Source organism: Tiliqua scincoides, chromosome 4, assembly GCF_035046505.1.
Source record: "Tiliqua scincoides isolate rTilSci1 chromosome 4, rTilSci1.hap2, whole genome shotgun sequence".
Classification (NCBI taxonomy): domain Eukaryota; kingdom Metazoa; phylum Chordata; class Lepidosauria; order Squamata; family Scincidae; genus Tiliqua; species Tiliqua scincoides.
Window position 1 is genome coordinate 14,686,423 of NC_089824.1, and position 72,089 is coordinate 14,758,511.

Here is a 72,089-nt window from a genome sequence, read left to right on the forward strand (position 1 = left end):
CAGTTGGGATTTGGGCAGTAGTAGTAGGCAAAACTATTGCAGGGTGGTAGCCTGAGCATACAGCTCTTTGTACACCACTCCAGTGAACTGTATTAGTTACCTATTTTTTTGACATTTTTATACTGCCCTTTCTCCAAAGAGCTCAGGGTGGTATGCATCTTGCAGGGCAAACTGTTTTCCCAAAGCAGATCAAGGGAAAGGTTGCTTCTGCTGGTTGGCATTTTAAAACTGGCCAGTTCTTGGCTGTACCTGTAGCTGCTCTGTTTACTACTGTGGGTGCCAAGCTATGGTCTGCGGGCCAGATCTGCGCCCATTGCAATCCTTCCCAGGCATGAGTGGAGCTTACCATTCCACTGGGGAGCCTCATCTTTGCACCTCTGATCACCCCCAATGCTCATGCTGGCCAACTGCTTCCAGATTCTGTCATTCCAGCAGGCTTTGCGTGGCTGGCCAGTGCATGGATTGGAGACAATTGGAGGCACGAAGAAAAAGCTCCCCAAAGGAATAGTAAGCTCCACCCACGCTGGGGACGGCTTTTCTGGCATGCAGCAGTCTCGAGTCTGCTGGAATGAACCTGGAAGGATATGGGCCCCATGGCCTTTCAATGCAGACTTTCAAAGCACAGGCAGACTGTAAAAAAGTTACAGGGAGGGGTGGCAGAACAATTGAGCTACTATATCCCACAAGCTATACTGGGATGTCTAGTGTCTGAAGTAGTACAGTTCAGGGATTTGGATAGCTTTATTTGGGGAGGGGGGGGGTTAGAACCTTTTTGCTACTATTGTTAAACAATTGAGTCAGCACTTTGCACCTGTTACAGTTTCAGATTCCAGGCTAAGGTCATACTGTTTGCTCAGTATTCTAAGTTGAACTTATGCAGTTTTGAGAGTTTGGTGCTTTTTGTTTTTTACCGCTGGTTTCTTATATTTGACTTGTGTCTGACTGTTCAAAAATATTTGTTTTCTTGTTTTAACTGGATACTTTTGAACATATACATATGGAATAGACATGTGTCTGACCGTGGCAGGCTTTCAGTTTCCATGAAATAGACTGGGAAATATTGTGAACAGTAGTAGAGTTCACCTCTTCCTGGATACAATTTTTCTTTTCTTCAAGTCATCACTTAACATGGAAGAGAAAACCCTTAGTTGCATTTGATGTTGGCAAGCAGTGAGATTACAAAGGATAAAATGGGTTCCTGTGCACAAAGATTGATTTTTATAAAAACACACAAGAAGAAAAGCTTACCAAAAACATTAAGCCTTTGTTTTATTGAGTTACAACAAACAAGCAAAAAGTTAGAAAAGTTGTTTTTATTCAAACTCCCTTGCATTCACTTGTGCAGTATATATGGGGCAGGAAAATGTCTCTCCAACTGAGCAAACTGCCTTTTAAAGTTTATGCAAGACAGAGTTGTCTCTTTCCTCTTCCTCTCTCAGCAGTTATTTTGAAGAACAAAAGTGCACTCAGGGACCTAGAAACAAACTAGAAACTTAGTGGCAAGGATTCACAAGACCTGTCCTGTTGCACACTACAGCATCTAAGTTCAAAAAGCTGACAAAAATAAGATAGTGTCTCTGTCTATGCACCAATAAAGAATTACGAACAAGTTCAGTTATAAAGATGCTTAAGTCCTCCATTGTAAAGTCTCTCCCCCCCCCCCCAACAGAATTGCATGGTAGAAAAAGGTGTGTGGAACAATCAAAAGTGTACTAGCAATGATCTCTGGAGTTCTGCAGTCCAGACATTTTGGCAAAAAGGTGAAATACAGGATGTGTGACGAGAGCTGCTCTCCTGCTGTGATGGAGAGGGGCTCTTTTTGCAGGCAGGGGAACACAACTTAGCCAGCTGCCAACCCAATGTCTATTAAGAGGGCCCAATGATGAACCAACCCTGAATGAATTTGGTGAAGTGTATTGAGATGGAGAATCTCTCCTCTGGAGACGAGTGGCCATCACTAGAAAGGGATGCAGTAGGCTGAAAAGGTTCAAATGGTTCCAGTCAATGTGAATAAAAATAGTGGTTACAAGATCTTTATTTAAAAAAACAAAAATGCAACCTTGAGACAGCAATTATTTGGATCTTATGCATCAACCACAAAAGGTCTCCATGGTGCCAATGTAAGTATACACAATGATGTGTATGCCGAAGGCTGCAGTATGCATACAAGAGGCAAGCATGAAGGACACTAGAGAGAGAATCTATGTAACATGGATGAGCCCTTAAAAAAAAATCTTGCAGTAGGACTTTGGCACTGTGAAACTTGCTGCAGTGCTCCACCGGCTTGTCTCTTCTTCACTGTGGTGGTGTTGCCATATTTGATTCTATGGCCAAAACTCATCGGATATCCTGTTTCTGAAAACAAGGATTGATCCTAGGGTCAGCACCAGCATATGCCCAAGATTAGAGTTGAAAGAGAGGCTTAAAGGGTTGATGGATATGCCTATGAAAAAGAAAAAAATACAGTTCTTACAATACTACATACAAGTGTGAAATTGCACATTTGTGATGTTTTTTAAACAACCACCTTCCTGCTTTTTTCGGCTAGAGGGCAAAAGATGGTTAGGGCAAAGAGACCCTGTAAAGCACCTGTTTCACATGCAGAAGACCCCATCAGTCCCTGGCATCTTCAGGTAGGACTAGGAAGGCCATGCATCTGAAACCTTGAGGAGCTTCTGCCAGTAAGGACCAATGGTCTAACTTGGTATGAAGCAACTTCATTAGGATTCAAGAGTTTTAAAAGCAAAAATGCTCAAAACCTGCATGTTTAAAGAGGGGGTTGCCTTCTTAAGTTTAATGTGTAAGTTTGCTCATATCTGGAACAACATTTTTTTTTCATAAAAAGGAACTTTCCCACTAATATTATTGAGAATACAGTCTGACCTTGGCATTCTGCAGGGGTTCTGTTCCCAGAACCACCCCCACCCCCGATGGGTGCCAAAAACTGCAGGTGGGTGCCAGCATCCACACCTGTGAGGTGGTCTGAGGCCTGCAGCTTTCCTGGCCTCAGCCCTCTTCTGGTAATGTCCAGGTTGGAACCTGAAGTGGGTCAAACTTGCAGGCCCTGACCTGTATTAATTTGGATACGAATTCATTATAAATACTTATCCCATTGTTCACTTTGTCTCTATACCCCTTTTCTTTCTCCATGTTCTGACCCTGCCTTAGTCCAGGTTTGCATCTTATGTGATTGCCCAGACTAACCCCACGTGTTTTAATGAGCACTAGTGCAGTGGGCATTTCCTGACCTCCTCCCTTATGTCCAGAGAAGTCTTCATAATCATATGGAGGAGACGGGGAGGGGGATTTAGATGGATCATCATTGCCTCCTAGGATTAAGGAAACTGGCCCAAACATGAGTGTGCCCATGCTGTGAGCATGTTTGTCTTTAAATATGTGGGACCAATTGGATGGAAAAGCATAATCTGAGCCAGTACTTCATTAACTAATAGTTAACATGAGGATTCCAATGCCAAATGCTTTGAATTTTTTGAAATTTCTACGCTGGTACCCTGGCCCTATGCGATTCCTTAAGTAGTCCTACAATAAAAACAATTAAAGACAGAGTTAAAATGTTCAGAAATCTATGAGTATCGTGTTAACTACTTTGTGAACTACTTTTTGTGGAAAAGCAGTATATAAATATTCTGAATAATAATAAACAACACTGACAGATAATTGTATTCTTAACCTCAAGACCACAATGTCCTGTAGAGTAAATGATTTCTGTGGACTTGTGCATCTAACCCTTAATTATGGCCCAGCAGCACAAGATAATTTCAAGCATGCTGGAGTTCTGTTTCACTAGAGGGTGTCTGTTTATATTTCCAGCAATGAGAAGTGCGAATGTGAGTGGAAGGCCAGTGATACCAGAATAGCTGAAAACATGAAATATTTTAATTCAGTTCTTCTGGATTTTTCTCCAGTGCAAAGTCAAATATGGGTATGTTTATATGATGGACCATAATTCAAGTTCCAGTATAGCCATGGACTTTCAATGATCTTGGGAAGTTGCTTTTTATCGGACTCTGTGACTCCATCTATCAGGGTAACAACCTCACAAGGTTGTTGTAAGGATAATAAATGGGAAGTCACTTTTCCTACTGAAAACACTACAGAAAGTGACTGGGATTCTGCTAAAACAACTATTCAAACTGGACGAAATGTTTCTTCACATGCAAAGTTTGTCTTAAATAATTGGCCATCGCTATCTTGTTTCATTGTGCCTTTGGGGAGAAGCAATTTTCTCCTGTTTTGATCTGATGACTTTGATCTAAATCGGTGTTTTGGGAACCACTAGCTGATCTCAGGTGAGTCGCATAGCACCTAGCTCAGACACCATTGAAAATACAGAACTGAAAATACAGGGTACAAAGCTGCTGGGCAGAACAGGCTCCCGGTGGGAGAGACACATGGTGCTTCGCTCTGAATAGGGGGGAAGATGGGATGCTGGAAGGGGGAGGGAGGCTGCGTGGTTGGAGAAGGATCCAAGCTTGTGTTCTGCTTTGACTTTTGAGCTCGAATGTTTGAATTCTGAGCTATGCAAAATAACAGCACGAGTGTGCTGTGTAATGGGAACTTTGGCTGACTGCAGCTTCAGCCTGAAGCAAAAATCGATGTCCCTTCTGGCCATGACATCACTTCCAGGTTAATGACATAACTCCTGGTGGGTCCTGGCAGACTGTCATTCTAAAAAGTGGGTCTCGGTGATGATAAGTTTGAGAACCACTACTTTCATTCATGAACATCTTAGATTGCCTGAACTGAATCAGAACTGAAAGTGGAAGTGCGTGGGGCGGGGAGAGGATGACCAGGTGAATCTCCCAGCCCCATTTGTGATGATTTCAACTGTAGTTTAGATCAGTGTTTCTCAAACTATATGATGTGGTAGACCGGTGGTTTTTTTTGCCCAACATGCCAGGGATTGGTATCACATCTGTGCCATATTACTACGATTCTTTTCTGGAAATTTGCCATGAACCAACAGCCAGTGCCTTGCAGACCAGCACTGGTTTGCGGATCACTACGGTGGGTAGCACTGATTTAGATGACAGTCTGAACCCACCCATGGAGTTGCTGCTAGCTTGCTTTTGGTGGCTTGGTTTCTATGTACTCAAAGGGATTTTGTTACAATCTAGGCTTGTGCATTTGATGCTTGCTCAGTTTGTCATTGTTTCCGAGTCGTTCACCACGTTGGAGACCTTTAGCAGAAAAGCAACTTGCAGCACGATCCTACGTGTGTGTGTGTCGAAGTAAGCCCCACTGAGTTCAATGGAACCTACTCCCAGGTAAATGTATATAGGATTGCAGTCTTACATAAATAACAGCTAGGGTGAAAAATCAGGCTGAGAATGCCAGCATCATTACCTGTCTAGGTGTGAGAGTTATCACCGGATATACTTTCAGAATCAAAGTCTGCTTTGCCTTCAGGCACCGTTTGGCTCCAGTTGTCTATACAGTCCGAAGCATCATCATCATCTTCATCTTCTATGGCGAGGTCCACCCAACCTACATGTCCAGCATTCTGGTTCTCATCATTGTCTTGGCTGTTTTTTGACCTCTCTAAACCCTCCACATCCTGCTTCCCCAATTGTGGATGGTCCTTGTTAGATGGACGGACCACATCATTACTGTTCTTCAGACTCCGAGTGGGTTTTGGCTCCTGCGTGATGTTATATCCATCCGTGACGTTCAGCTGCTGGTATTGGTCTAACCATTTTAATGTCCCAGTTCTTAGAGAGCTCCTGTTCTCCTTGAACCAGCGAACTATTTCAGTCCTAGTGAGCCCTGTTTGAGCTGCCAGCTCATCGTACTCCTGGGGTGATGGCCACTGAGTTCTTGCAAAGGTGCTCTTCAGTAGGTGGACCTGCTCTTGGCTACTTGTGGCAAATGCTGTGGAGCACCGGGAAAAGGATGTTGGTGCCTTGGAGATATTATATGGCTCTGTTCGACTTACTGCACCATTAGAAGCTCCCTGGTCCTTATTCTGCAGGCTTGACCCCATTGAATCCAGAACAGCTTGTTCCATGTTATCCCTGAGCTTTCTTCGCTCAGCAAACCAGGAATCGACCTCTCTTCTGCTCATCTTGGCTTCAGTCCTGAGTCTTTCTAACTCACTTTGGGTGGGGAAAGAGCTCTTAAGGAAACTTTCCTCAAGAATTCTAAGCTGCTCTTGAGTTTTTCCTCTGAACTTCTGAAGGGTGAGGTCTGGGCTGTAGGTCTGCCCCTGCCGTGCAGTTGCAAGAGCAATCTGGTCCTTGGCTATGGATTCGCTTGTGATGTGGACAATTCCCCGTTGACTTCGGTATCGGTGGTCACTGAACCACTTCTTGATCTCACTTCTAGAGAGACCTGTGACTTCTATCAGCCTGTAAATTTCTGTATTATCAGGAAACTGGCTGACTACAAAGCTCTCCTTCAAGGCTGCGATCTGTTCCTTGGTCTTCTTGCGGTCATTTGATGGTGTCAGTGGCACAGCAGACATTGGCGCTGTACCTGTACTCGTAGGGGTAGCGGGAGTATTCTGTTTGGGCAAGGCTTCCGCAGGGACGACATATGGACGCTTGGTTTCTGGGACAGCCAACTGGGTCTGTGGGGCCCGTTTTTGCCCTTGATTGGAAGTGACGGCAAGAGCAATTGGTGAAACATTTGATCCATTTGATACTTGGGTCAAAACTAGGCCAGTCTGACTGAGTATCTGGCAAGGCACAGCTGTCTGGATAAGGGGTTGTGGCATCTTTGTGGCAGTGACTTGAGCTGGCAAAACAGTGATGGTCTGGGGTGCTGGTTGGATGGTGCCGTTGAACATCTTCTTCCTTGCCTCTTCCACCTCTTCTGGCGACCAGCTAATGCCATGTTTCAAGCGCTGAGTCGCAAACCAGATTCGGATTTGTTCCTCTGGGTGTTTGGATGCCGCCGTCAGCCACGACAACTCTGCCTGCGTTGGGTATGGAAACTTGTTGAAGGAATTGATCATAGTTGTATTAGTGTCCAGTGCGGAATTGTACTTGGTACTATTGAGTGGTACAGGGACTTTGGGAACTAGGTTGATATTCGGCGGCAGCTGCACAGAGGGCATCACGTGGGCCAGGACATCCTGGAGAAACTCGGCACCGTTGATACATGTGATAGGCTCAGTGGTTTCCGTTACGAGATGGGGAATCCCATCCAGACTGGTGTCTATGGAAATTTTCTTAGCCTCCCCTTTAGGCTTCCCAGTGTTCATACCTGATGTTGCTTTATTTGTGCTGCTTTCCCCAAGAGGAAGCACCTCATACTTGGCCGTGTCCGCCGCAGCTGGGTTGTTTGTTGCCTCAATGGACTGCTCTAGGACAGTCTGATTGTTCAGTTTGATTAACTTAAGCCTAAAGTTGTTCTCTCCCGGGTGGAGTTTGGTGTTGTGTTCCGATAAGGAATCGTACTTTTTGGTGGTAAAGTTACATTCGGCACACACGTAAAGGGGGTTGAGGATAACGTTGGGGTGTTGGGTGTCTATGTGTTCTGTGAATTCGTTCAGGTTCTGCGTGGAATAGGGGCAATACTTACATTCGTAACCACCAAGAGGTTTCCTTGCTGGGTTGGCTGGAGAAGATTTCCCTTCTATCACCTCACAGTCATTTTCACAGTTTTCCTTACCGGCAGCCAAACCGTCTCTCAAGTCCTGCTCTGGACTGCCAGGTGCCCTCCCTGCAGTGCAGTCCTTGGGCCCCTCCTGCTCTGTGGCTTCAGGTGCTCGCACCATACATGGAGTTGTTGACTTCCTCTTGCTCGCCATGGTTGATGTGCAATTGTTTCTGTAGCAGCACCCTCTTCTCCTCTTTGACGTGTTCCAAAGATGCTCTCAGGTGGTGTTGCCCAGGATAGATCTTAAAGAATTCTAGCATTAGCCATGGCCTTCAGCTCTGGCCATCAAGAACTGGGCGGCATTACACCTGGAAAAACAACACACACAACATCAAACATCCACACACCTCGCTTCTTCCAACATTGGTTGTCCATCACCACCACATTATCTTCAGCTACAAGCTACTTCATTCCTGTCCTTTTGTATTCTTCTACTATTCCATCTTGGTTCACCTTTGTGCCAAGAAGAAACCATCCCTCTTTGCTTGGCACTGACCAAGGGAGTCAGGGGCCTTTGCAAAAGAAACAAGTGTAGTGTACTAGACAGCATGTTGCCTAGGACTGGAGCAAACCCAGTTCTGAGTATAGGCTATGTGTAGCTTCTCCAAACCCCATTGTTAAACAACTTCATCATTATGTGAAAATGCATAAAAACTTGCCTTCCAAACCAGAAGATGCCTTTGGGGGCTCCTAGTGAAGACGATACTACCACCACACCAAAGATACACTTTTATGCATTTTAAGCTACTGTAAATAAGTTACTGTACAGCAAATAGATGAAACTGTCATATACAGTATATGGTCTGCTGCTGGTTGGAAAGTCGTTCAGTGACACACAACTGTATATGAAGTTGTCTAATACCAAGTCAGAGCATTGGCTCTATAAGTCTGTCTAGCTCATGCTTAACTGGTGGCAACTTGCCACAGTTTCAGATGTGGGGACTGAACCTGGGAGCTTCTGCATGCAAAGCAGCTACTCTTCCACTGAGCTATGGTCCAATTCAGGATAAACAGGATGAATGCATTTCAAGGCAATTGAGGCAGTGTTTGTCTCTTGCTCTCAGTTGAGCAAAACCATTCTAGTGCTTCTGGCCTTTTCATGCCTGACCAAATCCTCACTGCCAATATCCCTCTGGGAAGCCAAGGTGTCCCGCTGTTCAGAATGTCAAGCTTTGGGATATGACAGTCAGATCTTATCTAGGATGAATGCATATCAATATAGCAAATAAGCTTCACCCAACATACCCTGAAGCTACCGGTCTGTTCTTATAGCCAACAAAGGCCACATAGGCCAGATCCTGGAAGAATCTAACCTTAAGGCTTGGGAGTGGCTGCCATATTAAATTTGAGAGTCTTTTATAAGGGATGCCAGTGAAGATCAGGGCTGCCTCCCTGTTAGGTTTCAAACAGAAACATCCTGTCAAGGCGCTATGCTTGTAAATGGCAGTTTTAAAGCGACACTGATTCTCCTGATGGAGCTGTTTACTTCTTCAAACAGAGTGGCCTTCCCTCCAAAGTTTCAGCTAGCTTTACTTTCATGTCCTGCTTCTCAGTTTCCCAAAGATAGCTGGCTGGTTACTGGTGGATACGTTGCTGGACAATGACGTATTTGGTGTCTGCTTCCTGAGCATCCATGGAAGAGCAATTTCTAATGGTACAGGAAAAGTATGAAGAGGACCCGATTCTCTGTGGTGTTTCAGATTCAGTTTAGTTTTGGAAACAGGATGACTGTTTTTTTCCTTGTCTAGATTCCCTGCCTTACAAGGGTATTGTAAGATCTCAGCAAACTGGGAATAGAAACATGCTCCCTAATTCTCTGCTTTTTATATTTCCTGTATCTTTGCACAAAAAAGGCTGAATAGCCACAAGCTATTTCTCTGTGCAAGGCCTTATCGGTAATCTAAGGGCTGTTACATTGGAAACACTTTTCCTACAAGAACAACAAAGCAGTATACTGTAAAGCAGGGGTGCTCACACTTTTTTGGCTCAAGAGCTACTTTGAAACCCAGCAAGGCCCGGAGATCTACCAGAGTCTTTTTTACAATGTTAGCGCCATCATAACATATAACATTTATGCGTACAATGTATATTGGTGTACCTTGAGCCCCACTGAGTATAACAGGACTTACTCCTGAGTAGACATGCCTAGGATTAGGCTGTGAGGCTGCTATTCTAGCCACACTTACCTGGGAGTAAGCCCCATTGAGTACAATGGGCCTTACTCCCTGTGTTTCTTCCCAGAGGCACCTGAAGGGGGGGGTCGGCACTCCGCGATCTACTCATTTTGCCTCGCGATCTACCAGTAGATCGCGATCCACCTATTGAGCACCCCTGCTGTAAAGACTGAAGATGGTATGAGTCTTCCTGTGTCATGGTTTGGAAGCCGTTTTCCAACACAGAACCAAATCCACCTAGAGCTAAGCATTGTTTCAGTACAAGAAACTGATGCACGTAGCATGAATGTTTTCCGTATTCAGTATGTGCCATCTCCAATATACGGGGAATGGCTTGTCCGCTGAAGGTTCCATGACTGTGTTTGGTGCCAAGGACTGGCAGAGGCATCTCCCCTTAAAAGATTTTTGGGTAGTAGAGCTGGGAAAAGGCCTCTGAAGAGCTGTTGTCAATTAAACAGTACAGGGCTAGATGCACAAACTCAAACTACGGCAGCTTCAACAATGTACTTTTCCCCCCTATCTGGATATAATCTCTGTATTGGAATAATTCCACATGTGAGACAGTCCCAGAAGCACTTTCGCAACTTGCATTGTAATTGTGTTTTTCAGTTTTCTATTTTTCCCCCCTTCTCCTTCATAAATAAATAAAAATACATAACATATGAAATGTATAAAGATGCAATGAATAACTGCATGCATGCATTCACTTTTTCTCAAACATTAATGACAAATACAATGCTATTAATGACCAGAACACAATGGAGTCCAAGCAGCTCTTTAAATATGCCATGCCCTGAGTGCACAGCCCTGGGGTTGTGGGATAAGTCTGTGCAGATGGACAGGGCCAGTTCTCACACGCATGCTCATCACTTGATGACTGTAGCAAGAAATGATTACTTGTGTGTGTTGGCAACCTTCAGTCTCGAAAGACTATGGTATCGCGCTCTGAATGGTGGTTCTGGAACAGCGTCTAATGTGGCTGAAAAGGCCGATTCGGGAGTGACAATCCCTTCCACACCGGGAGCAAGTGCAGTCTGTCCCTGGTCTGTCTCCCTGGCTATGGGCCTTCCTTCTTTGCCTCTTTGCCTCAGACTGTTGGCCAAGTGTCTCTTCAAACTGGGAAAGGCCATGCTGCACAGCCTGCCTCCAAGCAGGCCGCTAAGAGGCCAGGGTTTCCCACTTGTTGAGGTCCACTCCTAAGGCCTTCAGATCCGTCTTGCAGATGTCCTTGTATCGCAGTGATTACTTGTATGTGCGAATGAACTATTGCAGATCAAATGTTGCTGAAAGAACTTTTGACATCTTCCTCAAACACAGTGCATTTCAATAGGGTTAATGCAGTTCTTGGACATCAAGTGGTTGTGTTGTGATGAGAAATCAACTGATGAAGACAGATGAATGAACCAGCCCACAACCTAACCTCTCTCAACCCTGCAAGATGGCAACCAAAGCACCCCCTAGTTTCTCCTTTGCCATTTTCCCTCTGACCCATCAACCACATGAAATTCTCTTGTTCCCCCCATGAGGAATCCTTCCCCATGATCAAAGAGAGCTGTGTAGGTCCGTTAGGGGGGAAAAAAAACCCAAAGTGGTACATTACGTGTATTAGGACCAACAAAAATACAACTTGATTTGGTCCTGTATTGGAAAATGGCTGCAAGCATTCGAGTTCTCCAGAACTCTTCTGAATAATTTGGAAGCCTGCTGATTGCACTGTAATATTTTTAGCTGGTCTTAATGAAGGTATTATTCTACTTTCCACTCCACTCCCATCCCTCATTTGGCACACCCATACTGCCCTACCCTCCGTTTTAGCACAATGTTTTCTCCTGAAGAATGCATTTTGCCAACAGAGAGCAGGTACAAGCAAGGTTCTTGTAATGAAGATATGCAAAACCGATATCAGGAACTAGAAGTCTACACAGCAAACTATGATATTTCTGGCACTCTGCCATTGCCTGTTTAGGTTGTTTATTATCGTATTTAAAAAGGAATTACAGAATTTTGAAAGTTCACTAGAAATGGACATAAAAACTCATGAAGTTGTTTATATACTAGAAGGTAATCCAAGGATAAAGAAAGAATCGCCCTTGGCTGACAACGCACAACGTAAGTTCTATCTGCCATTTTTTTCCCTGTCTTCTGTAATTGACTGGGAAGTGAAATAAGTAATTTTGCTCTTCCACACTAGAGCCAAATATGTTCTGTGCTTAAGGACTTCATTCCTGAGCAATTTAAAAAAATAGAATGAGAAAAGCCAAAATGCCAACTACGATCCTAAGAGAATCAGAAAACAGCCCAAACCTCACAAATCCTCAATCATTTAATTTGTCGTCTTTAAGAAAGAGTTTATCAGCATTTCAAACATTTGTCAGTTGTTTACAATGCAGCTTATTTTGCTATCTCCGACATCCACAGTAATTCAGATGTACTGATGCTTCCAGCATCAAAAGAGACTTACTACAAACATCTTGGTTTCCTTGTCATTACACCTTCCTCAGTGCAAGCCCATCTTCCTTTGGCATCTGGCATAGAGAGAGGGGATGCAAAACACTAAGTTTTGCAGGGATGCTCATGGCAGCATTCGCCTTCGCTTTGCACCCCCCCCCAGAATGGGTCCGAAGGGAAGGGGCCGCTAGCACACAGTGGTGAGGCTCCCTGCAAAACATGGTGCTTTGCACCCTCTCTAGCTACACCACTGATCTGGCAGAATGCAAAGCACTTTAAATTCCAAAGCATTTGATAAATTACACTACTTGAACAGGTTCCTTGTTTAGACACAAAGTCCACCCCTTCCTTCAAACACACACACACACACACACACACACACACACACCCTACAGCATGAGGATTACTCAGATTCATCTCTGGCATTAACTGGAACATGCAGGTCTTCTGTATTAGCAGAGATGGAAATTAAATGGGTGTACAGTTGTAAGAAGATAATATGGCTAGAATGAACTAGCGGCTGGAGTAAGTGCTAGATTTTGAGCCTCAGAGGTATAAGAACATAAGAACATAAGAACAGCCCCACTGGATCAGGCCATAGGCCCATCTAGTCCAGCTTCCTGTATCTCACAGCGGCCCACCAAATGCTCCAGGGAGCACACCAGATAACCTCATCCTGGTGCCCTCCCTTGCATCTGGCATTCTGACATAACCCATTTCTAAAATCAGGAGGTTGCGCATACACATCATGGCTTGTACCCCATAATGGATTTTTCCTCCAGAAACTTGTCCAATCCCCTTTTAAAGGCGTCTAGGCTAGACGCCATCACCACATCCTGTGGCAAGGAGTTCCACAGACCAACCACACGCTGAGTAAAGAAATATTTTCTTTTGTCTGTCCTAACCCGCTCAACACTCAATTTTAGTGGATGTCCCCTGGTTCTGGTATTATGTGAGAGTGTAAAGAGCATCTCCCTATCCACTCTGTCCATCCCCTGCATAATTTTGTATGTCTCAATCATGTCCCCCCTCAGGCGTCTCTTTTCTAGGCTGAAGAGGCCCAAAAGCCGTAGCCTTTCCTCATAAGGAAGGTGCCCCAGTCCCGTAATCAACTTAGTCGCTCTCTTTTGCACCTTTTCCATTTCCACTATGTCTTTTTTGAGATGCGGCGACCAGAACTGGACACAATACTCCAGGTGTAGCCTTACCATAGATTTGTACAACGGCATTATAATACTAGCCGTTTTGTTCTCAATACCCTTCCTAATGATCCCAAGCATAGAATTGGCCTTCTTCACTGCTGCCGCACATTGGGTTGACACTTTCATCGACCTGTCCACCACCAGCCCAAGATCTCTCTCCTGATCTGTCACAGACAGCTCAGAACCCATTAGCCTATATCTAAAGTTTTGATTTTTTGCCCCAATGTGCATGACTTTACACTTAACTGACATTGAAGCGCATCTGCCATTTTGCTGCCCATTCTGCCAGTCTGGAGAGGTCCTTCTGGAGCTCCTCACAATCACTTCTGGTCTTCACCACTCGGAAAAGTTTGGTGTCGTCTGCAGACTTAGCCACTTCACTGCTCAACCCTGTCTCCAGGTCATTTATGAAGAGGTTGAAAAGCACCGGTCCCAGGACAGATCCTTGGGGCACACTGCTTTTCACCTCTCTCCATTGTGAAAATTGCCCATTGACACCCACTCTCTGCTTCCTGGCCTCCAACCAGTTCTCAATCCACGAGAGGACCTGTCCTCTAATTCCCTGACTGTGGAGTTTTTTCAGTAGCCTTTGGTGAGGGACCGTGTCAAACGCCTTCTGAAAGCCCAGATATATAATGTCTACGGGTTCTCCCGCATCCACATGCCTGTTGACCTTTTCAAAGAATTCTATAAGGTTCGTGAGGCAAGACTTACCCTTACAGAAGCCATGCTGACTCTCCCTCAGCAAGGCCTGTTCATCTATGTGTTTTGAGATCCTATCTTTGATGAGGCATTCCACCATCTTACCCGGTATGGATGTTAGGCTGACCGGCCTATAGTTTCCCGGGTCCCCCCTCTTTCCCTTTTTAAAAATAGGCGTGACATTTGCTATCCTCCAATCTTCTGGCACCATGGCCGTTTTGAGGGACAAGTTGCATACCTTAGTCAAGAGATCTGCAACTTCATTCTTCAATTCCTTAATAACTCTTGGGTGGATGCCATCAGGGCCTGGTGACTTATTGATCTTTAATTTATCAATGAGGTCTGAAACATCTTCTCTTTTAACCTCTATCTGACTTAACTCCTCGGTCAGGTGGGGCCGTTCGGGCAGCGGTATCTGCCCGAGGTCTTCTGCCGTGAAGACAGATGCAAAAAACTCATTTAATTTCTCTGCCATCTCTAAGTCTCCTTTTATCTCCCCTTTCCCTCCCTCACCATCCAGAGGGGCAACCGCTTCTCTGGTGGGTTTCCTGCTTCAAACATATTTGAAGAAGCTTTTATTATTCCCCTTAATGTTGCTGGCCATGCGTTCCTCATAGTCTCGCTTGGCCTCCAGTATCACCTTCTTACATTTCTTTTGCCACAGTTTATGTTCCTTTTTATTCTCCTCATTAGGGCAAGACTTCCATTTACGGAAGGAAACTTCCTTGCCCTTCACAGCCTCTCTAACTTGGCTGGTTAGCCATGCGGGCACCCTCCTGGATTTAGTGGAACCCTTCTTTCTTTGCGGTATACACCTCTGCTGGGCCTCTATTACTGTTGTTTTAAGCCGCCTCCATGCACTCTGGAGAGATTGGACTCTTTTTACCCTCCCTTTCAACCTCCTTCTAACCAGCCTCCTCATTTGAGGGAAGTCCGCCCGTCGGAAGTCAAGGGTTTTTGTTAGAGATTTGCCTGGTATTCTTCCCCCAACGTGCACGTCAAAACGGATCGCAGCATGATCACTGTTCCCCAATGGCTCAGTAACATTTTCATCTCTAACCAGGTCCTGCGTACCGCACAATATTAAATCCAGAGTCACCTGTCCTCTGATGGGTTCCGTGACTAGCTGATCTAAGCCACAGTCATTTAGCACGTCAAGAAATCCGGTTTCCTTATCGTGACCAGAACACAAATTGACCCAGTCAATATGAGGATAATTGAAGTCCCCCATGATTACAACCCTGTCCCTCCTTGTCACCTCCCTGATCTGTTTCCTCATTTCAAGGTCCCCATCAGATTTCTGGTCTGGAGGACGATAGCACACCCCCATTATTACATCGCTGCACAAGTCTGGTAATTTAACCCACAGAGATTCTACGGTGGAGTCGGACCCACCTTCAATCTCTACTTTGCTGGATTCTATCCCTTCCTTAACATAAACGGCCACCCCACCTCCAACACGCCCCTGCCTGTCCCTCCTGTAGAGTTTATAGTCCGGGATTGCAGTATCCCACTGATTCTCTGCATTCCACCAGGTTTCCGTTATGCCCACTATATCAATATTTTCACCAGACATTCCAGTTCTCCCACCTTTGCTCGTAGACTTCGGGCATTCGCATAAAAGCATTTGTACACAGAATGCCCCAGGATGCGCTGCTTATTCGCTCCTTTGTCCCCGCATCCTCTCATTGTGCCAAACCGTCTATCACATCCCATCACACTACCTTTCCCAATTTCTTCTCCTATTCTGCCTTTGTCTTGTTGTTCTCTAACCTCCCCATCCTCATCCCATAGGGATGTGAGTGGATCTGAGTGGGATAGGGATCTGAGTGGGATCACAAGACAGCCTCCCTAAAAGATGTTATTGAAAGACAGATTGGCCTATTTTCCATGTATTCCAGCATCACCAAGGATTGCAACCAAGAAAATCCCTATAGTGTACATCAGCAATTGTGTGGGCATTCTAGGTGCAATGTTTTTACTTTCATTTTTCGCTCCAGCAGGCATTCCCTACCTCTCAAACAGACAGGATGCATGTTGAAAGTATCCTTTTGAAAATTTCAGAGACAACATTGGTTGGAGGGGCAGCCTGAAATGAAAAAAACATCTCTTTGCATTCCTCACCTGGAAAAAGGTGAGGCTTGAATTCTTGCTTCAAAATAACCTTCCCTGGGGAATTTAAAAGGCTTGGAATGGAAATCGACAGAGAGTCTAGCGTGCACCTTAAGAAAATAGAAATGGCTCTGTTTTGCAAACTGTGCTGACTGAGTATATTGCTATCTATTCAGTGATCTGCTAGAGAGCCCTGGTAGAAAACACAACATTGAAAAGCCTCAGAGAATTGGAGCTAAGAAAAGGGTCAGCAAGAATACTTGAGTAATTGAAGGTTTTGCCATAATGTTTGTGCTTGACTATTCTGTCCTAGAGTATTGCTTTGTTTCTTCAAAGGGTATTGCTTTGTAAGAAAAGCCCTGCAGGATTAGTCCATGCAGCCACCTAGTTCAGCATCCTGTTTGCCATAATGGTCCATCAGCTGCCTGTAGGAAATCCACAAAAGCAGGAGGGAAGGGCATATGCATCTCCCATCACTGCTCCCCTGCAGCTGGTGTTCAAAGGAACATTGTTGCTGAAGCCAGCAGTAGCAGTAGCACATAGCCATCATAAATAGTAAGTATTGACAGATCTGTCCTCCATGAGTTTGTCCACCCTTTCAAAGCCATCCAAGCTAAAGGCCATCACCACATCTTGCAGCAATGAATTTCTCAAACTATTTATGTGCTCTGTGAAGAGGTACCTCTGTCCATTCCAAATCTCCTGCCTATCAGTTTCATTGGGTGACTGCTGCTTCTAGTGCTGTGATAGAGGGATAAAACCTCTCCACCTGCTCTCTCCACACCATACATCATTTTGTAAGTCCCAGGCTGCAGTCCTGTTCACACTTTTCTGGGAGTAAGTCCCACTGAACACAACAGGACTTACCTCTGAGAAGACCAGCATATGATTGTGTCCTAAATCATGATCCCCCTTCACACCTTTCTCCCTCCATGCTAAAAGTCCCATTATAAGGAAGCTGCTAAAGCCCTCTGATTATTTGGGAAGCCCTCTTTTGAGCCTTCTCTAGCTCTGCAGTATCTTCAGAGGTGGTGACCAGAGTTGAGAACAGTATTCCAAATGTGGCTGTGCAAAATATTTGCTTAGGAGCAATATAATATTAGCAGACTTATTCTTGATCTTTTTCCTAATGACCCCAGCATGGAAATGTGCATTCTTCATGCCACATACTGGGTTGATGTTTCCATAGAGCTCCATAGAGTCCATCATGGGTTACAGGACATAATATGTAAGTGCAACCTCCTGATTTTGGAAGTGAGTTATCTCAGAATGCCAGATGCAAGGGATGACACCAGGATGAAGGACTCCTGTTGTCTTGTGTGCTCCCTGAAGCATTTGGTGGGATATAGAAGATATAGGAAACTGGACTAGATGGACCTATGGCCTGATCCAGCAGGGCTGTTCTAGATCTGTCCCCCACAACCTCTTTCCTCATTTATCATAGACAGCCTGGACCTCATCAGTGTATACATGAGATAGTGATTGTCCATGAGTATGAATTATAAAGTGAGACACGTTGGGGCAAAAACAAACTGCCCTCACTACGTTTTTGGTCCTTCTCTCCGAACCTGCTTCCCTATCCTGTTTTCCTGCCAAAGGTTAGACCTGCTTGCTACAGATAGTCCCAACTTGTTGACTGAAACCTGCTGATGCTCACCAAGGTACTCAGCCATGGAAAGACCATCAAAATCCATCAGAAGTCACACCTATCTCTTAGCCAATGAATCCAACAGCTGCTACTGTTTTTGTATTCAGCAAGCAGAAAAAATAATGCATCTTGCAATTGCAACACACTCACAATTCTTGTTTGTTCTCTTTGGCACAGATTTTTATGCATATACAATATGTATAGTGGCAAAAACTCTCATATTTTTGCCTCTATAAAACAGTGATCCTTTAAGGTACTGTGTAGCACAACACTTTGCTGCTTTGCACAAGCACAACTACTTCGCTGGACTTTATTGCTGCTGGACCTATTTATTTTAATTTATTAAAATTCTAGAAACTCAGATCTAAGTCTCATCAATACGATAAACCCAAGTCTGAGCTGTACTGCTGCAGATGGAGGCCCACATGAGTGAATGTTCCTTCACACACTACAAACTCATATACATATTAAACTAAATGTCAAGGAGAAAAGATTCTAGCCTTGCCTTCGCTGCCACCACCCTCTCCCCACAATCTACTTTTCTGTGGCAGCTTTAACATGCAGTCAGAAGTGGTACAACCCAGACACCACCACCTTAGTGAGAACTAAGCCATAGACAAGAAGTAATAGATCTTACCATGGCAACACAATGGGATGCTTCCTCTTGCAACAACCAAGAAGCAAGAAGATAGAAGGGTAGGAGGTAGTAGGATGGCACTGGGAATAGCTGGTTTTGATCATCCAAGGCACACAATTGGCAGAGAGAAAAATTGAATTCTGTCCTTGAGAGACATGCAACAGGAGTCCATCCAGGCCTATTCACATATATATGTACATCACTCACTGATGACAGCTCCAAACAGTTATGGAATGAATCATCACAGGCAACGCATCACAGAAAACTTCCCTATCATCAACTAAAACACAGTGCTTTTCATTTGAAACAGTTCATGCATTTGGCTGAGAGTCACTGAGTTTAACACGAAAGACTCAATTCAGTGGTTTTTAAAAAGAGAGCAACATCTGATTATTTTATTTTCCAGGTTTCGAAGTCCAAACAGACATATTAAACTTGCCGGACATTAACCAATTAATGAGAGATTTAGGACCCAATCCTATGAGCTGCGGTGACGGTGCTGCGCTAGCTATGCTGGCCCAACTGTTGCAAAAAAGTGCCATAAAGCTCTTTTATGTCAGAGGTCGTGGCACAGCACTGGTGCTGGGGGACCAGTATCAGTCAGTATGGGGCTGCAGTGCTGGGGGATGAATGGTGAGAGCTCCCGGTGGTAAGTTCTTCCACCACTTACCACTTAAAAGGGGACTGGACAAATTTCCGCAGGAAAAATCCATTAGGGGTTACAAGCCATGATGTGTATGTGCAACCTCCTGATTCTAGAAACAGGTTATGTCAGAATGCCAGATGCAAGGGAGGGCACCAGGAAGCAGGTCTCTTGTTATCCGGTGTGCTCCCTGGGGCATTTGGTGGGCCGCTGTGAGATGGACCTATGGCCTGATCCAGCGGGGCTGTTCTTATGTTCTTAACCACCACATCTCTCCAATCTGCCGCCAACATGCACTGCAAAGATCTATTTCCCACTCACTCGAGTGAGAAGCAGGCCACTCCCCTCCTTATTTTGTTCCTTGCGTGATGCCATAAAACCCATAAGTGTGGGAGTTGAGGTTTGGCAGGAGTGCACAAGGAGCATGGGTAGAGGCAGGTTTTTTTGGGTGATAATGAAATAAAAACACATCACAACACTTTCTGCACTTCTCATTTTTGTAAATAAAACACAAAAACTCAAAAATCTATGAAATCTGTGAAAAAATAAAACCATTCTCTAACATTGTTCTAACATTCTCTAACAGCTCCACATGAAAGAGGCTGCATCCGCTGACACTATACCACCTCTATCACCTATCTAGTACACTTCCAAAGCAATGATAAATTTTAATTATAATTTATAAAAATGTGCCCTTGGAATAAAAACACATAACACCGTTTTCTGCACTTCTAACTTTGGAAAACACCAAAATCCATGAAAAAAATAAAACTGTTTTCACCCACCTTGAAACGTGGAGAAAGTTTGGCTTTTTTGTAGTGCAGGAATGGAGGAATGGCAGACTTGAGGCATCAGGCAGTGTTTCCGGTCTCGCCGCCCTGACCTGAACAATGTTGTCTCAGCAACAGCCTTGCCCTGCCCTACCCATCCTCAGTCTTCTGTCTCTGGCCTTTTGATCTTCAATGGTCTGTGCTGGAACTGGACCCTCCACAGCCACCATGTGCAGAACTCAGCTGTGGTTTGGCAGATGGGAAGCGAAGTCTCAGCCACTGCAGTTCCCAGACCTGGCAACTTAATTCCATGCAAAAAGAGGGGAGCAGCATTCTAAGTCACCTGCAGCTTCCAACCATTCATTCATTAATTCCATTTTCCCTGCCCTTCCTCCACAGTCTTAAGCCAGCATGCAGGGTTATTCCCTCCTCCAATTTATCCTCACAGCAACTGTGCAGCGAGGGGCTATACTTAGCACACTGGTGGCTGGCCTGAGATTCCCCAGGGAGCTTCAAGGCCAAACAGCATCTAGAAACTGGGTCTCCCCAGTCCTGGACTGATACTAGTAAGCAAAACACCATATCAGCTTGTTATCTGTGGTGGATCGCAATTTTTGCTGCGGAGAACCTCAGCTTCCTTGTGACAGGGAATCAAAAGAGGACCTGGGCTTGACAATTCCCAACACACCATGATGCTCATTTTTCACCTCTTGTGGCTGCTGCTTGCTGCTTGCTGCTGGCAAGCCCCCAGCCCCAAGAGTAAAAAACATAAGGGAGACTCTTTGATACCGATGTTTAGAAGAGGTTCGCCAGATAGGAAAACCCCTTTGGAAATAAACTCTGGGGTGATTCTGTCCTAATGGAGGGCAACTAAGAAAACCTGGCTTGAGGCTAATGGCTTTTTTTCCCCTTAAAAAAAGGACACATTATTCTTCTAGGTAGCCCAAAGTTGGAAATCAAAAGGGTTTTTAACAAAAGAACCTCGTTCCTCCACCCCACCAAGGCAAGCATGTTCAAAAGCCAATTGAAGTGAAAGGCCCCTAATAATTGTGCCTGTGATCATTACTTTCAAGGGGTGAAGCCCAGAGCCAGAGGATGGCAAAGGCTGCTGGGGGGGGGGCACGGGGGAAGAAATCTTTCAACCCAGCCCTCTGCGCTTGCTGCCAACCTCAAAGCAACACAAAAAGGACTGGAGAAAGGTCAATCCTTCTCAGTGGGCAAGCCAGCTGAAAATCAATGGTTTGTAATTGAGGTTTGCTGAGAAAAAAAGGAAAGAGGGCAAAGGCAGAGATAAAAGGTTCTTGGATCTGTCTGTAATGTGAGGGTAAGGGTTCTTTTTCTTAACATAAAGGAAGAAGAAAGAAATTATATAAAGCAGAGAACAATTCTTGCCCCTTTGCCCCTTGTACAAGTTGTTTAAAGACAGATAAAGGTCATGGTCATTCTTGGCTTCTGTTCTTTCATCACTGCTTTGGCATTATTGCCGACCAGGACACTGATCTTTTTTTTTTTTATAGTAAAGTGGTATCTCAGATAACTTTCGACTGACTCCATCATATGGATAGCTGCAAGTTTCAGGCATTGTACAAGCCCACTTATCAACCGGGCCATTCTCTGAACTCTGAAATGGTGAGATGTAACCCCCCAAAATGCAGCACAATCTCTAGCATGGAAAGCCAAGGGGGTGCAGTGGTTACAGTGTTGGAAGAGGATTCAGGAAACCCAATTCCCTGCTCAGCCATGACACTCACAGGGTGACCTAGGGCCAGTCACTATTCACAGTCACTATTCTCAGGCTGTTGTGAGGATAAAGTGGCACTGGGAAGAATCATGTGTGCCATCCTGGCATAGTGTTGCTACAAAGCACATACATGCTTTGGAGCAGTGATTTTATAAGCCAACACATATTTTGCTTCCTTAAACGTTGCACCAATTCCTGGGTATATTTGGGGTACTCCTCTATGGAGAACTCATGCAAGGAAAGCGCCCTACAGGTAGACCACAGCTGTGATACAAGGACATCTGCAAGAGGGATCTGAAGGCCTTAGGAGTGGACCTCAACAAGTGGGAAACCCTGGCCTCTGAGCGGCCTGCTTGGAGGCAGGCTGTGCAGCATGGCCTTTCCCAGTTTGAAGAGACACTTGGCCAACAGACTGAGGCTAAGAGGCAAAGAAGGAAGGCCCATAGCCAGGGAGACAGACCAGGGACAGACTGCACTTGCTCCCAGTGTGGAAGGGATTGTCACTCCCGAATTGGCCTTTTCAGCCACACTAGACGCTGTTCCAGAACCACCATTCAGAGCACGATACCATAGCCCAGGGGTGCTCAGTCGGTGGATCGCAATGTACCGGTAGATCACGAGGCAAAATGAGTAGATTGCGGAGTGCCGACCCCCTCCCTTCAGGTGCCTCTGGGAGGAAACGCCGGGAGTAAGGCCCATTGTACTCAATGGGGCTTACTCCCAGGTAAGTGTGGCTAGGATTGCAGCCTCACAGCCTAATCCTAGGCATGTCTACTCAGGAGTAAGTCCTGTTATACTCAGTGGGGCTCAAGGTACACCAACATACATTGTACACATAAATGTTATATGTTATGATGGCGCGAACATTGTAAAAAAAACTCTGGTAGATCTCCGGGCCTTGCTGGGTTTCAAAGTAGCTTTCGAGCCAAAAAAGTGTGAGCACCCCTGCCATAGTCTTTCGAGACTGAAGGTTGCCAACATCTTGGGGTACTGATTCCAATGATTGGAACGGAAGCCTACACCACTGCTGCCTCATGAGGAAGCCGCTTGAACCATTCACTAATGAGGCTATACTGTATCTCCAAAACTAGACGTGATAGGGCAAGACGGATGCCATTTTTGGAATCGGCACCCCAAATTCATATCAAACCACCATAATGTTTGGGAAAAACTTTTCTGACCCTCAATTTTGTAGGCCTGTGTTTTCAACCAGTGTGCCCTGGCACTTCGCTGTGTGCCATGAAAGGTCTGCAGGTGTGCCGTGGGAGTTTTGAGCACAGCAGCTCAAAATTGCTAAAAAACTCTTCTGGGTTCTTTGGATCTGTTTCTACGGCAACTGTCTGTAGTGACAAAGCAGAGCCAGTGGGACAATTTGTTACTATACACAGTTACCCTAGAAACAGTTGCAAAGCCTAGAAGAGTCTCCTGGAAGCTGGAAGTGACATCACAAGAGGCAAAGACCATAAAGAAGACCACAGAGGTCAGGGTGCTGTGAGATCAAAAGAACATCACTGCTTTGGAGGAACGGTAGGATCAAAATAAATGAAACGTAAGTCCACAGCCCATTCACCTTAATTCCCTGTTTGTTAGTCTCTCTCTACCTCAGTTCCCATCCCTTTGGTTCTGGTATTCAGTGCTTAAAAGCTGGATTGCTGGGGGGCCTGGACCAAAGACCTATCCTGGGTCCCCCATGATTCACCCACCTGCCTCTGATACTACACTATCACCAGCACTGAGGATTCAGAGGGCAGCCCAAAGCGATGGTCCCTTGGCCAGTGCTCCACTGTGCAGACTCTAGTCACCAACCCATCTGGCAGTCATTAATTTAATAGAAGCTCCAGCCAACAAACAATGTGTGATCATTTGCCATTTCAATAACCAGCTCCAGGATGATTTGAAGGAAATCTTAGGAAAGTTCCTGACTCCCAATTGTCTTAACAATAGCAACAACAAAAGCATTCCCATCTCCAGTTAGACTGCTGAACAAAGAGGCTGGGGGCGGGGAACCAAGAGTGAATTTGCGTGTGAAAGAAACAGAAGCTCACTTCTCCAAGAAGGAACTTCTTCTTGGGCTGAGCTTTGGTAGAACCAATGGAACTAGTGTGAAGATGCATGCCCACTCTACTAACAATTAACCCCATAATAATCCTTACCCCCATAGAGCTACTGATGTATCTTTCTCACAGGAACCTCAAAAGTCTCCATGGTTAGTTCATGAGTTCAGTTCATGAGTGCAAAGTCATCATTGCTCTTCATGGAGTCAACAAATGTTCAACATACCCTTCCAATAATAATAATAATAATAATAATAATAATAATAATAATAATAATAATAATAATAACCTCTCGCATGAGCTGTGGGATGAGGGCTCCCTCCACTGCTTGCTTTTTCATGTCTGTGATGCAGTAGCGGCAGCAAAGAAAAGCTCCAGAAGGATCTCTCCAGACTGGCAGAATGGGCAGCAAAATGGCAGATGCGCTTCAATGTCAGTAAGTGTAAAGTCATGCACATTGGGGCAAAAAATCAAAACTTTAGATATAGGCTGATGGGTTCTGAGCTGTCTGTGACAGATCAGGAGAGAGATCTTGGGGTGGTGGTGGACAGGTCGATGAAAGTGTCGACCCAATGTGCGGCGGCAGTGAAGAAGGCCAATTCTATGCTTGGGATCATTAGGAAGGGTATTGAGAACAAAACGGCTAATATTATAATGCCGTTGTACAAATCGATGGTAAGGCCACACCTGGAGTATTGTGTCCAGTTCTGGTCGCCGCATCTCAAAAAAGACATAGTGGAAATGGAAAAGGTGCAAAAGAGAGCGACTAAGCTGATTACGGGGCTGGGGCACCTTCCTTATGAGGAAAGGCTACGGCGTTTGGGCCTCTTCAGCCTAGAAAAGAGACGCTTGAGGGGGGACATGATTGAGACATACAAAATTATGCAGGGGATGGACAGAGTGGATAGGGAGATGCTCTTTACACTCTCACATAATACCAGAACCAGGGGACATCCACTAAAATTGAGTGTTGGGCGGGTTAGGACAGACAAAAGAAAATATTTCTTTACTCAGCGCGTGGTCAGTCTGTGGAACTCCTTGCCACAGGATGTGGTGCTGGCGTCTAGCCTAGACGCCTTTAAAAGGGGATTGGACGAGTTTCTGGAGGAAAAATCCATTATGGGGTACAAGCCATGATGTGTATGCGCAACCTCCTGATTTTAGGAATGGGTTAAGTCAGAATGCCAGATGTAGGGGAGAGCACCAGGACGAGGTCTCTTGTTATCTGGTGTGCTCCCTGGGGCATTTGGTGGGCCGCTGTGAGATACAGGAAGCTGGACTAGATGGGCCTATGGCCTGATCCAGTGGGGCTGTTCTTATGTTCTTATGTTCTTATGGTCTGATTGAGTAAGCCAGTTTTTACGTTCGTAGGAAGATCTAGCTAGCATGCACAGCCTAACGAAGGTTGACCTTAGTGCGATTTAGCCAATTGGAGGAAAGGTGGTATAAAAATAGGAAAATAAAAAAATGATCCATATGTGGAGCCTGCATGCTTAAAGGGAGTATGCCACTGAACATCATCTGCTGTGGAGCAACAATGAAGGATGTCCATCACTTGTAGTTTCCCAGAGGCATCTGGTTGCCCACTTTGGGAAGGTAGTTGTTGGACTTCATGGACTGCTTGTCTGATCCAGTAGGCTTCTACTTATGTTTTAAAGTATGCTAAGGGATTGTGACAAAGGATATGGTGCTGAGAGGGACAGAGGTCATGATTTGGGGCAGAAGCCACTAACCTTAGAGCAACAACTTAGTTAGCTTTGCAAAATCTATTGTTTGAATAGACTGGTGAGGGCAGCTGAAAGTACAGATAAAGAGGGAAGTTGAGGAACAAAAACAGATAAGACCAGAGGCTTCCCCTAAGACCCAAGAGTGGTCAGTAAAAGATAAAGTTTTTTAGTATGCATGCTTAATTAGTAAATGAATATGTACTTACACATACTGCTTAGCTAATTAGGTCATTTGCATTAACAAACAATGTGTTTGTTGTGTTTATTGATGTGTTTATTGGGGAGGGGGACATGCTAAGGAGCTATATGTTACAGTCGGTTGGAAAGGATGCAACCCCTTACTAACCCAGCCAATGGTGAACAGCCAATGGAGGGAATTTCAGATGGGGGTAAAAGACTATAATGTATGCCTAATTAATAGTCAAATTAGTTGCTCCTGACTAACACTGTGGTCTGGATCACTCCTTTTACTGCAGTAAAGATCCAAATTCCTACTACCCATCAGCCTTGTGTGGTTTCTATATGAGGTGTTTCTAACAGTGCCAAACTCTAAACAATGTTGTTAGAAGTGCACTATGTTACAGACCAGGGGTGTCCAAAGTTTTTGGCAGGAGGGCCACACTGTCTCTCTGACACTGTGTTGGGGCCGGGAGGGGGAGGGGGGAAGAATTAATTTACACTTCAAATTTAAATAAATTTACATAAGTTTACATAAAAGAATACATTAAAGATGAACTTATATGAATGAATGAATGAATGAATGAAGGTCTTGCAATAGCTCAAGGCCTATAAAAGGCCTTGCACAAAGCAAGGCTGACCTTTTCTTTGCTGCCGCTACTGCATCACAGACATGAAAAAGCAAGCAGTAGAGGGAGCCCTCATCCCACAGCTCATGCGAGAGGTCAAACAGTTGCCCTCACGCTGAGAGCAGTTGCGTTGGGCCAGTGTGGGCTCCAACAAATCTCCAGAGGGCCAGAGGCTCATTGGAGACTGGGGGCTCCCTGCGGGCCGCACTGAGAGGCCTCAAGGGCCGCAAGTGGTCCCAGGGCAAGGGTTTGGGCATGCCTGTTATAGACGACTGTTTCAGGGTCAACCTATCCATGAGGCCAACTGAGGAGGTTACCTCAGGCAGGAGTTTGGCAGAAGGCAGCCACCTCCACCTACCACTCATCTTCACTGCTCCTCTTCCTCCCATTTCCTTGACTGGAAAAATTTAAAACACACTCATAAACCACTGAGATGCTGGTCAAAATAAGGGAACCCCACACAAGATTAAAGTCAGTCAATTCCTGGGTATAATTATTCAAACAATTATTTAAAGTTCTGGACTTCTTACACGGCGGCTCCAATTATGCAGGGAGTAGGATTTGAGCTATTTTAAATTATTTTAACAAATAATTTCAAAAAGCACAAGTAGCTTGCACCGTCATAGAAGAAGCATCACTTGTTTTCAAACTTTAGTTTGGAGCTACATGATTCAAAATCAGCTTGTTTCTCTTTTGGAGGAAAAAAATGTCATTTTGACATTCATCTCCCATTTCAAGCTAATTTGTCAATTCATGTCAAACAATGTTAAATTTAATTCATTTTGGCTGAATTAGAAACCATGAAAAGGGTACAATTGTACAGCCTCCAAGATACTGGATATCACCTTGGACAGTTTCCACGTAGTCTGAGTAAATGCCTTTGAACATTTGAGTCACAGAGTTTTTAACAAAACAGAGATAACAATGAACTAAGATCTAAGGAAAGATCGAGGAAAGCTACAATCCTATACAGTACATGCGCTCTTGGGAGTAAGCCCCATTGAACACTATGGAGCTGACTTCTGAGTGCACACGCATATGAAACAATAAAACCTCTGAGCAAGAAGCATGAGGAGGCAACTCCAAGAATCGGTTTGTTCCACTGCGGTTACAATAGGTAATGAGGTAGAATGAAATCACCAAACTAGGCCACGGTCTGAACCGGTGACTTGAAGAGCAGCTGATAAATACTGACAAGAATGGAAGTGTTTCTGCCTCCAGCTGAGTTCTGGGAGGCAATTCCTTCCCCAGTCATTCCTGACAGATCACCAGTGTGCTGACCCTTGTGGAACTGAGCTGCCTCCAGGTCCTATAAGATCAATCTTCCTTACCAAGACAGCCCAAACGGAGGAAGAAAGAGCTTGCTTGATTAGGTAGCCGGAGAGGGTCTTACCCCATAAGAACATATGCAGCAAAGTATGACTACATAATTACTGATGGGGCTCTTTTGCTGTCCCACTAACCCTGTTTTGCCCAGGCAACAAAACAACTGAGTTTGTAAAAGGCTGCAGGCATATACAGAAGACACAGATGAAAATACCTGGCACAGTAGAAAAATCTGAACACCTTCAGTTCAGAAACCGGAACCAAGATGTAGCCAACAAACAAATGCCACTTTTTTCAGTGCCATTGGGTCACAACTGGAGGTGTTTGAAAATGGTGCTATTTACCTTAATCAGAAGTAAGCCCATTGTGTTCAGTTAGACTTGGGAAGAAGCCGAGTCAGCGCTCAGAGAAGCGCCGGCCTGCAGAGGTTGATGGAAGCCTCCATGCTGGCTTCCTCCAAGTGCCTTGCATTGGCCTGACTGTGCCAATGCAAGGCTCTGAGGTAGGCAGGGACGGGGAGGAGGTGGGAGGGAGGCGTTCCTGGGCAGGAGAGGGTAGGTGGCACCAGGGGCAGGGAGCGGGAGGCCTGGCTGGGATCCAGCAGTTATGCCAGATCCCAACCTCTGTTCCCCTGTTCCCACCTCAAGGGGCGGCGCAAGTTCGAGGAGACCCATAAAGGCCAGCGCTCCTTACCAGGAGGTAAGGGAAAATGTTTCCCCTTGCCTCTGGCTGAGCCACTTATGACCCCTATCCTGCACTGGATACAGTGCAAGCCTCTTGGCTTGTCTGTTCCAGCACAGGCTAGGATTGCTTTAGGCTATCTTACCTATCTTACCAGAAAAAAACACCTCTAGCCACAACTAAAGTATAAGGCTAGGAATAGGCATGCAAAATGAAGAAGGACAGAAAAAATTGTTCATGAAGAGGGAATGGCAGGAGGGTGGAGAAACCCAGATTACTTAAAATTAAAAATCAGATTTTTAAAATGGAAACCAGATTTGAAGGTTTTTTTTTTTTTTTTATATGATAGTTGGACTTACTGGGTTGTATCACTGCTTCAGTTAAGAGAGTAGCAACCTGGTTTAGATTTGTCCTCATTCTAGAAATCAGGTGACATCAGAAAGCTAATCCTGTATTACCTCCTTTGATATTCCCAGATCAACTGCATTTCTTCAGTCTATGTAACTCATTGCTGAGAAAGACCACCAGACTATCCCTCTGTTCTGCCAGACTACCTAATCACCTACTTATCTGATACCAGCTGTCTGGTCTGCCTGCCAGATACCCTTGCCAGCCCTTGTAATCAAGCAGTGGTGTAGCTAAAGGGGGGTGCAAAGTACTAAGTTTTGCAGGGAGCCTTACCACAGGATGCAAGGGGCCACTCCCCTGCAAAGCCATTCCAGGTGGGGGGGGGAGCAAAGCATAGGTATACGCCTCGCTTTTGCTCCCATCCCCTGGAATGGCTCTGAAGGGGAGGTGCCCCTTGAACACTGCAGTGAGGCTCTTTGCAAAACTTAGTGCTTTGCACCCCCTCTAGCTATGCCACAGGACCCAAGCATCCGCAGTCTTGTTCGAGCAAGCTCGACTTCTGCAGCGTGCCCAAAACACAATGACCACAAAAATCCATCCCATTTGGAACCTTTTCAGTCAAAGCAAGTCAATCCCTGGTACTCAGTGTCTAGAGGCAGTTGAAAACAGACAGCTTGTCACAATGTTTAAACGTGTACGATGTTTAAAACATATATTTTTTGGAGAAAACCTCTAGAAAATTATGAAAACCACATATATAATATATGCTGTGATCCCAAGTCTAGCCTAAGGCAGTAAGCTATGCAGGTCTGGATCTGGTCAGTGCCTGGGCCGGGGGCTGTCTGGGACACCCATGGGTTCACTTTCAATTCCACATGGGATAGAAATGTAATATCTGATTCAAACCCTATGAACTTGTGTCTATTACAGTGTTTCTCAAACTGTGGGTCGGGAACCACTAGGTGGGCATGAGCTGATTTCAGGTGAGTTGTGTAGCATCTAGTTTAGATGCCATTGAAAACACAGAGCTAAAAATGCAGGGTACAGAGATGCTGGCTCTCAGCAGGAGAGAGGCCTGGTGCTTTGCCCTGAATAGGTGGGAAGTTGGGATGCTGGGAAGGGGGGAGGGCTGTGGATGGAGAAAGATCCAAATCTGTGTTCTGCTTTGACTTTTGAGCTGGAATGTTTGGATTCCAAGCTATGCAAAATAACAGCATGAGTGCACTGTGTAATGGGACCTTTGGCTGATCATGGGTTAGGTTTGAAGCCTAAATTGATGGTGTCACTTCCGGTCATGACATCACTTTCAGATTAATGACATCACTTTTGGTGGGTCCCAACATATTGTCATTCTAAAAAGTGGATCCCAGTGCTAAGAAGTTTGAGAATCACTGGTCTATAAGATTTAGCACAAAGCCTTTTGCTGTTTTATGTCCTCCTGCAGAAGATCTGGTTCATCGCATCTGCCAAAAGGCTCCTCTCTTTTTTCTGCCTCTCTTTGCAACTGCACACAGATCCAGGTTTCTGTGCAAACTACAGAGGGACAAAGTCATACCAGTCTGAGCATGGAAAATGAAGCACATGTGCCTGAATTTATTTGACTTGACTGGAAAAGCTTAGAAACTAAAGAGGCATGGAGGAAAATTTCAACAGCACTTAATAAACACTATCATAACCATGTTGATATTAATGCATTAAAGAAGTTACAACCTTCAATTGAGAGTTTGTGCTGCATTGGCTTCTGGCTGGGGAACAGACATTCATCTTCGTACAACTAATGAATTACAGTGATTTGTCAGGGGAGCTCATGTCTGATGCCAAAAAACTTGGCTCCAAAACGCGTTTTCACTGCTAACCCTTTGTAGTAGCAATCTAACAGCTCTACTTAGCCTTGCCAGAAACATGGTTTCCATTAAATATGAAAAGGTCATTTGTTAGAATAACATCACTGTAGTAACCTGTGACCAGATGCCAAAGGCATTGTCACTGCAGACTCATTGCATCTTAAATCACAATGAAACATCTGATTGTCCACCTTCCAAAACTTGCAGTTGCAGGTATCATGCCTTTATTTAAATTACTTCCTACCCCATCCCCTCCAACCCTACAGGAGCCACCAGGATGGTTTAAAGTGATTATTAAAAGACTGTGAATTTACAAAATGACCCCATACAAAAATCTCAACAATGACAAGGAATAAGAGGATCAATAAGAAGAAAGGCAAAGGTATAATTAGCAGCTCAGTCAAAACTAATAAGGTTTAATCAGATGCTTAACACCTATAGAGATTGGGCTATTCAAGACTCCTTAGGAAGGGATTTCCACAATCTGGATGTCACTACTAAAAAAGCCCTGACACTCATTCCCACCAACCATATCCCACCTAAGGAGCAGGGGAAGCACCATCTTTATTAAAAGTTGGACCTCTGTTGTAAGGATCAGTGATTGTTACATATTACAACCACGGTTGTTCCTTAACAAACAGTAGGGAGAAGCAGGAAGCTGAAGTGGAGTATTCCATCTTTTAATGGCTGATAGAATTTTGATTGTTCAGTATTGGAAGAAGGTAGCAATACCATTTATAATCTATATATCATAATGGGAAATGAAATTCTGTTCTTTAATAAAATGTTGAAAACTTACCTATCTTTTGGAAGGAAGGAAGGAAGGAAGGAAGTGTAGGATTTATGCAGAAGCACACTGTGGCCTTGGTAACATGGCAAGGCAGGCAAATCTGCCCCCCCCCCCCACGGCACACCAAGGGGAAGCTAGTTCCCGAGGCCAAAGTGTGAAAATAGCTGATATAGCATTCTAATGAAGCACCCATTGTTCATAGCTCATAAGCCTTGGAATGCGTTATCAAGTAACTGAAAGTAACCTCAGCTTGCGCTGTATTGTTTCAAAAACTCAATAAAAGACAGACCAAGAGGCTGGTACAACAAGCCTCTCTCTCTGCACTCTCAATCTTCAACCTGCCTGCTGTCTCTTCATTTTTGCCTCTCTGACTTTTCGCTGCCTCTTGCACCTATATCAAGCAATCTGGCCTAAAATCCAGTTTGCTTCCCAAAGTCACTGCAACAGGAAGGAAGGAAGGAAAAACTTGTCAACAATCTAAAGACAATAGATAACTTCTTCCAGTATTGGGATAGATAAATCAACAACTGGTAGAGTACAGGATGGATTGATGTAGCATTTAGTTAAATTTATGTGAGGAAATGGAGAAATGTAAATGATGTAATTTGTAATGGGTCACATCCAGTATTTTGGTAAATAACTTTGTGGATAGCTTCAGTAGAACTAAGTAGTTGTACTGCTATGTTTTAATAATGCATTTTAATATATTTTGTAGCCCCAAAACAACTAGCAGATGATCACCAGTGGGATAATCCCCAAACCCCAATCAGCCTATCATTCCTTAGCCAGGAAGGTCTGATGAAGGTTTCTTAAAGAGAGGTCTCACTAATGCCTCTTAAGAGGCATTTAAGAACTATAAGAACTATCTCCTTATACACATCTCATTGGCTATTATTAGTCAAGATTGGCAAGGACAAAGCAGCAGGCTAGCACAGAAGCACAGACTTTTCCATGGATCTTGTAGTCTTTAAAAGGTAAGATCAATTGAATTTCAACCTAGTAACTAACAGACCAAGATGGCTACAGGTACAGATTCTGGAACACTGCTTATATCCTTAATGAGGATCCAGCTACCTGTTTTATAGATAATCCCTCTTTAATGATAGCAAAGCATTTTAATCACAAGGGAATTACACTTTACAATGAAAATCCACCTTGGGCCCAAGAAGTCAAACAAGTGATATATTTTAAGCCTTTTGAAAAAATCAGAGCTACATGTCAGTGAATCAGCTAGTCAGTTAAGGAACTTGGGTTAATAGTCACAAGTATTTCAGTTATCAGTTAAGCCTTTCTTGCCGATTTGTTTGGGTATTTCAGCTGGTGTGGCTATGACAACCACAAGTAGTGTCTGCAGTGATGCAATGCTATGGCGTCTTGCTCAGCGAACAGAATCTTTAACAAAGCGGAAATATTTATTGATACACTTAGAAAAAAAGAGGGGATGTTTCTCCCTTTTCAGAGTTCATGCTCAAGGAGGAACATTCTTCCCTCGTTCATGCACAATGACTATCAGTTATAACTAAAGCCATCACCTGAATTGTGCAGGCATCACTGAAAGAGCCCCCACCCTGGGTTAGAAAAAGGGCACACAGAAGTACAACCAAGACAGAGGATTGCTGATAGACCATTTTTGCAGGATTTCTTAAACTGCAAGACATGGAAATGGCAATTGCAAACTGCCACTGAAAAGATCAATTTTCTTAAGTTTGATTAATCCGGTTGCTATTGACCCTCATTTTTTGCAGCTCAAGGCCTTATGACGTTCAGCAGAGCTAATCCCAACAGTAGTAATGGAAGCTTGGAACAGAGCTTCTATTAATTAGCACATTACCTTATCATTCTTTATATTACAGATACAGGATGCTTTCTAAACTACTAAGCCCCTGGCCTAAGGAGCATCCAGTCTACAATTCAACAGAGCGGTGGAAAACTAAGCTGGACAAACCAAGGAAGAACATACATTTAATGTGTGTACAGATGGAACCTCGGTATCCACTGATTTGTCATCCACTGATTTGACTCACCACTGATACTGAGGTCAACCTTTAAATGCCTTGCAACAAGGAGCAAAAAGCTCCGAAATCCCATTTCCTACCTTCGCGTTGTTGAACTACACAAGTTGCAAGCTTCTTGGGGTAAAGATAGCTTTAAGGAACCACTTCCAAGTTTCGTGCTCCTCCACTTTCACCCCAGAATGCATCAGTATAGATGTGATACCGCATTCAGCCACTAGATGGGGTGAATAATGGAATCTAATACTGCATGTCAGTGGTTCCCAAACTGGTGGGTCATGAGCCACCAGCCAGGGAAGCACTTAGGTTTGGCCTCCTAAGGGGCGAGAATAAGGGGATTGCAGCAACATCCCAGGATCATGCTGTTGCTGGGGAGAGGGGGGATTCCTGGCTTACCTGAAGCCAGCGGTAGCTGGCAAAACCAGAAATGACTTTCAATTGCATTTTTAAAAATCATTTTCAAGGCTTGGGGAGGCCTGCAGAGGGGTCTGTGGTGCTCCCCACATCCCTTGAACAGACCCATTGCTTTCCTTCCCCCCATTGCTGGCTTCAGGTAAGCAGCACAATCCTAGTGATTGCATTGTTGCAATTCCCCCGCCCCGCAAGCACTTAGGTGGTTCCCTCCTCCTAGGGAGGACTCAGGGAACCACTGCTGTATGTGCTTCTTCTTGCAACTGGGTCTTTCAGTAACTGCAGAAATTCTACTCTTAGTGCAATGGAAAGTCATAAGTCAAGGGTTCATCCCCGGGACTGCTAGATAATTTACTGGCTGAATAGTAGCAGGCCTGAAGCCTTGGCCAGACATAGCCAGCACAGCACCCTGGGAACTGAAGGTGATGTAACATGGGGTGATGTACACCAGGTGACTGCTCTGTGTGTGTGTGTGGCATCACATGCCAAGTCAGCATGACTAAGCAGTATTTCCCTCATGCTGATTGGCTGTCATGAGTATAAGTTCCTGCAGGGGCTAGCAAAGGTGTGGGAGATGCAGAGTGGATTTGAGCCGAAGGCTACGTCAGTGAGATCAGTGATTTGTGTACCATTTGTACAGTTTGGACTGTTGCTCTTGTAAATATCTTGTATATAGTAAAGAGGCGTTTGGTGGAGGACTTCTGCCTTGTGTCGTCTTTGTCGCCGGGAGTGTGTATGCTCCGACCTTGAGAGATAGGCAAGCCGAGCAGCCAGCTGCGTGAACGTTGTCTGCTCTCCAGCAGCTTGCAACAGGAGCCCTTGGTGTGTAGGTTCCCCCCCCCCCCAGCAAGAATTCAGGTTTTGAGGACTGTGAAGGTTTATTTCAGTTCAGAGCTGTAGAATATCCATACAAGATTGCTTCTGAAATGTTAATTCACCCCTTATTGCCCAGAAGGTGACAGTGTAGGTGTGGTAATATTTCTACTCTTTTTCTTTTGCTATTTGTAGAGGATCCCATGCAGTATTAGGTGGAACTTTTGTCTGGAACCAGCTGCAGGCATGTAACTAACAGCAGATTTTCAGTATCAGCCAGTTCTGAGGCAAGGCTTGGTGCTCTCTCTGGGAATCTGATCCGATCTGTTGCTGACTTGCGGAAGTGCACATGCTCTTTGCCTCTACCTGACGCTCACCTTGTACATTTGTAAATCAACCAAATATGCTCAATACACCAGTGATTCTCAAGGTTTGTCCTCCGCTGTACCACTTCTCATGGTCCATCTATTGCACTGGTTCCCAAGCTGTGGTCTGTGAACCTCAAGGTGTCAGGAAAAAAGAAGTCACTTTTGATCACTTCCAGTGTGTCACAGAGCAAACAATCTCCCATGGACCACCAAAGACGGTGGAGAACAGATCGCCTGTAGCCACAACCACTGAATAGTCAACTGCGGCTGTGGGCGATCCATTTTACATCTTCTCTGATAGTCTATGGGGGAGCAGACCACCAGAAGGGGTGGAAATCAGACTGTCCACAATAACATGTGGTCCACAACAATTCCAATTTTCATCTCAGTGGTCCGCAAGCTCCTAAAGGTTGGGAACCACTGATCTATTGGAAGTACCATCGGAAGTAACTGCTGATGTCATCACCACTTCTGGATTGGGAGGCCAGATGCAATGCAACAAACACCAGTAAGAGGCTCATAGCAGATGGGCTTTTTTGAGTGCATGAAAAGTGCACGCTGGAGTTCTGCCTGCTGTGTCAAGTCTCCTATTGCTGTTTGTCACGTTGCATTGCTGGTCTCACTGCCAAGTAGGGAGGGTCTGGGGCTCCTGTGAGTACTACCAGACACCACCTCAGGTACCACGTGGTATGAGTACGACTGATTGAGAAACACTGAAATACACAACAAGTCTCTAGTGACTCCTCCTCCAAAAAAAGCCAAATCCAGTTGTACTGTTTCCCCTAGTGTCAGACCTTGGGGAATTGTGGAATGTATCACTAGCTGCATACAAAACTATCCTGGGCATAGTGAAAGGCGGTGGATAAAACTTTTAAATAAATATTCTACACACAGAGATAGATAAGAGTCTAGCTTGCCAAAGTGGTCTTGATTGATTGGCAGCTCGGTTTCAGAACAGAGGCAGTTAGATGCAAATAACATACAGCGCCAATGAAATAAATAACCATTCTTTTAGGAACCTGACAGTGAGAACTCCTTTGAGATACTAGCGATTTATAGCTCATGTTAGGCAATAAATGTAAATGGAAACAGAACAAGGAATACTGAAAACGTTGTACCTGTCAACGCTCTTTAAAAAACTGAAAGAAAACAGTGACATAACTTTTTGTGAGGAAAGCCTTTTCTTCTTCCAAAGATGCCAATGCTCAAGACATCTTCTGCTATTTCACAGAAAGACAGGTATGTGAAAGAAAACACAGAATGTAATGCAAATATATCTGCTAGCAACTAAATAGTTTCAGGGCTGCATTGATGATAGCAGATACACACACAGTCAGGTAAATGGGTGCCACACATTCTTTACTGTCCAGAACAAAAACATTCAATAATAGCCCTCTGGTGACTTGCCTGCCTGGTGCGAAGGTTGCGGACATCACTTCTCGTCTAGACAGGCTAGTAGACAGTGCTGGGGGAGAGGTAGCGGCTGTGGTGCATGTCGGCACCAACGACGTGGGCAAGTGTAGCTGGGAGGTCCTGGAGGCCAAATTTAGGCTTTTAGGCAGGAAGCTGAAAGCCAGGACCTCAAAGGTAGCGTTCTCTGAAGTGCTACCTGTTCCACGCGCAGGGCCAGCTAGGCAGGCGGAGATCAGGGGTCTCAATGCGTGGATGAGACGGTGGTGTAGGGAGGAGGGGTTTAGATTCGTTAGGCACTGGGGAACGTTTTGGGACAAGTGGGGCCTGTACAAGAGGGACGGGCTCCATTTGAACCAGAATGGAACCAGACTGCTGGCGCATAACATTAAAAAGGTGGCAGAGCAGCTTTTAAACTGATCCCTGGGGGAAGGCCGACAGGAGCCGAGGGGCATCCGGTTCGGGACTCCTCATCCCTATGGGATGAGGATGGGGAGGTTAGAGAACAACAAGACAAAGGCAGGGTAGGAGAAGAAATTGGGAAAGGTAGGGAGATGGGATGTGATAGACAGTTTGGCACAATGAGAGGATGCGGGGACAAAGGAGCGAATAAGCAGCCCATCCTGGGGCATTCCGTGTATAAATGCTTTTATGCGAATGCCCGAAGTCTACGAGCAAAGGTGGGAGAACTGGAATGTCTGGTGACAAGGGAAAACATTGACATAGTGGGCATAACGGAAACCTGGTGGAATGCGGAGAATCAGTGGGATACCGCAATCCCGGGCTATAAACTCTACAGGAGGGACAGGCAGGGGCGTGTTGGAGGTGGGGTGGCCCTTTATGTTAAGGAAGGGATAGAATCCAGCAAAGTAGAGATTGAAGGTGGGTCCGACTCCACCGTAGAATCTCTGTGGGTTAAATTACCAGGCTTGAGCAGCGATGTAATACTGGGGGTGTGCTATCGTCCTCCAGACCAGAAATCTGATGGGGACCTTGAAATGAGGAAACAGATCAGGGAGGTGACAAGGAAGGACAGGGTTGTAATCATGGGGGACTTCAATTATCCTCATATTGACTGGGTCAATTTGTGTTCTGGTCACGATAAGGAAACCGGATTTCTTGACGTGCTAAATGACTGTGGCTTAGATCAGCTAGTCACGGAGCCCACCAGAGGACAGGTGACTCTGGATTTAATTTTGTGCGGTATGCAGGACCTGGTTAGAGATGTAAACGTTACTGAGCCATTGGGGAACAGTGATCATGCTGCGATCCGTTTTGACATGCACGTTGGGGGAAGAATACCGGGCAAATCTCTAACAAAAACCCTTGACTTCCGACGGGCGGACTTCCCTCAAATGAGGAGGCTGGTTAGGAGGAGGTTGAAAGGGAGGGTAAAAAGAGTCCAATCTCTCCAGAGTGCATGGAGGCTGCTTAAAACAACAGTAATAGAGGCCCAGCAGAGGTGTATACCGCAAAGAAAGAAGGGTTCCACTAAATCCAGGAGAGTGCCCGCATGGCTAACCAGCCAAGTTAGAGAGGCTGTGAAGGGCAAGGAAGCTTCCTTCCGTAAATGGAAGTCTTGCCCTAATGAAGAGAATAAAAAGGAACATAAACTGTGGCAAAAGAAATGTAAGAAGGTGATAGGGGAGGCCAAGCGAGACTATGAGGAACGCATGGCCAGCAACATTAAGGGGAATAATAAAAGCTTCTTCAAATATGTTAGAAGCAGGAAACCCGCCAGAGAAGCGGTTGGCCCTCTGGATGGTGAGGGAGGGAAAGGGGAGATAAAAGGAGACTTAGAGATGGCAGAGAAATTAAATGAGTTCTTTGCATCTGTCTTCACGGCAGAAGACCTCGGGCAGATACCGCTGCCCGAACGGCCCCTCCTAACCGAGGAGTTAAGTCAGATAGAGGTTAAAAGAGAAGATGTTTCAGACCTCATTGATAAATTAAAGATCAATAAGTCACCGGGCCCTGATGGCATACACCCAAGGGTTATTAAGGAATTGAAGAATGAAGTTGCTGATCTCTTGACTAAGGTATGCAACTTGTCCCTCAAAACGGCCACGGTACCAGAAGATTGGAGGATAGCAAATGTCACGCCTATTTTTAAAAAGGGAAAGAGGGGGGACCCGGGAAACTATAGGCCGGTCAGCCTAACATCTATACCGGGTAAGATGGTGGAATGCCTCATCAAAGATAGGATCTCAAAACACATAGACGAACAGGCCTTGCTGAGGGAGAGTCAGCATGGCTTCTGTAAGGGTAAGTCTTGCCTCACAAACCTTATAGAATTCTTTGAAAAGGTCAACAGGCATGTGGATGCGGGAGAACCCGTGGACATTATATATCTGGACTTTCAGAAGGCGTTTGACACGGTCCCTCACCAAAGGCTACTGAAAAAACTCCACAGTCAGGGAATTAGAGGACAGGTCCTCTCGTGGATTGAGAACTGGTTGGAGGCCAGGAAGCAGAGAGTGGGTGTCAATGGGCAATTTTCACAATGGAGAGAGGTGAAAAGCGGTGTGCCCCAAGGATCTGTCCTGGGACCGGTGCTTTTCAACCTCTTCATAAATGACCTGGAGACAGGGTTGAGCAGTGAAGTGGCTAAGTTTGCAGATGACACCAAACTTTTCCGAGTGGTAAAGACCAGAAGTGATTGTGAGGAGCTCCAGAAGGATCTCTCCAGACTGGCAGAATGGGCAGCAAAATGGCAGATGCGCTTCAATGTCGGTAAGTGTAAAGTCATGCACATTGGGGCAAAAAATCAAAACTTTAGATATAGGCTGATGGGTTCTGAGCTGTCTGTGACAGATCAGGAGAGAGATCTTGGGGTGGTGGTGGACAGGTCGATGAAAGTGTCGACCCAATGTGCGGCAGCAGTGAAGAAGGCCAATTCTATGCTTGGGATCATTAGGAAGGGTATTGAGAACAAAACGGTTAGTATTATAATGCCGTTGTACAAATCTATGGTAAGGCCACACCTGGAGTATTGTGTCCAGTTCTGGTCGCCGCATCTCAAAAAAGACATAGTGGAAATGGAAAAGGTGCAAAAGCGAGCAACTAAGATGATTACGGGGCTGGGGCACCTTCCTTATGAGGAAAGGCTACGGCGTTTGGGCCTCTTCAGCCTAGAAAAGAGACGCTTGAGGGGGGACATGATTGAGACATACAAAATTATGCAGGGGATGGACAGAGTGGATAGGGAGATGCTCTTTACACTCTCACATAATACCAGAACCAGGGGACATCCACTAAAATTGAGTGTTGGGCGGGTTAGGACAGACAAAAGAAAATATTTCTTTACTCAGCGTGTGGTCGGTCTGTGGAACTCCTTGCCACAGGATGTGGTGCTGGCGTCTAGCCTAGACGCCTTTAAAAGGGGATTGGACGAGTTTCTGGAGGAAAAATCCATTATGGGGTACAAGCCATGATGTGTATGCGCAACCTCCTGATTTTAGGAATGGGTTAATTCAGAATGCCAGATGTAGGGGAGAGCACCAGGATGAGGTCTCTTGTTATCTGGTGTGCTCCCTGGGGCATTTGGTGGGCCGCTGTGAGATACAGGAAGCTGGACTAGATGGGCCTATGGCCTGATCCAGTGGGGCTGTTCTTATGTTCTTATGGGGTTGCTGGGGGAGCAAATATGTGACCTCAACACTGATATCAAAGGCAGTATCCCACAGCTGTGCAGAATCCCACAATAAATGTGTGCAGCTTATGGCAGTGGTTCTTAAACTCTCTGGGAGAGTTTGAGAGCCACTAAGTTCTTGCGTGGGTGGCAGGGGGAAGGCAGCAGGGGCGGGGGAAGGCAGCAGTGCAATCAGTGCAACAGTGTTATAAACAGCAGTGGCGTAGTAGGTCGTTTGACACCTGTGGCCCATTAATTTTTGTCACCCCCCATATGACTTTAACATTTTTTCACATTTTTATACGGCCATTCCTCTAAGGTGCTCAGGATGATGTGCATGAAAGTGACATCATCAAGCAAATTGACGTACCCCCCTAAGGCTGTTACCTAGGGCGGACAGCCCCCCTCTCGCTAACTATGCCACTGGTAAACAGAAGGGCCCAGGTTGAACATCCATATAGAGTGGAGACAAATTCCTGTCTCAAACCATGGAGAGCTGCTGCCCATCTGCGTCAACACCCTGAGCTGCAATCCTATACATACTTACCTGGGAGTAAGCCCCATTGAATACAATAGCCCTTACTTCTGGGAAGACATGCCCAGGAGTGTGCTGCCAAGAGCCTGACTCAGTATGACAGAGTCTGACTTGAACTGTGTTCCTTGCAGGTAGCAAAGTCACTCTCCAGAGCTGGTGCATGGATGGCAGACAATTCCTTTACCAATAAGCTGCAAGGCAGGCAGCTGAAAAGTACAAAACAAAGTGGCCAATTCTTACAGCTGGATCAGATTATTCAAAGGGAAAAATGAGATAGAAATCCTTTAAATAAATAAATCTGCATATTGTCTTGTGACACTCCCCCCTACTTTGTTTTCTCTTTGTCCTGCAGACAGAAAGACCTGAAATTTTTTTTTTCTAATTGACCAAAACAAAAAACAAACAGCCCATTCCCAAAGATTTTTTTTTTGTTAAGTGAGGGCTTGCCTCAATCGAAGGCATAAAGGTAACTGCGGCTTTTTGCTAAACAAATACAGTAGTAGTAATGAGTGCAAAGCTTCTGTGTACTCATACTTCCAATGTTGAATGAGGTACAGTTCAGTCTGGACAGCAGCCTGTAAGATTGTGGTTGCTGACCTGATTTAGTGAAACTCAGTAATTGAGAAGCCATTAACATGGGTAAGATTGCCAGAATGCTCATAGCCAGGGTTGGCTCATCCATGAGGTCAATTGAAGCAGATTGGTAGTGGTGGTGGTGGGGAATCTCTATTCACCTTCTTGCCTCCGTTACTCCTCCTTCTCCTTCCACCCCCAGATTGGAAAAGGGGGGGGGCAGAGAAGAAGACCATAGTTGCGGGTGTGTGTGTGTGTGTGTGCTGAGCTGGAACCCTAGAAACTGGGAGAAGCAGAGGCTGGCATATCTGGTAAGGGAGGCAGCATTTGGCATGCTGCCTCAGGTGTCAGGAGGGCTTGTCAGCAGCCAGTAGTGAGAAACCATCAAAAACCACCTCTTGTTGCTGGATGTAAGAAAAGGCAAATGGTTTATCCTGCCACTAAGCAAACCAGTAAGGAAGTTGGGCCATGCAATCCATGAGCCAGGGTCTCAGCTGTTGGTCACTCAGGGGGACAAAAGCTACTTATGATTTTGGGGTCCCTAGAAGTGGAAGTTGGAAGTGGACAGCCTTGTATAACCTTTAGCATGTATGCTGGCTCTACATCTATCTCCTATAAAATCAGCTTTGGAAATGCCAGGATGTTCAAATTAAGGGTTATGAGAGTCTGCACTCAGCACTGTAGCAAACAGCATTCAGTTACCTTCACCAGACTGGCATTCATCTTAATTCACAATTTGCAAGTGCTTGCAAAACACCCAGTTCACCTGCCCACCCTATTTATGTATATGGGATACAGGCACTTACTGATCACTCGCTTGCTAAATGGGGATTAGGGTAGTAAATCTGCTGTCCTGAAGGAGCAACAGTCCCAGCTGTCTTGGGGGCACAATGAATATTATGCTGGTGCCTTCCACACTACAATGGAAATGAATGGATCAGACCTTAAATCTCTAAGACTACAAACTTGCACCTTTCTCTTAAAGCCTGTCTTTTCTATGCCATGGGAAATAGGGCGGAAAAATATACGTGTGCACGTATATTAATAATAATAATAATAATAATAATAATAATAATAATAATAATAATAATAATAATGATGATGATGATGATGTCTGATGATGTCTGATGGAATAAAATAAAGATAATAGCTTATAGCCCTATTCCTTACTTACATCCTATTCTCTTTATTTTATTCCTCTGGAATAATTATTATTAAAAGCTGCTGAGATGCCACCTTTATTTTATTTATTTATTTTTCTGAAAGGATCATCTCTATTGTATTAAAAGGGGCAGGAAATTTTCCAGCACATTAAGCTGATTTTTCAGCAACTTTATCTGGGTCAGCATTTCTGCTGTGTGGGTTGTAGGTAGCTATCTTTTTATAAATCCCTTTTGTTGATCTAGGGCAGGGGTGTCCAAACTTTTTGGCAGGAGGGCCACATAATCTCTCTGACACTGTGTTGAGGGCCGGGGGGGTGAGAATTAATTTACATTTCAAATTTGAATATATTTACATAAATGGATATATTAGAGATGGAACTTATATGAATGAATGAAGGTCTTGCAATAGCTCAAGGCATATAAAAGGCTTTGCACAAAGCAAGGTCAGCCTTTCTTTTGCTGCCACTGCTGCATCACACATGTGAAACAGCAAGCAGTGGAAGGAGCCCTCATCCCACAGCTCACATGAAAGGTTGAACAGTTGGCCGTCAGGCTGAGAGCAACTGCATCAGGCCAGCACAGGCTCCAGCCAGTCTCTGGAGGGCTAGAGGCTCATTGGAGACTGGGGGCTCCCTGAGGGCCAGCTTGGGAGTCCTCGAGGGCCGCAAGTGGCCCCAAGGCCAGGGTTTGGGCACCCCTGATCTAGGGAGCTAGTAAGGTTTGACTCTCCCTGGGCAGGTTCAAATGATACTCTTATCACCCAACCAGCCCCACATCATAAAAGGTGTGTGAATAGATTTAGCAGCAGTTGCAAGGTCTGAACCACACTCTGGTGGGGGAATGTAGCCCTGACTTTCTCAGACTCAATGGAAAGAGCCAGGGTGTACATGAACCATGTTGAGCCATGTCTGCTATTGCATGGGGCCAGTCAGGTGATAAAAGTGTTGTCTGAACCAGCCCACTGATGTAGTTAAGTTGTGCTTGGGCTGTAGGAGAAGTGAGATCATAGGCCTCACATGAAACATAAGTCATCCAGCCATGTCTAGCTCGGCCCTTACAACCATATGGAAAGTGACCTTTGTGTAAAACTGATTGCTGACTTTAGACATGAACAATGACAATGGATAAGATGCAATTTCAAGGACACTGCATTTGAAGGCTGTAGTGACTTTAAAAAAAAATTAACTGAAAATGGAGGCTGGCAGCTTTGGGGTTGATAAAAAGAGAAGGAATTCAGGAAAGGCAAAGCAACCTAATTAACTCACCATGGAACACAAGGAACCAATGAACTAACTCTCAAGTGTTTTTCCAAGCTGCAGTCCCTTGAACATCAGGAGATGTGCTTTTGTATTTTTTTGCCAGCGATACAGCATTGAGAGAATTTAAACACTGCCCAGGAAACTGTTTCCCTTCCAAACAAGCTTTGCAGTTTGAGTAGGAGTGCCTTGCAGAAGGAAAGAGACATTACTGCAGAGGTCTGTGGAAGACAGACCCCATGAGACAGTGTCTCCCTTGAGGAATACCAGCTGCTGCCTTACCCCGCTGCCGATGTAGAAACAAGTGAAGTATCTGGAAGGAGTAGGGGCAACAGCAATGGGGCTGGCTGGCAGTTCTCTTTGGAAGAACCACCGCCTCCTCCACCCCCAGTACCTGCTGCTTCTTCAGAACAAGTTGGGGAGGAGGATACTGAGAGAGGAAGAGTACTTTGTTCCTGGCATCATCCCACCTATAGTTTAGAATAGGTGGTGGAGGAGGTAGCAGCAGGGGTGTGGGTGCGCTTGTAGGGATGTGTATACATGCACAAACCCATTATAATATCTTTCCTGGAAGGAGAGCAACGGGATCACAGCAGCCCCTGACTTCCTCCTCCAGTCTTTTGTCACAATTGCTTACTTGCGGCAATGACAGTGGAAAAAAGAGGTGGATCACTGCTGTACTTGTGGAAAAAGAGACAGGTCAAGAAAGGATTGGGGTGTGTGTGTGCAGGGCACCCCTCCACCAGTTCACCACCTCCTCCAGTCTACCACCTGCTTCATCTGGCTTCATGGATGGACCGGCCCTATTTATAGCAAGTTAGACCTTAGTTCTATCTATCTTAGTACTGTTGACTGACTAGGAGTGGCAATCCAGGGTTTTAGGCAGGTACTTCCCATTTCTACCAGGAGATGAACCCGGAACAGCACACATGCGAAATGTATGCTCCAGCACTGTGCTATGAAAACCTCCATTCTCCAAATGTCCCAGCTGTGTTAAGAACTTAAGAACAGCCCTGCTGGATCAGGCCATAAGCCCATCTAGTCCAGCTACCTGTATCTTACAGCAGCCCACCAAACGCCCTAGGGAGCACACCAGACAACAAGAGACCTGCATCCTGGTGCCCTTCACCGCATCTGGGATTCTGACATAGCCCATTTCTAAAATCAGGAGGCTGCACGTACACATCATGGCTTGTAACCCCTAATGGATTTTTCCTCCAGAAATTTGTCCAATCCCCTTTTAAAGGCATCTAGGCCAGATGCCGTCACCACATCCTGTGGCAAGGAGTTCCACAGACCAACTACATGCTGAGTAAAGAAATATTTTCTTTTGTTTGTCCTAACTCTCCCAACACTTAATTTTAGTGGATGTCCCCTGGTTCTGGTGTTGTGTGAGTGTAAAGAGCATCTCTCTATCCACTCTATCCTTCCTGTGCATAATTTTGTTTGTCTCAATCATATCCCCCCTCAAGCGTCTCTTTTCTAGGCTGAAGAGGCCCAAACGCTGCAGCCTTTCCTCATAAGGAAGGTGCCCCAGCCTCTCCCCCACTTCTGTTTTTTTTTTACAAGACATTGCTACTAGTGAAGTGTCTGTAGGATCTACCTGAGCCTACCCTTACATTATGAAGAGGTTACTTTGAACTTGGGCATACGCATTTGTTCCCCCCTTTTCCCTGCTTGAAAAATGGTTAAGTGCTGAGATATCAAATTATTCTCTCACCAAACAGAAATCTGAGGATATTTACACAGGTACCCATCAAAATTTTGCCAGATCAAGCCCAGCATTGATTTATCATCCTTGCAAATAAATTCACAAAGTTACTAATCCACAAGAAATTGAATGATCATTCCAGCACACACATGTTCCAGCACACACATACTAATATTAGTCATTTGTAATATTAGTCATTTGACGAACAAACAGAACAAAGGAGGTTTTTGAATCACTTTCTTACTGTCTGTAACTGACCTAAATTACATTTTGTCTTCATCTGAGGCTGCGTGTTAATTCATCTCTGGAAGCATTGTTATTTTTGCAGGAATAGCCTCGTGCAAAACAAGACTGGGTAGAATAAAAAGGTACAGCTGAAAGTGGCAATGAATTGCTAATGATGCGGAATAATAAAGAAGCAAATTAGGCCAGAGCTCTGTTCACTGCAAATATCGTGTAAAAGACACTGTAGCCCTTGCTAACATGGATGCAAGAAGCGCTGCTGTCCAATGAGTGGGTGAAGTGCTTAATACATATACACCCCAATCCACAAGGTGCATTTACTCAGGAGTAAGCACCACTGATTTCAATGGGATGGACTTTCTGTTTAATATCCAATGCAACCTTATTGTATTTCTTTACTTTTTAAATCTCACTGCACAGTGACAAGGTGCTAAAATTTTCAGCCATTGGTTTTTTGAGTTTTTTTTTTTACAAGCGACAAGGCATATCACACTGCTGGCAGGGGGCTCACATCGCTCAATGACCCTACAAATAAATGACCTTCCCCCAAACTCCTGCAGCACACCTGCAGACCATTCATGACCCACCAGCTGAAAATTGGTAATCTAAAACATTCATATCCTGCCTTTCCATTCCCAAAAGGCCCACCATGGCAGCTTATAAGAGTTTCTCAAAATCCAGCACTACTTAAAAACCAGAACAGCAGCAAAGAGACAGAGACAAGCCAAAACAGGCTAAAAATAATGTGTGACATCATTAAAACACCAGTTGAAATACATCAGTGCTCCCTTGAAGGTTGGCAATGATTGTCATACCTCCCTAGAGAGGGAATACTGTAGCCTGGGTGCTAACCTGCCCCATGTCCCAGTCAACAGCACTTTAGCAGCAATGTGACACAGAGCAGGACTCCTGATTAAGCCTGGAGTTTACAGACAGGTAAATGTTGAGTAAGTGATCCTTCAAGTAACCAGGTACTAAGCTGGTAAACGTTTCAAATATATATTTTAAAAAAGCCAGCACCATAGCTGCAAGCCCCTTTGAATTCTGAATAAAGTTAAGTTCTTGGAGTAAATTCCATTGAAATAAATGAAACATACTTCTGAATAGACATACCTAGGATTGCACTGTAAGCCCCTCTCTCTTCACCTCCACTTTGCTACCTGCAATGGTCACTTGTTCCAAAGTGATCATGTGTCCCTGCAGATACATGTGGCAGTCCAGAAGTGTGATACCAAGAACCACCAAAAGGAGCACATGATTAGTGACAGTGCTGTTTCAGCAAGTTGCAGGTCTAGGTTGACTTGCCCAGGTCACAGCTTGGCTGTAAAAACAGCAGATTTCATGGTAAAACAGTTTCACTGCACTTTGCAAGCCAGGTTTGAATGCAAACCTGTTGCCAAAAATAAAAAATAAAAAAAATGCCTCAGTAAAGAAAATTAGCAAGCATTTTTCTCTTTTGATAGTTCCAGTTATAAGAAAAAAATAAAATAAAAACACAGCTTACACATTAAACTACAGCTGTTCTTAAGGACATAACAATAGGAATAAGCATTTAAAAGCCAGTTTAGCTCTCTCTTAAATCACCCCAATTACAACTTAGTTTATAAACAAGTAATGTTTTTCAGTTTTGACCTGAGAGAGATGAAAACTCATGGCAAACAGCAATACAACACTGTAAGAGGAAGCATTCTAAACAAGAAGACCAAATTAGTTTGAAAAGTGGCATATCAGAGTAAAGGGCTCCAGCCTAACCTTTCTGATGATGTCTAATTTTCTATCTGCAAAGTGTTAAAACAAATAAATACATGGGGAAATTTAATCATGCCAATTCTTCACACTGTGTGTGAGTAAATAACGGTCACAAGATGTAGAGATGGCCACTAGCTTAGATGGCTATTTATAAAGAGTAGACAAATTCTCGGAATATTGGTTCCTGGGTATAAGCCATGTCACCTCACTCAGCATAATGCTCTGAATACTAATTGTTGGGGGTCGGGGAGCAGGAGCAACAGGGAAGAGGTCCTGCCTTAATGCCCTTCTGGTGGGCTTCCTGCAAATGGCTGGTCAGTGGTGGGAACAAGATGGACTAGAGGCCTGCTCTATCAGGAGTCTTCTTATATCTTACCTACAGTTTGAACTGGTACAGCAAGGATTTGCCCTGTTTCCTTTCTCTGTACGAAGAAGACTGATCACCTGCTTTGGTGACCTCCAAATTAGACTACCTTAATGCACTCTGCATAGGACTGTCATTGAAGATGGCTCAAAAATGTCAGCTCTTGAAGAATACCGCAGCCCACCTGTTTTTCAGTGTGAACTGATACTCCCGTACATTCTGAAACATCTGCAGTGACTGCCAATTCATATGATATCATCATTCAATTCAATGATGCAGGTTCAGACATTTAAACTTCTAAACTTTCTTTTATCTCAGGGAATGCTATCTTCTGTAGGAATCCTCATCACCAACACTTAAACTCTTCTGATGAGGGTATGCTCCATATTCTGTTCTATGAGGATGCTGGGCTAGCCTCCATTAGGAGCAAGGCCTTTTGTGAAGTGATCCTGGTGTGTGGGACACTACTGAGAGAGAACCACATGGACTGCTTTCCCTTCCAATTTTCTAAAAATAAGCAAATACATTTGTGGGTGGGATGGCTTTTGCAATTCATTTTTCATGTATAGATGGTATATAATACCAGTTAAATTAGCAAAAATGTATGAACATAAGAACATAAGAACAGCCCCACTGGATCAGGCCATAGGCCCATCTAGTCCAGCTTCCTGTATCTCACAGCGGCCCCACCAAAAGCCCAGGGAGCACACCTGATACCAAGAGACCTGCATCCTGGTGCCCTCCCTTACATCTGACATAGCCCATTTCTAGAATCAGAAGGCTGCACATACACATCATGGCTTGTAACCCGTAATGGATTTTTCCTCCAGAAACTTGTCCAATCCCCTTTTAAAGGCATCCAGGCCAGATGCCTTCACCACATCCTGTGGCAAGGAGTTCCACAGACCGACCACAAGCTGAGTAAAGAAATATTTTCTTTTGTCTGTTCTAACTCTCCCAACACTCAATTTTAGTGGCTGTTCCCTGGTTCTGGTGTTATGTGAGAGTGTAAAGAACATCTCTCTATCCACTCTGTCCTTCCCGCGCATAATTTTGTATGTCTCAAACATGTCCCCCCTCAGGTGCCTCTTTTCTGGGCTGAAGAGGCCCAAACACTGTAGCCTTTGCTCATAAGGAAGGTGCCCCAGCCCAGCAATCATCTTAGTTGCTCTCTTTTGCACCTTTTCCATTTCTACTATATCCTTTTTGAGATGCAGCGATCAGAACTGGACACAATACTCCAGGTGTGGCCTTACCATAGATTTGTTCTCAATACGTTTTCTAATGATCCCAAGCATAGAATTGGCTTTCTTCACTGCCGCTGCACACTGGGTCGACACTTTCATCGACCTGTCCACCACCACCCCAAGATCTCTCTCCTGATCTGACACAGACAGCTCAGAACCCATTAGCCTATATGTGAAGTTTTCATTTTTTGCCCCAATGTGCATGACTTTACACTTAATTTCATTGAAACGCACCTGCCATTTTGCTGCCCATTCTGCCAGTTTGGAGAGATCCTTCTGGAGCTCCTCACAGTCATTTATGGTCTTCACCACTCGGAAAAGTTTGGTGTCATCTACAAACTTAGCCACCTGTCAACCCTGTTTCCAGGTCATTTATGAAGAGGTTGAAGAGCACCGGTCCCAGGACAGATCCTTGGGGCACACCGCTTTTCACCTCTCTCCATTGTGAAAATTGCCCATTGACACCCACTCTCTGCTTCCTGGTCTTCAACCAGGACTCAGTCTAGGATAGGACCTGCCCTATAATTTCCTGACAGTGGAGTTTTTTTAGCAGCCTTCAGTGAGGGACTGTGTCGAACGCCTTCTGAAAGTCTAGGTATATAATGTCCATGGGTTCTCCTGCATCCACATGCCGGTTGACCTTTCCAAAGACTTCTATAAGGTTTGTGAGGCAAGACTTACCCTTACAGAAGCGATGCTGATTCTCCCTCAGCAAGGCTTGTTCGTTTATGTGTTTTGAGATTCTATCTTTGATAAGGCATTCCACCATCTTACCCAGTATACGGATCCCAAAGGATCTCCTCTATGGGGAACTCATGCAAGGAAAGCGCCCTACAGGTAGACCACAGCTGCGATACATCTGCAAGAGGGATCTGAAGGCCTTAGGAGTAGACCTCAACAGGTGGGAAACCCTGGCCTCTGAGTGGCCCGCTTGGAGGCAGGCTGTGCAGCATGGCCTTTCCCAGTTTGAAGAGACACTTTGCCAACAGACTGAGGCAAAGAGGCAAAGAAGGAAGGCCCATATCCAGGGAGACAGACCAGGGACACACTATACTTGCTCCCAGTGTGGAAGGGATTGTCACTCCCGAATTGGCCTTTTCAGCCACACTAGACGCTGTTCCAGAACCACCATTTAGAGCGCGATACCATAGTCTTTCGAGACTGAAGGTTGCCAACTGTCCACCCAGTATAGATGTTAGGCTGACCGGCCTATAGTTTCCCGGGTCCCCCCTCTTTTGCTTTTTAAAGATCGGCGTGACATTTGCTATCCTCCAATCCTCTGGCACTGTGGCCGTTTTGAGGGATAAGTTGCATATTTTGAGGGACAAGTTGAATGAAAATGTACCTAATTGATTCTGGAAGTGTAAACAACAAGAAGGATCTTTCTATCATATGTGGTAGACATGCACCAAAGTGAAAAATATTGGACTTTGATACACCAGCAAATGCAATTGATATTTAAGGTAAATCTGCAGATGAAACCAGAAGCTTTTCTGTTGGGGATACTTGATGACCTGGATTCAGAAAGATTTTGAAACTATATTTTTATTTATGATAGTTGCAGCAAAAATACTGTATGCTAAATATTGGAATGTTCCAGAGCTACCTTCAGTTGAAGAATATGGGTTTTAGCTGAAATGGATAAACTTACAATTTTTCTTAAAGAGAAACCAGTAAAGACTTTTATGGACAATTGGAAACCATTCATGGACTGCATGAAGGGGGAAAATGGTCTAATGAATTATGGATTTGATGAGTAGATAATTGATACAGAGATAAAATCTTTTCCTGAAAATAAAAGAAAGAATCTATAAATAATTGATACAGAGAGAAATAGAGAAAAAGTTTTTTTTAAGAACAATTTGAAAAGGTATTTTAGAAATAACCAATAGACTGTTTAAGATGTGATACTTAGGGCCCAATCCTATCCAACTTTCCAGCACTGGTGTAGCTGCAATGCTGTCCCAAGGTAAGGAAACAAGGTAAGGAAACAAATGTTCCCGTACCTTGAGGAGGTCTCTGTGATTGCCCCATGCAATCACAGGATGCAGCAAAAGCCCTATTGGCACAGCAGCACCAGCACTGCAAAATTGGATAGGATTTGGCCCTTAATATGTTATGTGATTTTGAAGAACAAATTAGATTTAGGACTCCATGCTTGCTACATAACTTTCAATATCTGTTTTTATTTTTATTTTCTTTTTTGTGTGTTTATTCTTGTATGTTTCCTCTGTGTTTTAGACTCAGTAACTGTGTTATTGTATGTTCAAGGTTATCTAGGTTTGTGTTTGTTAACTGTAGTTGTCTTAATAAAAAAAGAAAATTCCCTTTTCTTTCTTCTCCTTATAATATGGATCACATTGCTGTGTTGTTTCTTTTTTGTCTTGACTGATTCAAGTTGGTTTGTTTAGATTATATTATTTTATGAATGCTTTACTATTAGTTTGTGAACCTCTTTTGAAATGAATTTTAAAAAGCAGTACACAAATCTTTTTAAATGAATAAAAAGTGAAATAAATATGAACTCAGCTGGGGCTTTTGTGATGTACAGATAATAATAAAACTTACTATTAAGAAAGACCTGATTTTACATAACACCTTATCCTTATGATAGAAAACCTGTTTTATTAATAATTATTTCTCATTATGTGCAAATCTGCAGCTCCTTCTTAAATTGTTCCACATCTCCAAAATCCCCATATAGAAAATTACATCTGATGGATGGAAAAAACACTGGGGCCAAACATCAGCAAGCAGGTGGCAAAGGTAGGAGCATGTTCACTGTCTCAAGTGCTAATTAAATCACCACAATTCTTGAAAACAAATTGAAAGTGTGAACCTGAATGTCCTATTTAGCACCACTTCCAAGGGGGAAGTTAATGTTTAAGCCAACACAGACCCAGTTAAATAATGATAGACAGGAAGCTGCAAAGAACAGAGGGTAGAGAAGAACTTCTTTGGAAAGTTACAAAAACAATTGAGTAAATACTTTTGGAATGTTTTTATACCAGTGGTTCCTTAGCTCCCTACCTTTAGTGAACCTTTCCACACAGAACTCTGTGCTTCCTGGATTCAAGGATGAGCCTTTTCAACTCTGTTGTTGAAAGTACCACAGCTGCCAGAGATTGCTGCTGTGCGCACGGCTCTAGTGTGCACAGTCAGTCCATGAGAAACTCCTGTTACATCTATTGGGTCTAATGCAACCCCTCATATCTAGAGCTAGATATGGGTCAGATGTGATTCTGCTCTGATACCTAGAAGTGACTCCTAGCCATTTCTGAGCTCAATTCAAAGTGCTGGCTATTGCCTTAAAGGCCCTATTTAGGGACCAGGATACTTGGAAGACCGTTTCATAAGAAGAGTCTGGTTGGATCAGACCAATGTTTCTTTCCCTCAGTAGCCTGCCAGATGCAACAGTTCAGTCTGCAGTCACTCCCCAACAGTGATCATTTCCTGCATGATCCCTCGTGTCCACTCAGGTCATCATAGAAATCTTTTATCTGTGGTTAAAATGCTATGCTAGAAAAACAACCAATTAATAAGGCATCCTCAGAAGGCAAAAATAGAAACAGTAATTTAATAATGCAGCATCTATAAAATTTATTGTTTCATAAGCATCTAAAAAAACAAGGCACTGTACATGCATAAAAATGATTGACAGCTCCCTGCCTGCAAGCTTACAATCTCACTGGGTTAGTTCAGACTATACTTTATTGTGTGAATTGGCTTTCTGAAATATTTGAGTGCACACAGTTGTGGCTTTTGCACCCAGGAGAATTCAGGGCTTTTCCTGTGAACGCATGGGTTCTCCCAGACACAAAGGGTACAGACCATACTCAACATCACATGGAGCTGGTTCAGGTGATACCAGTATCATTTGAACTAGCCTATTCACCTATTTAGTCAGGACAGGTGCTTGAAAATAAGGGCTACCAGCTGATGAAAACAGAACAAGGTAACTGCCCAATCATATGTTTCTTTCAGAAGTAAGCCCCAGTGGAACTCACTCATCAGACTGCAGCATGATACTGATAAATACTAGACAACAGCTAGAGATTTTGTTAACTGGTGAGAGAAGGAGGTATTTTTGAATGCATGAAAATGTCCCTGTTAATGCAGAGTAACAAGACAATAATAAATGAAAAGGGACCGAAATGGATGGAAAGGCATCTTGTTCAATGTGAGTGAGCTTAGCATAGAGTTACCAGAAGAGGGAATTTGGGCAGGTGCAGCTTTTCAAACCTTTCCCAAATTCCCTCTCCTATACAATGGTTAAAGGCAGAGGTACTCTGCCCCCTTTATATTTGGTCATCCTAGCTTAGCAGTGCAATTTAACCCATTTCTGCCCAACCCACAGGTGTACACATTTGATCCCTGTTGTGTATATGCAATATTGGGCAGAAATGGCTTCGAGAAATGAAGCCATTAGAAATCTTGCTAGAAAATTATATATTTGCAAAACTCATTTTATAAAGAAGACCTAAATGTATATGAAGACCAATATGTTTTTAAATAGACTGTCCCTGGGAAATATGGGTAGTTGGGGCACAGGATAGTCTGAGATCAGCCAAGACCTCTGAGCCATCTCAAATAAAAGGTGCAGTGTGCCTTTAAAAAAAAGCCCAGCTGTGTAGCAGGCTTGAATTCCCACACCCAGCAAACAAAAGCAATCAGGAAATAGTGGAGGGCACAGACCCTCTCACATGGCTTTGAAGCCAATCAATCAGGTGGAACTGCTCAGCAAATCATAACTTCACTTCCTCGAAAATCATCCCGTTTTCTTTTGATTCCCCCACCCCCGTCCATGATCAGGGGGGCATCTGGGTTGTGGTTCTCCTTCTCCCCAGAGTGCGCCAGGCAGAGAAGGGACCCATAAAATCCGAATTCTAAGGCAATCGGAAAAAAAAAAAGGATCCACAAAAAATGAACCCGGATTCAGATCGGTTTCTCGGGAAGGCACCCCTGGAATGGGGTGAAATTGTCCAGGACCAGAACTGCTGGAGGGCACTCCCGAAAGGGGGTGAAATTGACCAGGACCAGAAATGCTGATTATGGAGCTTCTTGGGCAAACCACTCGTGAAGCCATCCACGGTTAGACTGACCTTTTTTTCTAATGCACCAGCAGGCGTTGGCCAGAAGACTCATTTTGGGAAGAGCAGGGACCCTCTAGAGGATAATGAATCTGGATCTCCTCTTCTCTCTCCCCCCAGAAGAAGATTGGGGGTGACTGGGAAGGGAAGGGGCTTAAGATTGGTTCTGTGTGCAACCTCTGGCCACCTAAGGATAGCTCTCCAGACCCACCGACCGTGCTGAAAGGCAACCACGTCTCCTTCGACCTTGGCTGGCTTTATCTCTCTTTTTCCTCCACTGCAGCTCCGGAGGGAAAAGAGGCTCTAAGCCCAGAACCGTCCCGGTGCCTGCATGCCACATTCAGGACAAGTCACCATGGGGGGGGGGGGTAGGTGGCAGGATCCAAGCCCAGATCTGTGCCAACTCCAAGCCTTGGAGGGAAAGGGGGGGGGAGTGTTTGTGAGCGGGTTTTTTTTTTTTTTTGCTTAGTTCCAGGAGGAGCCCTGGGAATTGGGGGGAGGGGGGCAAATGTCTCTTTGCTTTCCAACGCAACCCCCTGCCCAGAACGCTGCAGATGCGGTGGGGGGGACGACGACACTGTTTCTCTTCCCAAGATCGCTTTCCTCTCTCTCTCTCTCTCTCTCTACGTAACGCCCTCTCGAAAGCGGACGCCATATTTTTGTGGGGCTGATGTCGACATAGAGAAACGTAGACACTGCAAGACCTTCCTTTTCTCTCCCTCTCTCCCCTCTTTGGCCATCGTGTGCCTGCGATCTCCCCCCCACCCATAAAAAACAACAAACACCACCCAAACACCACCTTGCAACTGATTGCAACAGGAGAGCAGAATCCTTGCCAGCAATGGTAGAAACAATTTTTTAAAGTCAATCAGTTGCTATTCCTTTCCCCCCTTTCCTTGCAATCCCCCCACCCGCCTCTCCTGGCTTCAGCTGAAGTCCTCTGAGCTTTTTTGGGGGGGAAGCAAAAGTTAGATGGGAGCAGATCTCCCCTTCCCAGGCAAAGGCGAGAGCAGATAAGTCCATGTGGCCAAGGGATACATTGTATCCAGCCAGCCTTTTGCAAGTAATCCTCACTTCCTTCTTCCCATCCAGGGCTCTGCTCCTCTTTCCCCCCCCCCCCAGTAAATAACTCTAGGGCGGGTGAGCGGAGCAAGGCAAGGCGAAGTTTTCTTACCTGGAATCCCAGCTCTGGAACGCAGAGACACCAACTTTCCCCCAATGGAACTCTCAGCCGCGCGCGTTCTAGAACGCTGGGACGTTCTAGAGCGCGTGTGTCCCCCTTCCCTCCAAAAAAATCACCCCCCAGGAGCAAATTTTTAAAAAATTAAATTAAATTTAAAAAAAATCTCTCTGATCGGTGGTGGTGATCTACGCCAAAACCCACATGATCTCTGACGTCAGCTTGCGTATTTGCATACGATACAACCCGCAGCTCCTCTCCCAGGGACCCTGGGTTGGGGAGAGAGAAAGTTTGGGCTCCAAAATCCAGCCACAGATCTGCTCCCCCCCCACAGCTCCAGTCGTGGCTTGAACATTTTCTTCAAGTCTTAAAGCCTCTGATCTTGCTGTGAAATCAATTAAATGATCTCTCCTGGCACTCTAGACACACATGGATTCACACACACCCCTTTGCGTGTATGTGTGTGTTTGTGTATGTTGCATTTTGTGCCCCAACTTTCACAGGTCACTAATGTAATCAGAGGCGACGTTGAAGTTCGGTGAAGGTGGTGGTGACCCAGCTGATCTTATTCGCTCAGGAATGCTTTCTGGAGCGTGGCTCCGATCCTAGCCACGCTTTCCTGGGAGTAAGCCCCATTGATGGTGATGGGACTTGCTTCTGAGAAGGCATGCCTAGGATTGGGCTCTGTGGCTGCAATCCTGTCCACACTTTCCTGAGAGTAAAATGCATTGACTATAATGGGACTTACTTCTGAGTAGACAGGCATAGGATTGGGCTATGGGTGCCCTGTTTTGGAATCTCGTGTGGGAGTTCCTTCCAGGCTGCGATCCTAAACATCTTGACGTCAGGGTGACAGCCCAAGCCTAGTTATGTTTACTCGCAAGTAAGTCGCGTTATAGTCAGTGGGGCTTGCTCCCAGGTAAAGGTGCATAGGATTGCAGCCTGACACCCCATTGATTTGGGCAGGCTGCACAGGATTCTGTGAGTAAACCCGTTGTACTTGGGGGGGGGGGAGCTTCTTGTGAACGGTTACTTCCAAGTACTTGCATTGGCTAGGAGCCCTGCAACCCGATCCTGGGAAAAATCCTATTATTTTTTCCCCCCCCACACCTAGAGAGCAGCAAATAGCACCCTAAAACCTCCATGAGTAAGTGGATCCTGACCACTTCTTGGTCCACACGCCCTCCTAGTGTCTATTTTCTGTGCCATGAAGGTAGCAATGCTTCACACACGCCCGATCTCCAGGTGTGGGCTTGGGAACCACAGGAATGGAGGCTCGATAGCCCCCCGTGGCCAGAATCAGGGATAGGATCTTCCAAGCCGGTGGCGTAGCTAAGGGGGGCAAAGCACTAAGTTAGCATGCAAGCGGTCCCTCCCCTTCAGAGTCATCCCGGGTAGGAGGAGCTTGCTAGGCGCCCCCCCCCCCCAATGCTCTTTGCACGCTGCGGTGAGGCTCCCTGTAACTTAGTGCTTAGTGCCTCAGCTACGCCACTCTCTCCCAAGCTCTGATCTAACCCCTACAGTGTGTGGGATGCAAAATGAGGAGGGGGGCGTCATCTCTGCTTCCCTCCCGTGCTCAGTTCGAAAGGGGGCAGGCTGTCCCCAAGGATGGCCCCAGCAAATCGGATGGCAAGACTTCCACCCCTTTCTGCACGGCAGGAAAAGTTCGCCGTGCCACTGCTGACTTCTGCAGACTTGTTGATCCTGACCACGTGGAGTTGCCGCCAGGAGTCCGGGAATGAGCCTGAACATGCAGTGGCGTCGCTAGGGGGGTGCGGGGGGGTGCGGACCTCACCGGGTGACGTGCAGGGGGGGTGACGCGCACTGGGGTGACGCGCTAAAATCGCGATGGTTAGGAGTTGCCCCATCATGTTATATACCGTTGAATGCGGAATTTCGAGCGGAATGCAATGCAAAAAACCAGAGTGAAATATCTCCTTTCTATCAAAAGTTATGGCCAAAAAACAGGAGAACAAAAAATGCATGGATCCCTGTGGAAAGTGAAAGTGAGCCGTATCGCGCGTTTACTCGCGAGTAACCGAACTTGCCTTAGTCCATCGGAAAGGGCAGGCTGAGAGGAATCCAAGGACACCAGAATGGTCCTGATCCAATGAATGCAGCCCCCAAAAATACCTGAGAAGGAAGTCCCTGCCTCCAAGCAGATGAATGCATTCAGCCCTATGGGAAGTGAAACTAAGCCTCAGGGTCGAGTTTACTCATGAGTAAGCAAACGTGCCTTGGCTGGTGTGGAAGATCAGGTGAAGGAGAGTGCAAGGCTACCAGAATGGTCCTGATCCTATGCACCTGGAGCTAAAAAGTGCTCCAGAATGCAGCTTCCCGCCCCCCACTAAAAAGGATCAAAACAGGCTTCAGCTGATAAGGTGAACTTTTTTGAGACTTGCAAAGCCAGGTGGATCCTGACAGTGATCTGGTTTAAACAGAAGTTCTTCAGTTGAACTGGGCACTGGGTAGGGCTGAAAACCTTACTGGTTTTGGAAGGGGGGGTGTTATTGCAGGTAGGCTACAGAGGAGATTCACTTGGTGGAACAGAGAATAGCTGCCAGGTGGTAGCAGACTGTGCTTCAGCTGTGGCTGGTAGGACAAATAAATGGATGAAACTGTACTACTGGGGTGCCAGCTTCAATAAACGTGTGAATCCATCACATACGTGTCAGGCTGCGGATCTGTTTGGCCCAGTTGTCTCTCCCCATCTCTTTTCCTCTGCCAGGGTTCCTGTGGCTTTTCACAGCAGCATGACAGGCAGAAAGCCAACTGGTGGGGTTGTTAGTGCCTGTATGGGTGTGCAGCAAGGGGGTGGGTTTCACCTGTTGAATTTCTGTGTGTCTCATGTCTGTTAAAAGGGCAGGTGTCCTGCCAGGAAAAAAAGATGACAGTGCTGGGCTAGTCAAGAAATGCCCATCCACTCCCCCACCTGGGCATTATTTCAAATTGAATGGTGTTTGGCTTAAAAGGAAAAATATTTCAGCTCTTAACTAGGGGTGAGCTTTGCAGTTTTCTCACCTTGGCTATCGCAACCCTAAATAAGTTAAGCCAGTTGTATGCAAACTTTTAGAATGACAGTCTGTTGAGACACACAGGAAGTGATGTCATTAACCTGGAAGTGATATAATGACTGGAAGTGACATCATCAAACAGGAAAATTTTTTACACCCCCATCCAATAAAATCTAACCACAAGCCTAACCAGGTCTACTCAGAGGTAAGTCCTAGTTTGTTCAATGGGGCTTATTCTCAGGAAAGTGTGGTTAAGATTGCAGCCTTAGGGCCCAATCCTATCCAACTTTCCAGGCAGCTGCAATGCAGCCCTTAGGCAAAGGAACAAATGCTCCCTTACCTTGTGGAGGCCTCCATAACTACCCTCCCACCACAGGATGCAGCACAAACCCAGTTTGCATGGCTACACCAGGATTGGAAAGTTGGATAGGATTTGGCTCTAAGTAAATTAAAAATTTACAATAAGATTAAAAAATATTTAAAATAAAGAAGAAGCCTCCTAACCCTCCCAAGCAGTTGCTGATCTGTTTAAAAAAAAAAATTCCCCAAGCATCCCAAAAGCTGTAATCCTATCCACACTTACCTGGGAGCGAGCTGCATTGACTGTCATTGTTCAAAGCATATACAGAGTTGCCTGTATAAAGTACAGATCTCTCCAAATGCAGTCACATATCATGGTAGCATCAAGTGTAATATATTAAAAATAAAATACACATTGAAATGAATGGGGACTCACCTGAATTGGGCTCGCAACCCACCTCGTGCCTCCCAAACACTAAATGAAGTGGGTTTCATGCTACAAAGCAACCATATTGTTTTAATTGTGACAAATGATCCAAGTGATTATTGTGCTCTGCTCTCAATCTCAAATATGCTTTAATTGTGTTTCAGTTGCTCTCAGAACAATGCTTTTACCATTTGAGATTGCTGCAATGGTCTAAATGCCTTTTTGACTTCAATCTATAAGACTACAGCTTGGCACAGTTATTTCACATTTGCTTGTGTTTACTGAGGTTTAGGCAGGATGTTACTATCCTTTTTGCCTTTTTTAAACTTTTGTTGTTGTTACTATCTTTTTGACAATTTTTTCCTCAATCCAGGCTGCATGTTATTATGACCTGTAAGAACAAAGCAATCGTTTAACATTGGATAAAAAATAATTATAGAGCATCCCTTAAAGGAAGATAATTAATACTGGAATTGCACTACATTGTAAATTAAGAACATAAAAAAGCCTGGCTGGATCAGGCTAAAAGCCCATCTGGTCCAGCTGCCTGTATCTCACAGTGGCTCACCAGATACCTCAGAGAGCACACAAGACAACAAGAGACCTGCATCCTGGTGCCCTCCCTTGCATCTGGCATTCTGACGTAGCCCATTTCTAAAATTAGGAGGTTGCACATACATATCATGGCTGGTAACCTATGATGGACTTTTCCTCCAGAAATGTGTCCAATTCCTTTTTAAAGACATCTAGGCCAGATGCCACCAACACCTTCTGCAGCAAGGAGTTCCACAGAATAAATTGGGGAAGACTAGGAGTTCAGACATCTTTTAAACAATGCACTTCAAACTTTCAGTTTCATTTTGGGATAATAAAATCATGGAAAAGTCTAGCTTTCTGCACTTTTATTCCTTCTCTAATATAACCATATAATTTGCAGAATTTAGAATAAACTACTAGCATGTTAATCCTAGGTAAATAAAATTGGTGCAGTATCAAGAGTGCCATGCATGGCAAGATTTTTACCCTGTAGAGTGGATTAAGACTAAACTAGACGTGACACTGAGCACAATGTTTGGCTCTGTGTATTTTTTAAAAAGTAAGTAGCAACTGGTGGCATAGCTAAGGAGATGCAAGGGGTAGCAGTTGCACCGGACATCAAGCTTTATGGGGGCAACAAGCTGAGCTTGACACTAGTGACCAAAATTGTGAAAATCTTGGTATTTATGAATAATACCATCATGTTATATACCATTCGAAAGATAATTTAATGCTGAATGCAATGAAGCAAACTGTATTGGAATATCTGTATTCTATCAAAAGTTGTAGCCAATTAACAGAACATGAAAACACAATTGCCTTATGGAACAAAAAATGAATTGCCTTAACTCAAAACTGACCTATGAGACTGATTGTTCTGAGAGCCAAAGACATGTTATTATGTTATTGACATGTTGCAATGACATGTTATGATACAACATGAAACCAATCAGGGGCACACTTTTTATTTATTTACTTAATTAAATTTGATTTTGTCTGGGGGAGCTGCAAATCTTCTTTGACTCCCAGGTAGCAGATAGATGCCTTAGCTATGCCATTGACTGGAGGGAGGCAGCAGAGCAAGTGGGTGGTGAGCTGCTTGGGGGAGGAGGTGGGTTCCTCCCAATTTTTACTTTTAAAAAGCCAGGGCGTGACATCACTTCCGGTTGTGACATCATTTCTGGGGCAATTTTTTGAGTTTGGCACCGGGCTATATGATCATTAGCTACGCCACTGGTAGCAACTACAGGGAACTTGATCTAGACAAGACCTGAGGGAGGATTTAACCTTTTTGTCCTGATGTGACCCTGATCCAGATCTGTGACGGCTACTATTACTTTAGTACAGTGATTCTCAGACTGTGGGTTGGGACCCACTTGGTGGGTTGTGAACTGATTTCTGGTGGGTTTCGCAGAGCCTCCAATGAAAACACAGGTGAGAGAAAGATCAGATAACTAATTGCTTCAAGCCCTGAGGCTACTAAAAAATCAGATAGCTGCTAACTGCCCTGCAAACAGCTGAGCTCCTGCAGTTTGCAAGATAACTCCTAATTGCCCTGCAAACAGTTGAGCTCCTGCAGCTTCCAAGCTTGTGTAAATATAAGGAGGTAAATGTTTGAGCATCTTTTTCTGGTGTTCCCCCCCCCCCCAAGTCCATCAATGACAGGTAGTGGGAGCAGATGAAGGCTGCCATTTTGTTTTTGGCATCCGATACAACTTACAGCATAATTCTATGCAGGTCTACTCAGAAATAAGTCCCATTGTGTCCAATGGGACTTAATCTCAAGAACATGGGCATAAGATTACCACCTCATTCCTGGGCTGCCAAATGTCTAACCAAGGATTTTCCCTTTAGGCATGGGCCTAAGAGGATCTGAAGAGAAAACCCTGTGGGATGTATGGTCAGGGTCTGTATTAAGAGCAGGGGGTGAGCAGTCATACATCTGTGTGGCCCTACAAAGGTCATCAGAGTAGGCCTAGATGAAATCACTTACATGAAGTTGTAACTGTTTAATGAATCTTGTGGATGACTTGTGGCTCCTTTTCCATTGGCCTCTATCTTGTCAGGACCTCAGTGCAACATACATGGTCTCTTCCCAACAAACAACTTCCCATCACATGCTTTGGCTACTGTGGTTTCCAAACAGTCTGAGGCAAAGAAGGAAGGCCTATAGCCAGGGAGATAGACCAGAGACAGACTGCACTTGCTCCCAGTGTGGAAGGGATTGTCACTCCCGAATTGGCCTTTTCAGCCACACTAGACGCTGTTCATGGCTGAACACAGTCACGTTCTGGCAACTCCTGCGACGCCGCTGGAACCAACCGTATTGGCTTCTGCCTTTCCATTGGACCATTCCAGCGACGTGGAGAGGGGGGATTTGCTGCATGGGTAACAGCCTATCCTCCATACCTTCTTTACCCAGGCTTCGCGCACTGGAGAGGACACTCCAACTTCGCCATACGGCGTCGGCACAACACGGGAAGCAGCAGTTTACCGGTTATAAGTCTTTGCTCGATTGGCGTAGAGCATGACGCCAGGGGCTGCTTCCGATGGTGGGAGAGATCATTGCATCTCATTGGGCAGCTACCGCCCGCCTTAAGCTGGGCAGTCCCCAGCCAGTAAGGTGTTGCCTCGCCACGGTCCGTTAACCTCATGGGGTGCGTGGGGTTTAGGGTGAAAACCGACAAGCGGATCGACAACTCTGCACCATGCAACAGAAAACAGAAAACTACTGCCCTAAAGCTGGGCACCTGGAACGTTAGGACAATGACACCTGGCTTCTCTGATGACCTGCAAGAAATAGACGACGCACGCAAAACAGCTGTCATCGACATGGAGCTGAGCAGACTGCAGATGGACATCGTCGCCCTTCAAGAGACTAGGCTGCCAGATTCCGGATCTGTCAAGGAGAGAAATTTCTCATTTTTCTGGCAGGGAAAACCACCAAACGAAACCAGGGAACATGGCGTTGGCTTTGTGGTCAGAAATACCCTGCTGAAATCCATCATCCCACCTACTGTGGGAAGTGAAAGAATTTTGTCCCTGCAGCTCCAGTCATCAGCAGGACCTATCACTCTCATCAGTGCTTATGCACCGACTCTGTCGTCTCCAGCAGAAGCCAAAGACAAATTCTATGATGACCTGGCCACCACTGTCAAGAAAATCCCTGTAAAAGAGCCATTGTTCATCCTCGGCGATTTCAATGCTAGAGTTGGTGCTGATAACAGTTCATGGCCCACTTGCTTAGGTCAGTTTGGCACTGGGAGGATGAATGAAAATGGCCAACGCCTGCTAGAGTTTTGCTGTCATCACGGTCTCTGTGTCAGCAACACGTTCTTCAACACAAAGCCCCAACATAGAGTCTCTTGGAGACATCCAAGATCAAAGCACTGGCACCAGCTCGACCTGATCCTCACCAGACGCTCCAGCCTTCCCAGCATCAAGATCACACGCAGTTATCATGGTGCTGCCTGCGACACTGACCACTCCCTGGTGTGCAGCAGAGTGAAACTGCAAACAAAGCGACTGTATCACACGAAAAAGGAAGGAAGACCTCGCATTGATACCAGCAAGACCCGGGATCAGAGAAAAGTGGAGGAATTTGCACAAGCGCTTGAGGAATCTCTTCCAGGCCCGGCCGACGCAAACGCATCCAACAGATGGGAACATTTCAAGAATACCGTTTACAACACCGCCTTGTCCATATTCGGCAAAAAGACCAACAAGGCGGCAGACTGGTTTGAAGCCCACTCTGAGGAGTTGACACCAGTCATTGAGGAAAAGAGGAGAGCTCAAGCAGCATACAAGGCCTGTCCCAGTGAGCGCAACCTGCAGGTCCTCCGAACTGCTCGCAGCAAAGTCCAACAGACTGCCAGGAGATGTGCTAACGACTACTGGCTCCAGCTCTGTTCCGAGATACAGATAGCAGCTGACACTGGCAACATCAAGGGGATGTATGACGGTATCAAGCAGGCCCTAGGTCCAACACAGAAGAAAATTGCCCCTCTGAAGTCTGCCACAGGCGAGGTCATCCAGGATCGGGCGCAGCAGATGGAATGCTGGGTGCAGCACTACTCTGAGCTATATTCCAGAGAAAATGTAGTCACCGAAGAAGCACTGAACAACATTGAGTGCCTGCCTGTGCTGGAAGAGCTTGACAGTGAACCAACCCTAGAAGAACTTCACGTGGCCCTGGACTCCCTTGCCTTTGGCAAGGCACCTGGAAAAGACAGCATCCCTGCTGAAGTCCTAAAATGCTGCAAAGAGATCATCGTCACTGAGCTGCATGAAATCCTCTGTCTCTGCTGGAGAGAAGGTGGAGTACCTCAAGACATGAGGGATGCAAACATCATCACGCTGTACAAGAACAAAGGTGACAGGGGTGACTGCAACAACTACCGCGGCATCTCTCTCCTTAGCGTTGTAGGAAAGCTGTTTGCCCGAGTTGCACTAAAGAGGCTCCAGGTACTTGCAGAGAGCGTCTATCCAGAATCGCAGTGTGGATTCCGAGCCAACAGGTCCACCACTGATATGGTATTCTCCCTTAGACAACTGCAGGAGAAATGCAGGGAACAACGACAGCCACTCTTTATAGCCTTCATAGATCTCACAAAGGCTTTCGACCTGGTCAGCAGAGACGGCCTCTTCAAGATTCTCCCCAAGATTGGATGTCCACCCAGGCTCCTCAGCATCATCAGATCTTTCCACAAGGACATGAAGGGCACTGTTGTCTTCGATGGCTCCACATCAGACCCTTTTGACATCCGAAGCGGAGTGAAGCAGGGCTGTGTTCTTGCACCAACCTTGTTTGGGATTTTCTTCGCTGTCCTGCTGAAGCAGGCCTTTGGAACTGCAACAGAAGGCATCTATCTCCGGACCAGATCAGACGGAAAGCTCTTCAACCTCTCCAGACTGAGAGCAAAATCCAAAGTCCAGCTGAAATGTCTGCGTGACTTCCTCTTTGCCGACGATGCAGCTGTCACTACCCACTCTGCCAAAGATCTCCAGCAGCTCATGGATCGTTTTAGCAAGGCCTGCCAAGATTTTGGACTGACAATCAGCCTGAAGAAAACACAGGTCATGGTTCAGGATGTGGACTCACCTCCCTGCATTACAATCTCTGAGCATGAACTGGAGGTTGTCCATGACTTTGTGTACCTTGGCTCAAGGATCTCCGACACTCATTCTCTCGATACCGAGCTAAACAAGCGCATCGGTAAAGCAGCTACCACGTTTTCCAGACTCACAAAGAGAGTCTGGTCCAACAAGAAGCTGACGGAACATACCAAGATCCAGGTCTACAGAGCTTGCGTCCTGAGTACACTTCTGTACTGCAGCGAGTCATGGACTCTTCGCTCACAACAGGAGAGGAAACTGAGCGCTTTCCACATGCGCTGTCTCCGACGCATCCTCGGCATCACCTGGCAGGACAAAGTTCCAAACAACACAGTCCTGGAACGTGCTGGAATCCCTAGCATGTATTCACTGCTGAAACAGAGACGCCTGCGTTGGCTTGGTCATGTCGTGAGAATGGATGATGGCCGGATCCCAAAGGATCTCCTCTATGGAGAACTCGTGCAAGGAAAGCGCCCTACAGGTAGACCACAGCTGCGATACAAGGACATCTGCAAGAGGGATCTGAAGGCCTTAGGGATGGACCTCAACAAGTGGGAGACCCTGGCCTCTGAGCGGCCCGCTTGGAGGCAGGCTGTGCAGCATGGCCTTTCCCAGTTTGAAGAGACACTTTGCCAACAGTCTGAGGCTAAGAGGCAAAGAAGGAAGGCCCATAGCCAGGGAGACAGACCAGGGACAGACTGCACTTGCTCCCGGTGTGGAAGGGATTGTCACTCCCGGATTGGCCTTTTCAGCCACACTAGACGCTGTGCCAGAACCACCTTTCAGAGCGCGATACCATAGTCTTTCGAGACTGAAGGTTGCCAATACAAAATAGACGCTGTTCCAGAACCACCTTTCAGAGCGCGATACTATAGTCTTTCGAGACTGAAGGTTGCCAACGATGGACGATATTTGGTAGAATTGTAAAGGGAACAATTTAATATTTAAAATTTAATATGTGAAAATAAACTGCCACACAGACTACTCAACATAATCCTTGAAGCACTGGTGTGTCCAACCTCCAAAATTCATCTACTGTAAGTCAGTCCCCCCTACTTTTTAATGTTATAACTTTATTTTGAGATCTGTGGGTGCATTTCCAAGCCATTCTTGAATGCTGTAAACATTCCTAGTTTCAGAACAACGATCACTTGGTCACTTCCCCTCCACTACTGAAATCTAGCCTCTACTTGCTTCTTGCAAGGAGACCCACTTTTTAACCAGTACAGGTTGGTGCTGATGGAGAAGACTAGGGCTGAATTTTCACTACAGCTTTAATCCTCTTTCAGTGTACTTCTGTTCCCCAATGCATGGGGGCCTGGGATGCGGACTGTAGTTTCTTAAGGAATCTGAGAGCTGTTAGACCTGCACTTAACAAATTACAGTCTCCAGAATGCATAAGGGGAATAGAAGTGCATTGAAAGTGGATAAAAGCTGTAGCAGCCCTGGATAGGCTGAGATGGGAGGCATCCAATTTTATTTTGTAATTTGTTTTGTCAGGACGCACTGCTGAAACAGAGACGCCTGCGTTGGCTCGGTCATGTCGTGAGAATGGATGATGGCCGGATCCCAAAGGATCTCCTCTATGGAGAACTCGTGCAAGGAAAGCGCCCTACAGGTAGACCACAGCTGCGATACAAGGACATCTGCAAGAGGGATCTGAAGGCCTTAGGAGTGGACCTCAACAGGTGGGAAACCCTGGCCTCTGAGCGGCCTGCTTGGAGGCAGGTTGTGCAGCATGGCCTTTCCCAGTTTGAAGAGACACTTGGCCAACAGACTGAGGCAAAGAAGGAAGGCCCATAGCCAGGGAGACAGACCAGGGACAGACTGCACTTGCTCCCAGTGTGGAAGGGATTGTCACTCCCGAATTGGCCTTTTCAGCCACACTAGACGCTGTTCCAGAACCACCATCCAGAGCGCGATACCATAGTCTTTTGAGACTGAAGGTTGCCAACTGAACAGGCCCCCTGGAAGGCTGGGCCCTGGTGGTTTGGTCCCCCCACCCCCTCTCCTCAGGCAGTCTGTCCTGGGAAGAAAGTTAGCATCAGTTGGTATTTTGGATTATGTTGGGTGGATCCTTAAATACATTATGGGTGGAAGGGAAATTATTCATAATAATATTGCTATTTGTTATTGTGAGCCTTCTTTGCAATACTTGTATTGATGGGCCAGATATAAATCTAGAAAATAAATAAAACTAGTAGTATCTAGGTTTTTACAAGATACCTCTTTGGCATTATTGTTACCTGTTTTTTCATAGGTGTGATGTCACTTGAGGCTGTAGTGACATGACCTGATTGTAATCTAATAATAAGATCCCACAACTACTTTTCTCTGTTTTGGGGTTGGAATTCTTCAGACAGCATGGGTAATAGATTGACTCTTCCCTTCATGCAACAGCATCCTCTTTGTTAACTTGAACACTCCTGGCCTATCCAGCATAGGAGCATAGCTCCAAACAGCTATGGCTGCATCCTTTGCTGGAATTAAGCAGGCTGGAGGTCATCTTGGGGTAAGGGGACAAATGTCCCCTTACCCCAAGTAAAGCCCCAGCCTGCTCAACGGGGCTTCTCGAGTCTGCGCTAGCTATTTTGCTGGCACATTCCATCTGTATTGGGCTTCTGAGCCTGACACAGAGGACAGGATTTGATGGAGGAGGCCTTCACTGGTGCCACCTCCTTCCCAGGCCTTGAGATTTGTTCAGGCAGAGCAGGCTGGGAGAGAGAGAGAGAGAGAGAGAGAGAGAGTGTAACAGGGATCTCTGGCAAAATGCTCTGTATTTTTAAGCACTTTGCAAAGAGTAGGCCATTAGAATGACAAAGGAGGTGAGTCAGTGCTAAACTGTATTCCTTGGGGGAAGCCATTTCATTAATAGGCCCCCCAAAGACCCACCATCCATTTTCTATCCAAAGGCAAACATGGTTGTTTTGCATTCCCCATTCTCTGCCACCCACTCCTGCTTAGAGACAATTTTCTTGGGAACATAGTATTTTTTGTAACATCTGTTTACAGATATTCTTTACTTATTTACAGTGTGTATAAACCGTGCTCTCTGCCAAAAGCAAAGAACAAGCTTCAACACTGGTAGATACAGATCTAAAAGTAATAAAACGATAAGATGCAAACCCAGTACACAATTATTTAAAGACATGGAGGACTATAGCCATAGTAGTCCATGCTAGCATTTGGAGATAGTCAAATGCTTCCCATCTTGATCAGGGTAGGGACAGACTGGCACCTGCCTTTCATCTGCTCCTTCAGCTGATGAGCTGGCCTGGAAGCTTGTCTGAGGGGGGAGGGGAGGGCAGCATATTGAAAGAGCTCATGCTTTGTACATGGAAGGTTCAGTCTTCAGTTAAAAGGGTAGCAAGTGATAGGAACCATCTCTGCCTGAGACCCAGGAGAGCCAGAGTTGGCATGGTCAACCTTGTGACTCCACAAAGCAGCTTCATATATCCAAGGAGAAAGATGGACTTGATCCAGCAGTCTATGAGATCAGTGGCGTCACTAGGAGTGTGTGTGTGTATGGGGTGGTGACACCCTCGAGTGGGGTGACACCACTAGTGGCCAAAATTTTGAAAACCTTTTGGAAAGTTTGTATTTATGAAGAACGCCATCATGTTATATATCTTTGGAAAGGTACTTTCATGTATAATGTAATGAAACAAAGTGCATGGAAATACCTGTATTCTATCAAATGTTATGGCCAATTAACCAGTAAAAGAGAACACAACTGCTTTATGTAACAAAAAGTGGTTTTCTTTAAGGCAAAACCAATCAATGAAACTGATTGTTCTGAGAGCCAATGAGGTGTTGTTGTGACATAGCAGGGAACCAACAGGGTAAGTCTTGGTGCAAAAATGGTGCAAGAGGAAGTTTATTCTGAATAAGTCACTCTTATCTGAATAAACACACACTGGAGTCACTAGAGTTGTGTCAGCTCTATGAACCAGCATGGTGTCACCCCTATGGGCTGGCCATACTCCCTCCGGGCTGCACCAATCACTTCTGGGGCTGCCTAGCTCTTTTGTGAGCTCCAGCATGATCTCGTGTGGCCCAGAGGCCCAACCAGTAGCATTGGTTCTCAGAGTGGCACCAGGGTGGTCACTAGCTACCCACCACTGCCCGGCACAGCCATAGCATGATTTCACCCCTCTGGTGGTGTCCCCCCGGTGCAGTTTGCAACCCTACACCTGCTAGGGATGACACATCCCTGCAAGTAGAAAACCAGCCCAGCAGGCACTGAGTAATTTGGATTAGAACCTTCCTTCCAGATGTACTAGCTTTTTTTTAGTAATAGGGAGAGTTTTTAAGTGTCTGGATTTTTATTTCAACTTTTATTCACCAGTAACCTGAAGATTACAATCTGCTGTAGTCATAAACAAGCCCTTGAAAGGGTTGCCACTGAGCTCTTCTGGTCTCAACCTCTACTAAAGAGAATTAAACCCTTTTGATTATAATTCTCCTGTGTTTTTTCTTGTCTGTTTTTTAAAAGCCTCAAAAGACCCAGGGGATCTATGATTTATTTATCTTAAATGTGGCATTCTTCCAAGAAGTAACTATATTTTCTCTATGAAGTATCTTTGGAGACGTTCATATAGGAGAAATATGCTAGGTCAGGGGTGCTCACACTTTTCTGGCTCGAGAGCTACTTTGAAACCCAGCAAGGCCCGGAGATCTACCAGAGTTTTTTTTTACAATGTTCGCGCCATCATAACATATAACATTTATGTGTACAATGTATGTTGGTGTACCTTGAGCCCCACTGAGTATAACAGGACTTACTCCTGAGTAGACATGCCTAGGATTAGGCTGTGAGGCTGCAATCCTAGCCACACTTACCTGGGAGTAAGCCCATTGAGTACAATGGGCCTTACTCCTGGCGTTTCCTCCCAGAGGCACCTGAAGGGGGGGTCGGCACTCCGCGATCTACTCATTTTGCCTTGCGATCTACTGGTAGATAGCGATCCACCTATTGAGCACCCCTGTGCTAGGTGATGCATGAACTACGCCAAAGGTCAGTTCAAGCCAGAATAGATGTGCAGGCTGGTGTGGCATAGAGGCTGAAAGGCCTCTTTCAAGGCCTTCCAAGTTCAACCTTCAGCTCAGTTCAACTCTCAGCTCGGCCGTGAGCTCACTACCAGGTGGCCTTAGGCAAGCCATTTCCTCTCAGCCTCATAATACTTGCCTTACAGGGTTGTTGTAAGGTTTCCAACCAGATAATATGTGGGAAGAGCTTCGAATGTCAATGATGGAGATGAGGCCTCAGTCCCTGGTTACTTGCCAGCTGCTCCTGCTTTCGCCCCTCTCCCCGACCTGGCCAACCTCTACCCGAGCTGGCTCTGCTCTTTGTGCAAGGCTGCCACTGGCTCGAATGAAGTGGGTTGGTGCACACTAAGTTGTGAGGACTAGGAGATCCAGTTCCCATAGCCCAAGCAGGGGTGATTCCCAGAGATGGAAGCTGGGTGGACTGGAGGAGGGCAGGAAGTAAGATAGAGGGTGGGGCTTCTTATACCAAAAACCTATTACAAAAGTAAGCAGAAGATCCTCATCTTGTGTCTTCATTTATGGTTGATGTTTACATGTCTTTGTGAACTCCCTACAGAGGATCAGACTGTTCCTGTGTTGCTGCCCTTGTATAATGTATAGCATCTTTGGGAGTCTGTCAAAAGAGGACACTGTCTTTGCAATTTAATTTGGTCCAGAGCTACGTCAGAGATGGAAGAGTGCTCTCCTATTGTCTCCACCTTCCACCTCCCCTCAATTGAAATGAAGTTGAAGTACATGCATCTTCATTAGCTCTGTGATGTACTTGCTTCCCAGGCCTCATTCTTGCTGAGCTGACAAACCGCTATCTGGGCAGCTTCCCATAGACTGCACACTGAGACTCACATGTTGAAGTTCTTCTCTAATTATTTATTTTAAAAAAGCTGTCCCTGCACATAGAAAACACGACTTCAGGGAGGGGGCTAGGTTAGAAAAATGTTGAAAATTGCTGCTCTAGCCATGTGAGAGACAGAGAGAAATGGACCCTGTGTAGGATTACTTCAGAACTACAAGTCACAGAGATGCTAAGTACCTACTGTAATGGAAGATCAGAAGATCATCAGGTGGATGATGTGGTGTTGACAGCGATTCCATGTTTTGACAGCTGTTTGACAGCTCTGGGAAGGGCAGGGCTGGCTCCACAGCTGTAATCAATCAAGGCCAATGGAGACTCTGATGGACACCTGAGCTTCATTTGACCTTGATGGGACTTTGAATGGACATGGACTGAAGAGATGGCTCACCTGAGCCTAATTTGGACTTAACAAGGGGCTAACGAGGTAGCTCACAGGTGAGCTGCATTTTGGATTATGAGACATCCAAGGATAAAAGGCAGCTTCAGAAGGAGATGCTACTTGACCCAGAGGGAACCAGCCCAAGAGGGCTACCTGACCCAGACCTATGGGAGAAGGGGACTGCCAGGACCCTGCTGAAGGACACAGAAGAGAGGACTGCCAGGACCCTGCTGGAGGAGACACTCTGCTGCAGAAGACTGGACTGGGAAGATTGGACTGTGCTTTGGAGACTGGACTGGACTTGAACTGGAGGCTTCAGATCTTTACCCACTGAGTAAAGCAGAGTTTTGGGGAGGGAAAGCCTCTGGACAAGAGGACTTGCAGGGAGTGTATGTGTTTGTAGCAATAAATTCCTGTTAATTGCTCACCTGATAAGGAGTTCTGTTCATTTCTTTGCACACCACAGCTGTTGTTGTTCTTAGAAAAGGAGGCTGTTAATTAGCCAAAAAGTGGGCATTAGAAGGGAGTTGGAATATTAACATAAGAACATAAGAACAGCCCCACTGGATCAGGCCATAGGCCCATCTAGTCCAGCTTCCTGTATCTCACAGCGGCCCACCAAATGCCCCAGGGAGCACACCAGATAACAAGAGACCTCATCCTGGTGCCCTCCCTTGCATCTGGCATTCTGACATAACCCATTTCTAAAATCAGGAGGTTGCGCATACGCATCATGGCTTGTACCCCATAATGGATTTTTCCTCCAGAAACTTGTCCAATCCCCTTTTAAAGGCGTCTAGGCTAGACGCCATCACCACATCCTGTGGCAAGGAGTTCCACAGACCGACCACACGCTGAGTAAAGAAATATTTTCTTTTGTCTGTCCTAACCCGCCCAACACTCAATTTTAGTGGATGTCCCCTGGTTCTGGTATTATGTGAGAGTGTAAAGAGCATCTCCCTATCCACTCTGTCCATCCCCTGCATAATTTTGTATGTCTCAATCATGTCCCCCCTCAGGCACCTCTTTTCTAGGCTGAAGAGGCCCAAACGCCATAGCCTTTCCTCATAAGGAAGGTGCCCCAGCCCCGTAATCATCTTAGTCGCTCTCTTTTGCACCTTTTCCATTTCCACTATGTCTTTTTTGAGATGCGGCGACCAGAACTGGACACAATACTCCAGGTGTGACCTTACCATAGATTTGTACAACGGCATTATAATACTAGCCGTTTTGTTCTCAATACCCTTCCTAATGATCCCAAGCATAGAATTGGCCTTCTTCACTGCCGCCGCACATTGGGTCGACACTTTCATTGACCTGTCCACCACCACCCCAAGATCTCTCTCTTGATCTGTCACAGACAGCTCAGAACCCATCAGCCTA

At 45.4% G+C, this 72,089-nt stretch overlaps 1 protein-coding gene across 3 annotated transcripts; it reads right to left on the reverse strand.

The window, feature by feature from the left end:
• Positions 1-1,244: 1,244 nt before the first annotated feature.
• ZHX2 (zinc fingers and homeoboxes 2) lies at positions 1,245-55,258 on the reverse strand. 3 transcript variants are annotated; one of them, XM_066626169.1, is made up of 4 exons: positions 55,027-55,258; positions 19,975-20,260; positions 5,368-7,931; positions 1,245-2,443 (listed from the first exon to the last, which is right to left on the reverse strand). In XM_066626169.1, exon 3 carries the CDS (start codon positions 7,772-7,774, stop codon positions 5,372-5,374), a length of 2,403 nt encoding a protein of 800 aa, XP_066482266.1. In that variant the 5' UTR covers positions 7,775-7,931; positions 19,975-20,260; positions 55,027-55,258; the 3' UTR covers positions 1,245-2,443; positions 5,368-5,371. The 3 variants fall into 3 exon arrangements, with proteins under 3 accessions (XP_066482266.1, XP_066482265.1, XP_066482267.1); XM_066626168.1 differs by lacking the exon at positions 19,975-20,260; XM_066626170.1 differs by lacking the exons at positions 19,975-20,260; positions 55,027-55,258 and adding an exon at positions 53,865-54,133.
• Between the last annotated feature and the right edge of the window lie 16,831 nt (positions 55,259-72,089).

What these genes read in the sequence shown, in the direction of transcription:
- ZHX2 (XM_066626168.1), bottom strand. Translation starts at nt 7,774, where the DNA reads ATGGCGAGCAAGAGGAAGTCAACAACTCCATGTATGGTGCGAGCACCT.